At 27.3% G+C, this 71,813-nt stretch overlaps 1 protein-coding gene across 1 annotated transcript; it reads left to right on the top strand.

Moving 5' to 3' along the window:
* The first annotated feature begins 11,583 nt into the window (after nucleotides 1-11,583).
* On the top strand, nucleotides 11,584-39,546 carry LOC139425081 (uncharacterized). Its single transcript, XM_071178125.1, has 3 exons — nucleotides 11,584-11,720; nucleotides 33,831-33,892; nucleotides 38,958-39,546. The coding sequence occupies exons 1-3, from the start codon at nucleotides 11,713-11,715 to the stop codon at nucleotides 39,206-39,208; spliced, it is 321 nt and encodes a 106-aa protein (XP_071034226.1). The 5' UTR covers nucleotides 11,584-11,712; the 3' UTR covers nucleotides 39,209-39,546.
* Nucleotides 39,547-71,813: the final 32,267 nt, after the last annotated feature.

The raw sequence follows: 71,813 nt of genomic DNA, 5'->3' as shown, positions 1-71,813 counted from the left end.
AAAAACGATAAAGAAAAGAAAAATGCGTGGCATTCGTTCTAACAAACCATTAATCACTTCAAGTGATATAGAGTTCCATTCCTGTTGTAAAATGTCCCATAACTGATTTCGATTCGAAATATCAGAGCATCGTTTGCAAGAGCAAACAAATTTTCGATGAAATGTGACATCTATGAGATATTGTTTTAATTATATTCATAATAAATTCTTTGTAATAACAAAAATTAAAACAATGAATAAGAATATTTGTTTTATAATCAATATTAATTATTTGAAAATATAGAAAGCATTAAAATTAAAAAGTTCTCTGGTGGAAGATGTATAGACCAAAAGACCGCATATGTGGAATGCTCAAAATCGAGAAAAGTACACAAGTTTTTCAAAATTCTATAACTTCGTCAAAAAAAATCAAATCGATCTGAAATTTTGAAGGCTTACATAGAACGGTTCAGACAACTATTTTCTATCCACAGAAAGTACCAAAATTTTTTTTGCAAGTTTGGCAAGTGTTCAAACGTAACAACTTTTTTCACCATAGAAACAACCCATGATGAAAAGCTGGATTCAGTTCGTAAAAAACGAAGTATTGCAATTTGATCATATGTAACTAAATGTAGAGGGTTCACTTTAGAGCATATCAAATTTTCGTGCAATTTGAATGATTTTTCGCAGTTCTATGAACATTTGAATTTAGACCATTTTTTTGTAGATTTCAAAATTTTCGCAAACTTTTGACCGGTAGTGTATATATAATTTTAATGCGGTTTTTTAATTAATTAGGTGCTATATCAACTAGTGTTTCCATTCAAGCTGAACCACAAATATCTTGTTCTTATGGTTATGATATCTCATTAATGTTGAGCAAGTTAGTACGATATTATGGTTCTATCGGCTCAAAATTTCAAACTATGTTGATATGTACGAAATTATAAAATATTTCTAGGTTTGGATTGGTCGAAATCCCATATGCGTCAAATCTTTTAAATTATTTTAAGCTTTTTTTTTCTATTGTCATGACTAGATTAAAAATTTTAAAATTTAATTTATAAGAAGTTTTGTGGTTAAATGAAACTAAATTTAGTTTCATTGTTATAACTCAAACTCAATATTTAGTGAGCGAAATAGAATTTATTAAACAAACATAAAATCCTTGGACATTCGATATTTAATGGGAACCTGAACTCTAATACATATTTCTCTTGAATCTTCTTAAATATAAAAATCATCTAGATAATAAATAAAATAATAATATGTTTTCAAAACTTTCGAACTAATATTCATCTTCGATTTAATAAAACCGTGTAAATTGCTATTTTATTTCGGAATGCTTAAATTTGTAGTCATGGTAATGCCAGACATCATCTTAGGCAATCAAATTACTCTCAGATATTTCACAATATACATACTTTTTTATTTCCTTGGTAAAACGCATGTGATTAAAGTTAATGCTTCTTAACGGAATGTTTTTTAACTTACTCTCTCAGGAATATTTTTGAAATCCTAGTAAAACATGAAGAAGTGCAAATTAATATTGTAAAGAGGACGAAACAGATGTACTATTCACATTTGTCGAATCACTAGGGAGGAAGGCAGATGAAAAAAAACTAAAACTAGCATGGTTACTTGATAAAACTAAGAGGTGTTTCTAATATTCACACTTAAACTCCTCTTCATCTCTTTCAGAAAATTAAAAAAAAAATATTCCTCCTGCCTTCATTAATTGTGGTTTGTTAGATTTTGGAATCACACTGCTAATGTACTCATTAAATATGAATTTGCGATTCCTATCTTTTTCTGCCATTATATTTGAGAAGGGTTTTAAAATTATACATTAAAGGTGGTCATAACAGAACATCCTATGTATGAAGGTAAATCAGTGAGCTTTCACATTTCGTTCACAACCTTGATAAATATGGTTGCTATTTAAACTTTTATTTTTATAATTAAATATTTAAATCTAAGTCTTCTCAAACCTTAATAAACTAAATTCAACTTCTTTATGAGGGAGAGATACTTTGTTTGAACTATTATTTTTGCCTGCCATTAAGAAAAAATCGACGCTCAATAAAATTATTTTTCATTAATGTGTAGGTTCGTTGTTAACCCTTTCAAGACTGGCAGAATGAGAAAGAAGCGCTTCCCCAATCTCGTATACTCTGAGAGTATACATACTGAAATTGCGAGAGGTAATACGAATCACGGCCGTGTGATTTGTTTGAGAAAGAAGGGCTTCCCCAATCTCGCATACTTTGAGAGTATACATACTAAAATTGCGAGATGTAATACGAATCACGACCATGTGATTTCAGGCCTTTGGAGTCAGACTGGATATTGTTTTATATGAGGGAGAATCACGCGATCACTCGTGTGATCACGGTCCTAACGGGATTAAAGATCAACCATCACACCACCATTTCCATAAATCACATGTTTAATTTTTTTATAAGTATACACAGATTTCAATTTAACTATTTCTTGCTTCGTCTTCAAGTTTTTGAACAAATTATTTTTGGAAATGTACAAGTTTGATTTCTTTTAAAGGGAAAATTTGTACTTAAATATAAAAGAAAAGTTAAACAATAAACAAATATTCTATTAAGGATTTTTGTTTCCAATATTATTTTTCAGATTAGTTTTTGCAAACATTTTGAGCATTGCGAAATATTAAAGAAAGAATAAAATAAATTACTAAACTCTTTCAAAAATAGACAAGTTATTTACAGAAGTTTTAAAAAATTGCTAATGAGAGCTCTGGTGCTGCCATCTCTATGAGTGATATTTAAACAGTAACATTACTTTCTAAAAATAATTTCTTAAGAGAATATGAAAAATTGAAAAAACATAATTATGAGTTATTTTAAATTAATTATGTAGTCCGATGATAAGTCAGTTGATATGAAAAGCAAGAGGAAATAAATAATAAAAATTCTAGAAATTGGTTTGACAGTAAGGTTTTTATTATATTATTCCAATGCATGCCATAGGAAAATGTTAGCTTAAAACACAAAAAGTATTAATTCTTGACATAGATTTAATCATACACTTGGTGCCATATGGGGTTCAAACAACGTGAAAGCGCTGAATTTTTCTCAAAAGATTTGATTTGTTTATTTATATATTCATTATTATTATTTTTTACCGGGAGGTAATTTTTGTTCTTTTATTGAAACGCGTAATAGAATGTCATGAAATATTTCTGAAAGCGTTCATTCAAATTGATAAAAAAGTAACTCGTTAATAACATGATGGATTACTATTACTATTTATTGAGTCGATAAACCGCGGTTCAGAATTTATATTATTAATAGTTACTTACAAAGCAAATAATTTTTATAATTATGATTAAATTACATATTTATTTTATATTTTTATTTATTTAATATTTTTATTGATTTTATATTTTTATTTATTTAATATTTTTATTGATTTTACATTTTTATTTATTTAATATTTTTATTTAATATATTTTATATTATTATTTTTAAGTATTTATAATTTTATATCAATAAAAGCTAATGAGATCGCAGGCTCTGAAAAATCTTTGACCTGGCTATTGCATTTTAATATAGCTAAACAGAAACAGATGGTGGAGGTTAAAAAATTCCGAGTGGAAGCAAAAAATTTTTTTAGCCTATTTAAACGTGACATTTATAGTTAGGGTATTTATATGGTTTCGGAACGATATTTACTTTTCAAAATCATGAGTTATTTCTGAAGATTTTATGTACAGTGAGCAAAAAAATAAACGGACCACCCTATATAACTTTTCATCTACTGATCGGATTTTTATGTTCAAGGTTCGAAAGGGGTCACAAATATGCTAATTAATCAGTGTAGACGATATTTTAAGTTATGAAATCACATACAAAATGTACTTTCTTTAAATAAAAATAACTTTTTTTTACAGATTTGGATTTCTGACCTTCAAAATATAGGGGATAGCCGCAATTCAGGAAATATTATCATGAGAGTGATCCATACTTCGGACCCCTTAATGTTAATGTTACTTTTTGCGAATTTCAAAATATCTCGAGAACTATTTAAGAGTACAGAAAAAGTTTTGTCCACAATTATAAGATTCGATTATCCAAAGATTATTTCATGCAAAAAACAACTTTCAGAGAGAAAATTTATAACTTTTTTTATGGTTTAATTTCATAAAGGTCAAAAAAGTTATGAATTTTAGTGTATACAAAGTTTTATTTCACTTTAAAGAACACAGTTTTCAAAGGCAAACTACGAAATTTGTGCGAAATCGGGGGAAAAGTTCCTGAGAAATCAAATTTTAAAAATAAAACTTTTTCAAGATTCAATTTTTCAGAAATTATTGAGCCAATTTTCTATGATAAAATCATAGAGAATAATACTCTCCAACATCTGAGAATGTAGAAAACATCTGAGGTTTATAAAGTGGTGATTTCTATTACCCTTTATTAAAGCATGGTCATCTATTATCATTTTATATGACAGAATTTTATTGAAGTTAAAAAAAAATAATAATAAATAAATAAATAAATAATATATATTTATAATTCATCAGGTAGAAAACATCTGAGGTTTATAAAGAGGTGATTTGTATTATTCTTTATTAAAACATGGTCATCTATTATCATTTCATATGATAGATATTTTATTTTCTTAATTTTGATCGAAGAAAAAATATGTTTGATAATTTTATTAAAGTTAAAAAAAATAATAATAATACAAAAAACATAAATAAATAATATATATTTATGATTCAAAAATATCTTACTACATATTGACAGATAATGCTAGATAGTAAAGATAATTAACAAAAATCAGTGATAATTTTCATTGTATTTTATTAATTGATATTAATGTTACTAATAATTATTTTAATGTTAATAAGTTTTAAAATAAACTTAACTTCAAAAATACGCTGAAAAAGATAATTATAAGAAACAATCATTAAAAAGGCTTTGTCTGACTGTATTGATTTGGCTGCCAACTGTTCTCTATTCACAAGCCCTGTCCCAATACTGCACAATGCGGGAACTTTCGCCTGCTCCGTTTCCGGCCTGGGCTGGTTCGCTCCTTCTTAGAAGACCTGGTAAATCCGGACTCCTCCGGTTCCTCATTATCGACATCGTGCTAAATGCGGATGCATGCTCAACATAAACGAACAGAGAACTGAACCCCAGGACATCCAACAACCTTGACTAAGGTTGGGCAACGTATTGAAACGGAAGAGTCAAAGATGATACCATTTGCATAATTTGCAGCCTTTAAAGAGCCACTTAAAATTTTCGATTGAATATTATAGTATTTGCTTATATATATTTGATTTTGAATTTAAAATAAACGGCTTTGAATATGGACTAACATTTATTCATATAAAAACTCAAATATAGATGGTTACTTTAATGGGATCATACACTTGCATGACTTTTAAATGTGTAATTAAATCATTCTTACAACTTTTTTCTTAGTTTCAAGCACGGCTCTTGATTTTTATTTGATAGTTAACTTCTAACTTTGCTTTTTATTATATTCATGCAAAAGAACGCTTGCTCACACGAATTTGTCGACCAAAAGTTCGTCATCACTCTATATGCCAACTTCTCATGCCGATTTCTGACTTTGTTTTAATAATAATTATAAATTTTTTCGTATGGAACTTTAGAGCTGAAACCTTACATCAAAAGAGATGCACGTTGCTGACCCTTGACCTAGAACTCTAAGCAGCTGCATCACATGATAACGTCACTGATCTCGGTCGACAGATAGAAAGCATTTGCTCTTTATGAAGTTGCGTTTTCCATTCTCTCCTCTAAAAACAACGCCATCTATTATCGTTTGTTATAATGAACATTTCGTATTTTTAATTAAATTCGTAGAAAAAATGCCTTATTTTTTTATTGCAGTCAAAACAAATATTTATAATAAAAATTTTTTTTAAATCTGAGCAAGATTATGTTATAGAATAAAAATACCATTATTAACAAATCACGATGATAATTTTTAAAATATTTTATTAACTCAAATTTCTTACAAGATTAGAAGCTTTTATAAGAAGATTACTTGAATTAGTGAAACGAACTTGTACTTGAAAATAATCTCAGGGAATGGATGAATATCTTACTTGACTTTTAAAGTGAATTTAAAAGTCAAGTAAGATTCATCCATTTCCACGTTCACCAATATAATCATTTGAAATATGTTGCATTGTCTGAAAGCGGAACATTTAATAACTTTCAATTAAATAATTGTATGTCCATAGACATAATTTTATTTTTTTTAATTATAGTTTAAATTTAATTTACTCAATCCAAAATTTGATTGAACTCAACCCAATTGTCTCTAAATATAAAAATGAAATTTTTTTTTTAAAAATTAAAAATATTTTTTGCATCTTTTGATATATGATTTACTCGAGAACTATTTAATCGATTTATTTTAAATTTGTTATTCTGCCTTTTTAAACTTCACAGATCATTATAAATTGATTAAAAAAATGTGTATATACTTTTCTATTTAATATTTTTTGATGGTTATCAAATTAAATAAAAAAAGACATATTGAATTGCTTTAAAAATATTTTTGCATCTTTTGATACGTGAGTTATAAATCTGTAAAAAAATATATCTTTAAAAAATGCTTTTATATTTCTTACAGAATTATTTATTACGAATACTTCAAAAAATATCCCATATTACTTTCAAAAATGCACTCACATTGACCAGTTGTCGGTATCTACAGATGGTGTGACAATGATGAGAAGAAATGAAACTTAAAATTTCAAAATTATTAAGAAATGTCTGCAAAAAAATATATAGCTGATTTAATAATAAAATAACAGCTCAAAAACACCCACAATTTTTTTAAAAGAAAATCTAGAAATAAATGGACTATTTGAAAAAAAAAATCTTAAAATTTTTTTTTATGGGGAACTTTTTTTCTTTTTTTTGAATATATTTTAGAGAAAATAATGCAAATACATTTTACTGAGAGAATTTGATATTTTATTCCTTATTTCCTACTCGAAATATAATAATCTAAGACAATTATCAATAATTCTTGCTTGATTTGGAAAGATTGTTTTAAAGTTGATAATAAAAAACCATAATCAATTATAAAGAAAAAAACTTTAAAAAATCTATTTCGTTTTTGAATAATTGAGTTTTAATTTTATGGGATGAGTATAGATAATTCAACATGAATATTTTCTCATTTATAGAGATTGTAAGTCTTAATGCTTTGATTTCAAACCAAATAAGACGTATTTCATCAATAAGTTTTTTAAATCATTTCCTGTAGCTGTCTGAAAACATTTTAAAATTATTTCTTGTTCATAGAAATTATGTGAATTTTCTTCAAGGAAAACTATAAGGTTGATTTTGATTTACTTAACGGAATAATTATCTTTTTCCGTCGAAATAATTTTGTTATTTTACTTTTCACTTTTTCTACGTTTTCAAAATAAAGGTATAATAATGTTTTGGTCTTATTTGCCTGCAAACTGACCTAAAACTCATAACAGCAGAATACTACAGCAGGACAGAATATATGAAAATATAATTTGGAAAGACAATAGAATACGATTGATTTTTTCTTTTAACGTTTGAAGAGTTTTTGCAGTTAAGATGTTACACATAATGAAAAGCAGTAAAGAAGATGCATTATTTGTTGATCCACTGTCAGCAGTTGCTCTTAGTACTTCTCAACAATTATTTATTGGTCTTACTCCCATGCGCCACCTAAAATGTATAATAAACAACTATTATTTACAGCAAGTCGGATTTGACATTAACTTTTTTCAGATAACATTAACTTTTGTAAAGATTCAGATGATTTTAATCTGAATCGTTAAAGAGAAAAATCTTATTGTTTTTAAGTCTAACAATCTTATAAAGATGTCTGAGATGACGGCGCTTCACTTACCTGTACACTGGATATCCATCAATGATCAATCAGGTGCAGATAACAACCAATAGGATTACGTTTTTGTTGTGGGAATGTGAATCGTCAAATAGGAATGGTGCTAACGACAATTGATTGATTTATTCCACTCAACTGATGTAGTTCACCTCTGTCTTGGACGTCTCTGTATTCACCCAATGTCCTAAAAAAATCAAACTGGAAGTCTTGAATGAACACCCTTTATTGTACTGCCTTCTGCTGATATTATAGGACAGGAATAAAAGGAATTATTAAACTGTCTAAACCTGTACAGTATCTGAATGCTGTCAAGGCTTGCTCATTGGACTGAAAAACCACCGGTCAAGACTATTAATAAACAAATAAAATTTGGCTGCCATAAGCATAAATTTTAAAAAAAGGTTATAACGGTATTCACTGGTAAACTATTAATATTCCTAATTTAATGATACTTTTCTGTAATATTTAGTAATAAACTTTTCATCATGCTATTTTATAATAATATTGCCCTTTTTTCCATTTTTTTTCTCGTTTAGAAATTAAAGGCATGAAACTTAAAGTGCTGCAACTGTATTATTAAATAGTTTTATGGTATTAAATTACAATGCAGATATCATAATAATACATAGCTATTGAAAGTCGCGAAATGGGAACTATTTATGATAATCATATATAGTTACCATTTCACAATTATCAATGGATAAATAAATTATATGTTTTTTTTTTAAATAAATCATATTAACTTATTATGTTAAATAAATCATATTAACTTTTTAAAAGAAATATTTGAAAAATAGAATCTATCTTTCAAAAAAATTGAAGTGCCACAAAAATTATAGATTTTAAAATTATGAGTATTTTGACAAATAATTATGTCTCTAGAAGAAAAAGTAAAATAAATTTTACTCTTTCATGAAATTCTTTTTTATTTAAAATGATATTTAAAAATGCACAGTAGTTATTGACTTATAAAATATTTTCCATTCATTAAAAAGCAAAATGAATGTTATATTTAACATTTGTTAGCAAACAATATCTTACATATTTTAATTTTTCTATAAAATGTTTGGAATAACAATTTTAGAAAATACGATAAATACGCTTTTAATAATATTTAATACATATTCAATGCATATTTCCCAGAAGCAATTTTCAAAATAAGTTACCAATTTGAAGCAATTTTTTTATCCCAAGTTTATCGCAAATTTCGATCAGCATATTTCCTGAATATTATAAGATTAACATATAAATAATATAATATTTATAAAATTATCGTGACAAATCAGCAGTCATTGAAATTATGCAATGTTTAATGAAATCGAACACTTCCGGACAAACATAAATTTAGCGTAAGGCGTATTATTAACAGATTTCCGCCTGTTACGAACAAATTAAACACTTAGATTTATTCCTTTAACATCTTAAGCCTTCAAAATCCACATGAACAAGATGAATTAATTTTCCTCTATCGCTAAATACATGTTTAACAAAACTATTACAAGAAATCTGTTTTCTTTTTAGCTTTGTTAGTTAAATTCAATATTTCATACAGGTTTAAAGATGAAAACATTTAGAGAACTAGAGAAGTCTGAGGAAGTAAAATAGTGACCATCAATATGAGCTGTAAGTAAATAAGTTACTTCGTATTTTTATTTGTAAGTACATTAGGCAAAAGAGAAAATGCTTATTAAATGATTTTATTATTTTTCGTTACGTTTTTGTTCTCATAGCATCTATAGTTAAAATGAAATAACTCGTAAATTGCTTAAGACTTCAGCTTGTCAGAATTTTTTCATCAATAATCAAGGGCACAATTTTTTTCGTTGCCCTTCAGATTAAACTCGACATAACTGTCGGATTTTTATAATTAAAGATGCTCTTTTCTACAAATTTTTATTATCATATCATAGAAAAAGCTAAGTGTGATTATTTAAATTAACAATGGCCGAAAACTTATAAAATACATGTTGAATTTAAATTTAAGCAAATGGTTCGTTAATGGTCGAAAAACGCACAATAGTGAAATTTGTTTAAGAAATTAAAAATAAAAAAATTCTAAATAAAAATAATTATTTTTGAGTTCTTATGTCTTAGAAAATATTCGATTTATTTCTCTCTTATTTATTATTAAAATTCAACAAGTTAAAGATGCAGCAAAAGTTTTTATACTTTGCAAAATTAAATCTTTTTCTTTGGTTGTTGCTTCTTCAAATTATAAAAAAAATTATTATTGAAATATTTTGCTATTAAATCATTTTTGGGTAATGTGAAAAGGAATGTTGACTTTTTTTTTTCAAATAGTTCCAAAAATATTTCGAATTCGACCGATTTTCGCTGCTATCCTGACATCAGTATTTTTCAAATTGAAGGTGTGTCCCAAACATGGAAGGAAAAAAAAAACTTTTTACGTATAAAAGGTTTTGTGTGGATTTATAATTTACCTAATCATGCGCATTAGCTTATTAGCATATTTCTAACGTGTTCAATTAATGAAGATAGCTATTCTGTGCATAAATCCGATCATTGCATTATAAGTTCTTCTTATTAAAATTTTTTATTTCGCGCAAGATACCCATGGACACTCATGGATGTTCGGACATGTTCCTTAAGTTCGTAGGTAAAGTGCAGTTAAATTATATTATATTAATGACATAGTTTTTCTTACGTAACCATAACGCTAATCTAATTTGCTATTATTCAGCAATACAATGATTTGAAATTACGGTTAAAAGTGAATGGAAAAATAGTTTAATATTACATCCCAAGTAACAATATTATGCTATTATGCTGAGCCTAATTTTTTGGCAGTGTGTTTAAAATGACAAAGTATTGAATAGATATAAATAGATTTAAAAAATTGAGTATGTTTGATTAATTTTAAGTAATGACAACATTTTTAATTAAGCGCTTTGTATTTTCATGGGTAAGTAATTTATTTTTTAATTTTACGACATATGATTTAATTTTAAAAATATTTTACATAGTTATCAAATGAAATCGGATCAACATTTATCTATACAACTGATTTAAACAAAAGTTAATATTCTTTTTTATAACTGAAAATGCAATAATTTTTTTGAATAATATATTTATTTTTTCTAGAATAATACAATTATTTTCCTGTTCTCTCAATAACATCTTTTTAAAAAAATTTTTTAAACGAAATTTTAATAACAAGAAATAAATTATTTTAATTAAATGAATATTATTAAATTATTTATTTAATAATATGTAAAAATTTTAAATTTTAAAGAATTTCAGCTAATTTTTAACTAATTACTGCTAAACTAATGAAATTATAACAATTATAATTGCATAAGAAAAAGAAATATGAGTAATTTTCTACTCAGAACGTAATAAGTTTTAAGTTCAAATAAAATAATATCTTGTAATTGCTATACGCCATTTTTTTCTCAGTAAACTTTCAATTCCTTGTATTGTAATTCCAAAAAGACTTCCGGACCAGCTTAAATCACAAGGAACATTTTACTACCGGAATTCCGCCTATTAAGAACAGTTTATTTACATTGATTTATTCGGATAGCACCTTAAGCTTTCATAAGCCTCATAAACAAAGATTGATTGATTTTTCTTTTCATGAAAACAACAACAGATATATTAATGCGTTGGTCAATGTTGACAGCTATTAGAAAGAATTAGCATTCTCTTTAGTTCTGCTTGAAAATACGACATTTCCTTTTTCAAAATATAACACTTTCTATTATTTTAACACAGCAAGAGAGTTAGAGTGTGACCTGAATTTTAATTAATGAATTAAGTAGAATTAAACGCTATGCTTGGGTCTTCTTAAGGATGACTGGGTTCGTATGAATAATTATTGTGTTGTTAACACCGCAATTTATCCTTTGTTCATCCTTGTTTATCCTTTGTACAAGTAGAAATTTAATTTTAAATGGTATTATGAGAATAATTTATAGGTCATCTTAAAGATGACTGGGTTCATGTTCATAACTACTGTGTTGTTAACACAGCAACATTTATTGTTTTTTGAACATAAAAATAGAAATTAAATTTTATTTTTTATTATGGGAGTAATTGAATCATCTTAGGGAAAATAGGTTCATGTATAGATAATTTAATCAGTAGTTAAAACCACAATTTAAGTCATTTTTTGTACATGTAAGTATAAATTTAAATTTAAATGATAATTTGAGATCAATTGAGTCATCTCAGGAAAAACTGGGTTCATGTAGATAATTAATCTGTAGTTGATACCTCAATTTAAGTTATTCTTTGTACATGTAAATAAAAATTTAAGTATGAATGATATCTTAAGGATGGCTGCGTCCGCGGTAATAATTATTGTGTTAATATTGCAATTTAAGTTATTCTTTGCACTTGTAAGATACAAGTAGAAATTTAATTTTAAACTGTATTATTTGAATAATTGGATCCTGTTAAGGATGGCTGTGTTCAAATAAATAGTTATTGTGTTAACACCTAAGTTCAAATTATTTTTTTTAATGTTTAAGCAAACATTTTATTTTAAAGTGTATTCTGAAAATTAAGCCAAGTAATGAAATAAAATAAAAAATAATTCGGTAGTCAAATATTATATTGTAAAATTCAAATGATTAAACTGTTTTATTAACAAAGATTTTAATAAAATATACTCAGTTTTTATTTTTAAATACTGATAATAAAACTGTAAAATAAGAACAGTTGATACATATTTTTTAAAAATCAATATATAAAATAATTTAACAGATTCATTAATAGTTTTTTGTTTTATGTTTTGAAATCTCATACTTTAAAAAATAACTTTATTATTAAAATATTTCGAATGCAATTGTCAGTATTATGAAACTGATAAAAATTAAAATGTGAAAAGTGTTACGATTTAGGCAACTCTCCTTTAAAATTGGAGCTATATTAAACTTAAAAAAAGTTTTCTCATTGATTGCTCAAAGTATTGCTTATTACTAGCCATAAATATATCTAACAGCATTTAATTTTCGTGTTGAAATAAGAACTTGTTTTTAAAAACAATCCAAGAATCAAGCTATTTTTTTCTTTCTTGCAAAAAAAAAAGAAACGTTGTTTAAAGAGACCACGCGTCTATGCCCTTACCAAGTGAATGTCTGAGCGAGCAATGTCGGGATAATACGTCTGGTGAAATAGGACTTCCCATTTGAGTTTTTTAAAGTTTTAAAGTACAAGTATCTTTTCCATGGATAAATCTAACATTGACTACTTTAAATTGACGGGCATTCAATTTCTTTCCTTAAGATAATTACGTCTTACTTTTAACTCTTTGTAAGTTTTTTTTTTCAGAATTAATTTTACAAATAAGGAACAAGTTATCAAAAATTTTCTTTTTCTGATTGCATATTCAGTAAAAGTTATTAAATTCACTTTTTTACATAGTTTATGTGAAACCATATCATAAAAATACAATTTAATGATAGAATAATTCGACAATTTGGAGGATATTCCGTAAAAAAGAATGGAATAGAATTTTGTAAAAAAAATGTACCTGAAAATTATAAATATAGCTCTCTCTATAGCTTATATAGCTCTGGCGGTTATGGTAACAGTGACAAAATTTATAAATTTTTAATTAGAAACTTTACTTTTTTTCACCGGAACATGAAGTTCACAGAAAAAGAAATAGATATAGAGTTGGAACGGTGTTTTTGGCGTGAAAAACAAGGAAACTAAGCAGAGATAAAGAAAAGTGAATTATATGTAGCTTTGTAGTTTTAGTGATATATCTCTACTAAAATGTTAATGTGCTCTGATCCTGGCGAAATAAAAAGAACATACATGCTGTGTCTTGCTCTCCTTCCAACTTCGCCATTATTTATGCCAAAAATATCATAGCAGCTTTCATTTCGTGCTTTTTGCTGTGCTGATCGCCAATCAATGAGAAAAAGTAAGTGTTGCTGTTTAAAAAGTTTGCAATTTTGTCATTTTAACCTAGATCGCGAGTGCAGCATAATCGTTTTGAATACTAATTTTTAAGTGCATGCTGTCTCATAAATTTACACAAAATTTTATTCTGTTTTTTTCCCTCACAAAGGGTCATATGTAGACAAATTTATTTTATAACCACCCTATATATCTACGGACTTTTACATTAATCATAAAAAAATTCTAAAACTACTTTTTTACCATAAAAGACAAATAATTTATTTTTAAATACTCCTATTGAACCATAAAGAGAATCTGCAGGGCATTGATTTCACGATGAAATAAAAAAAAAAGACTTAATGTGAGTTTCAAATCAACTACCTTTGGAAGTTTTTAAATTTTAAATCTGATTGAAAACAATAAGCCAGCAGAAAAGTACTAAGCCAATTTTACATTAAAAAAATTGCAGGAAAGTCATTAAACTGCAGAAAAACGAAAGGGTTTAAGAAATAACCAAACAAACGCTCAGTAAATCGAGCATAAATGGGAACCGGTAATGATCGCAGAACAATACCTGAATAGAACAAATCTCTGGAAAAACTATTCTCCTCCAAATAGAATAGATTTCCTTTTGTAACAAGCGAACCAGTTAGAACTATTCTCTTATTGAATCGTATGAAGTTAATAGAAGAGTTCATTCTACGCTTCAATGGTTAAAATACTATCATCAAAAGAAGAAAAAAAAATAATTGCGCGCCAACATCTGAAGGTTACGGTCATAAAATAATAGAAACTGAATGATCTGTTATTTTCTATGGGTTTGGAATTAGATATAAATTCCATTCATTTTTGTTTTAATTAAAGATTTTTAGCAGACAAAAAGTGAAACTAAAGATACTTATTAATTTTTAAAAAGTGAAATAAAAATGTTTATTAATTTTTTAATGTCTAAATCCGAACAAAATATGAAAAATTATCCTGTATGGAAATGATATTTCTGGTAAAAAAATATATATACAATATTGTTAATAAAAACCAAAATATACGGTATTTAAACCAATTATTTGGTTCGCTTATATGGTAACAGTTTAAGGAAAATTCAGGTTATAAAAATTAAAGTTCTTCAAATAGTAAAAAATATAAAACTGAAAAATAAATTTGATAGAACAAATGTGTCTTATGTCATACTCGAAGGTATCGTGACGGAATTTCTAAATTTCACCACAATTACCGAAATTTAACACTTATTACAAATTATATTTTAATGTTAATTTTATCAAAATTACTACCCAAATGCTTGGGTAAAAATTATCGAGCTTTTTAGTATTCCCATAGAGTCAGAAACATGATAAATTGAATGTTACAATTTACTGGTAATTTTGACAAAACTTTTCTCTCAGTGAAGTAATTTTTACTAAGTTGGAAACTTTCAATTTGAGTAAAGCGCAATTGGCAGTAAAACAAATGAAAGTTGATTTAACTGTACGTAGAATTTATAAAACTAAAATTGTTTTTAGTTTTTGAAGAGTTTTGTAAGAAACTGTTTGCTAATTTTTATTAAATTCAAGTATCTAAGTAAAAAAAGAAAAGTATTCACACAACAGCCGCTCTAGGCCAGGGAAGTTATTTAGGTTTATTCTCCACAATTTTGCGACCAACAACATGATAGCGGCAATGTAACCAGCTTTGCGTACACACCGCCTTTAATTCTCGGCGAAGCTAATACCCATCAATATGTTGCTGGGTGGCCATCAAGCTGCCACTTGGGATCAAACCCACTTCTAGTAAATGGCACTACAGTACCTTAATTGAGTCATCATGGTGCAAAATTAACTTGGTTATATTATGTTATGGTTATGTCAGAAGCAAAATGTGCTACACTCGCCTAAAGATTTTTGGAAATTCCGTTGTATTTTAAAGACTAATTTTTACTAACTCGCCTTTGTGTATTCGATAGAGAAATATTTTATTCCTGGTTCCGACCACTTTTCAACTAGCTAGAGCACTGAAATTACAAATGGTGCCCTCTGCATGATCTCAATATAAGTCACAATAGGTTTATGACTGATAGGAAGAAATTTATCGTCAATTAAAAGTTTGATGAATCTATGACGCGTATGTATTAGATAGAAAATTATGAAGTAAGAAATAATAAAATTGAAATAAATCTTTAAGATTTATATTTTTTATGAAGATTAAAAAGAATATAATAATTTTTTTTCTCATATTTAAAATGAAAAACATATTTTAAGCAACTTTAAAGGTGAATATCTGTTACCACAGAAAATTATTTCACGTCTTTCAAAAATATGCACCCATGTTAATCTTTATGCTCATACCAAAATATTATTTTTTTATTTTTTAGTTTACTCGATAAATGCATTTTGTATATTTTGTTTTTACATTTTATAATTATTAAATTTTATAAATTTTGAAAAATAAATGAATATGTTTTAATGCAAGTTTCTAATTATTTTACATGATTTGAAATCCAGAAATTATTTCTTTTGAAGTAAAATTCTGATATTTTAAGTTATTTAAAAACTCTAAGAGTTCATATGAAAAATTTAAAAAGTAACTAAAAAATAGACATAGGTTAATGAATTTTAAAATTACATGAATATTTTTACAAATAAGCTTAACGAGTAGTTATAATAATAATAGTAATTAAAAAATGAACATTTACAATTCAGTTTTTAGAAAGACAGAAAATGTTAAATGTCTTAAACTTTCTTGTTTTTCGGAAAAAGGTATAGCATTAATCCACCCATCCAAAATTACTAACCACATAATGTCAGTATCACCTGTGTTTTTGAGAAGAAATTCATAAAAGTTAAAAAATATATTAGGCTTTATTTATTCCAGCTAAAAGAAATTTTTTTTAATGTATTGTAGAGTTGAATAAAACTTTATCATTAAAAATTTGTGCTGAGAACAAAAATTTAAGAGAAAACAAAAATCTGAAATTAACAATAATTCTAAGATGGAAAGGAAAAGATTGTAATCTTTGACGGAACTGCAATATAAAAAAGTTTTCAAGCACTATCCATTCTACATCATTTAGAATCGCATACACACTGTTTCCAACTTTCAAGAAAATTAAAAACAGTGACTTATACAGACTAAATGAAATTTTAAAAAGTCTTACTCCATTATCAAAACTAGAAGATATTGAGATAGAGAGAATCAAAATTAATCTTAAAATGTAAGAAGGATGACAAAACAGATAAATCATCGACCCTAAGGAAATCAAATCATCGATTGCCAGACATAAGTTTAATTTCGCTAATCCCAAAATAATTTTTTATCCAACATGTCAGCATACCTTGAAGCCATTTGACTACAAACTATTAAAGTTAAATTCTCTGCTATTGGTTAATTATCTCAGTTCTGAAAAGAAACTTCCTAACGCATGAAATAATACTCCGTTATAAGTTTTCATATTCATGACCATCGTCAAATCAGTCACCTGGCATCATTTTCCTATATTTCATCTCTGTCCGTTGGAAATATTGCCTCTTTGTTTTATCTTCAAATGTTTTATCCAATTTCGAACACGAAGAAAAATTTTTGTAACAGATACAAAGTAATTTTTCATATTCTCTTTTTGTAAGCTTTATAATGTATATATATATATTAGGTCGTCAATATAGAATGATTATGGCAAGTTTGTGATATCAGTATTGAATCATCTTTACATGATTCAATATTTGCTTTTTTAAGTTTAGTTAAAAATTAGTTACAAATTAGAAACAAGTGCAATTATGAATCGGGTAGGCAAAACTTCCCATTCACTGAACTGTTTATCCCCCATTTTTCATTTTCACTGTTTGAAACCAAATAATAAAAAAAACGTACTACAGTATTAAAAGCAAAGTAACATGTAAAAATAGTATTACATTACACACTGAAATAAATTTTAAGTCAAGAATATGACCTAAGCAATTAATTGACATCAAAGTAAGTAACTAAACGTACATACCTTATTAAGTTCATTGGTCAAAACCAATTTGCGACAAGGTTTAAATTTCAACAATGGACTAAACAAAAACTAGGTTTAATGTTTCCTTAATCGTTGAATAAAAGTGAAAGTTCAGATGTTAGTCTCATATTTGTTTTAATTTAAACTAAACAGTAATTATTTACACTAAACCATGCGTTTAATCCAGTTTTTTTTTAAAAAATAGGTCAGTTACTATTTTATTCAAATTATTTCATTTAAAAAGATTGATTAAAATTTTTCCTATCTGAAATATAACAACAAAAGATATCCACATACTTAAAAACCCAATATATGATAATATTTATCTTTCAATTATAAATTTCCCCTTTTTTTAAGATCTTGATTTTATAGCAGGAGAAACATATACTGCCTCTTATAATTCTATATTTAAAAAAATATTTTTGAAGAAACCAAGCGAGGAAAAAAAATACCGTTTTATGTTTCGAAAATAATCATAATTTAAAGTCAGTGACCTCTTTTTTATAGCGCTTCGATAAAAAACCTATATTGAGAAAAAAAAACTCATAATAAACACCATAAAAAGCTTGCTTGACCATAACTTTTTCTTGTCTATTCACTTTCCTGACTTTCAAACCTCATTAAGTAGTGTTCGAATCAAACTGTAAATCTGAAAAATAAAATCCATATAAGACAGATTAAACAGATTTTTAACGGAAAAATTGCTCAAGTTTAAAAAAAAAAATCATTAAACAAATTTCCGTAATCGAACCTATATTTTAGGAAAATAAGCAGTTTTCACTCGAATCACTTTTTAAAATAGTGTTCTTTACTTTTCATACGAGTTGTAGCATTTTTGAAAAATGTCAGTCAACAAATGTTTTTATTTTAGTGAAACAGCTCAATAGTTTTGGTTTTAAGTTACTTGGATAGAGAGGTATGAACAATTTTTGTAAAAGACACAAAATCCTCCTATTTTCAACTTTTATGAGCAAAAAGTAAAAGAAAAAAAATGGAATAATTTTAAAATTCATTACATAACGAAAATGTTTCAATTATTATTAAATTAAATAGACGCGCAGATCTGATCGTAAAGACACGGTTCCCAGTAGAACACCGGCATCACTGACTGTGGTCACTGAGCGGGTGGGTGACCAATTTGTTCAGTCTGCGGAATTGGTCTTTGTTAAATTGTTCTATTGTAAATTGCTCGACTTCGAGTGCAGATCATCGAGCAACCGAAGCAGGGGAGCCATCCACTCTGCAGAGGATCAAATTTAACATGGCATACCTTCTGATCATCTTCAGGGATGTTTCCCAGACCGTTGCGCTTAGCCCATTGTGTAGCTCTAGTGCGACGTAAATAAACTACTTACCAACCTACCTTAAATTAAGTAATTGCTAAAAATTACTTTTAAATAAAAGTTTTTCCTTTCTTTTACTTTTGCACTAATATTTTCTGATTCGCTAAAATAGTTCTAGATATGAAAAAATAAGCAAAAAAATAAGATTAAAAGTAAGAGACTCGAATGCTTTTTTACTTAAAATTTTCCACCAGTCTTCCCAGATTGGACTACTCCTTATAATAACTTTTGCACCAGACTTTCTAGATTGTGGCTACTCCTTACGATTTGAATACGAAATCTGATACCGTAGTAAGAAAACAGATGTGTTTCTCTAGTTGTCCCTATCATGTAGAGCAGTGTTTCTTAACCTTTTTGATATAATGGACCCCTTTTAAAAATTTTTTAGAAGTCACGGACCACCCCCCTGTGAAAAAAAATAATTGCAAAAAACATCAATTATTAGAAAACATTTAATTTTATTATTTTAATAGTATACCAAATTTTTAAAGTTAAAATTTTTAATGTGAAGGTTGCTGCAGCTTTTCCTTAATTAATAAATTTAATTTGGGGATGGTTTTCGACAAAGTAACGTGTATATCATGTTCAACATTCAATCGACTTCGATGTTATATTTTTATTGTCACAAGTGTGGAAAATTCCGCTTCGCAAAGATACACTGTAGCAAACGGAATTATAGCTGCCATAGTTCGATTTACAAGCAATGGAAAGGCTTCCAAACGTTTTAAAAATTAGGAGTAGTCAGCGGACCCCGAAAATATAACTCATGGACCCCTTAGGGGTTCATGAACCACAGGTTAAGAAACCCTGATGTAGAGGGAAGAGGGGCCGTAAAACTCTTTTACCACAGTGAGACCGGGATAGCTTGGTTAGTAGGGCGTTGGGCTAGTGTTCGTGAGAACGTGAGTTCGAGTGACGAACGCTGAAGAATCCCAGTGTACTAAATGGTGACTGCTGCACGTTAAAACTGTCTGGGTCACAAGGTCCTCCAAGTTCTGAAAACAGATCAATACTTATGAGGATATTGAATTGGTGATTGATCGTTCTCTGGTTCAGATCGAAACTACCACCTGCGGATAAATGGAGTATGATTGGATCCTTCCTGAGAAACGGGCTGTGACGTGTGTGTGGCAGAAGTCGTATTCTTGGCCATGGACGTGCCGTCCATGGCACTGAAAAAACTAGAAACGCACCTTCTGCCTTGAAAATTTGCTTGATTTCAAGCAGGCTAGATGGTTGTCAAATAGCATAAGTAACAGCAGCGAATAAGAAAAATTAACCTTAAGCACAATTTTTCCTATGAATTGACTTTTTGCGAGCTATTTCGATTTTATTCATTTAATTTTGATTCTTGTTGACATAAAATTATTTAATTTGTTAGAAACATGTTTAAATAAATAAAAAAATACATGATTTTCTTGATCTTTTTAAATCCTAATTGGATACCTGCTAGCGACAGCATCATGGATATCGATTCTGGTTGACTGGAGTGCTAAGGTGTTTATAGGGCAAGTTGCTGTGAATCAGTGGTCTTCTTCTCGAATTGAGAGTATCCCATTTGCCGATGTCACACAGAATTATCATTCTTGATCCTGCTTGTGCTAATTTACACAAGAAACCAAACAGGAATAATTAGTAAAATCTGGTATTATTAAATAAAAATACAAGGTCAAATCTCTCATATTATAAAATACTTATGAAATCCTAAGGAAAACTCTCTAAGGAACCGGTCGTGAACAGCTAGGTCCGCCGCATCTTCGAACGCATGTACACCAAATTTAGTGCGTTTATGTTCAGAATAGCCGATTTGTGTAAGGTGCATATACATACAAATATACATATAAACATTCTGCTTTACTTAAAAAATATTTCACATCCGAGCTGTTAAATTTCCTAAAATGGCAATCAAAAAAATTTTTATTTCAGTGAAAATTTAAATAAATTCTAATGGTTCAATGGACACTTTTTCAAAATTTATTTTATAACCAACGATGAACAGCTGATCCAATTCTAATTTTACGACTATCAATGTTCAACCCATAAACTTTTAATTTTGAATCTAATCCAGAAGACAAGAGAATTCCTGGATAAAACATAGCCTTTGTGGATTTTCCTTGTAAAGAGAGGAAAACCACGAAAATCTGCCATGGTTATCTTGAAGGCAAGGAGATTCTCACTCATGATCCGTCTATCACTGAGGATCCTATCTTCCGCCTATCATCTTCCTTAATTCGTTCTTTGAGACTGTCAGCCATTTTTGATGTACCTTTTGACAAAATTATTTGTATGTTCAAAGTAAAGGAAATGTTTTGAGTACCCTAGTCATTTTTATACTACGAAAGTACAAAACTACGTAAATATTTTTGAATTCATAATGTTCCACAATTTAAAGAAACCCCTTAAAAAGTTAATCAAAAGTGTATTTAATAAAGAAAGGAACGAGAAATTAATAATTTATAATGATCAGCAATTAATTTTATTTTAATAAAAGACAGCTTTTTAAAAGGAAAATTTAACAAAGTTTCAATGGATAAGATTTTGAAAAATTTCCTTGCATAAAAGCATTAAACATTTTGCTAGAATTATGAATTTAGGGAAAATTTTTGCTTTAAAGCATTTAGATGGAAAGATTTTCGGAATGAAACGTATAATTTAAATTTTTTTAAGTGTCATCTTATTTATTCAGTGATTTCAACATAATTAATATGGATAAAGTGATTTAACTATAAGATAAATTTTATGGAAGATCGCCCAAAACTATACCAGATCAAACACAACTTAAGATAACCAACACAAATTTAATCCTTAAAAATAAAACATTGTTTTAAAATTAGAGCGCCCATCCCGAAAATGCTGAACTTATTGATCCAAATATTAAGAAAACTGTATCAACTGGATTAGTGATATCAGTTAATTCTCATTACTGCATACCGAACTAAATATACGTTTTCAGGCAAGAAAGAACCACTGTTCTCAAGATTTAATACTCAACTATCAGCACTCAAAAAACAAACAGAGAAGTATTTAATCAGTCGAGCGGTAATCCTTTCTTAAAGTAAGAAAAAAGGAGGAAGACACTTTTTGTTCAGCAAAAAGAGCAAAGAAATCAACCCTGAAACATCAGTTAAGCATAAAGACAGAGATAACTAAAACTACAATAGGTTGATATTGGTTGAAAGAGTAAAGAAAGAGGAAAGTTCATTTAGAAAACCTTTTTTTTCTTCAATTTAATGATCTTAAACATGTTCAAAGTGAATGGCATTTGTAGCTTTTAAACCAGAAATAAGTTTTGAAAATATGGACATTTGTAACAATAACTGTAATTTTAGACTGAAGGGTTTTTAGTTTGAGTGTTTTCCCGTATCTTAATCTAGGTTTCATATTTCGCCGTAAAAAAGATATTAGAGACAAGAAATGTTTATTAATAAAAGGAATTGTAACACTTTGAGAAATGTTTTCTACTTTTGCATATTATTAACAAGTTTTAAATTGCTTTTTTCTTTCGGCAATTTTAGAAAGAACTTTTTTCTTTAAAATATAAAAAGACTAGAGTTTAAAGCTAATGGACTGTCATTGTTACGAATGTTAAAGAAAATGTTGAAAAAAAGGAACATATCTTTCTAACCTACATTTTATCTCTTTTAGTTTCTACTGCTTATGTATTCAAAATAGCTAACTATTAACTTCTACCTCAATACAAAAGAATTTTTCTTTTATTTAGTTTTCTTACTTCAAACATGTTATGTTCGCAATTTGATTTCATTTAAATGTGCTTATAATATGGATAAAAAATGAATTTAATTTTGAATAATGAAATGGAATGATGAAAAATGATCTAACGCAATGAATTGAATAAAAAATGAACTTTTAATGAAGTTTTAATATTAGTATTTCCTAAAATAGAAACATAAATTTTTGTCAGTTAAAACTCGAATTTATATTATATAGTTTCATACAGCAATATATTATTAGGTAATGCGTAACAGCAATAAGTTAAATTATAACGACAACAAATCTCGCATAATATTGCACTGAGAAAAAAGTACTGTCAAAACTATTAGAATATGGCCAAATTCACCATATTTGTAGGGAAAGTTTCATGCTCATGCTGAGCAGCGTTTGCGGAAACAGTAATGGTATGCAAAATCTCTCTAATATCTTTGCGTTTTAACCGACTAAAGTTATACCAAGTTTTAACCGTTTAAAAGTGAAATTGTTTTAAATTATTTGGGCTTTGATCGACTATGACTAAAAGGTGTTAACTTTTACCAAAAATTACCATTGACTCTAGTTTAAGTTCATTTTTTACTTTTCGTAACAAATACGTTGTTTGGAAATCTTGAAATTTAAAATTTAACCAAGTTCACATTTAAGATATTTTTTGAATTTTCATATTTATTAACGTTGAATATTGGTGCAAACATAAGAAAAACTCACATTTTCCTAAATCCAAATATTTTACTATGAATAATATTTGCTACTTATTGTCCTGTTTAGGGATCTAAGAAAAATATGTCACAAAGTTATGTTACTTTGCTATAAAATGGAGAGGATTGGGCTAGATCACTTGATTCTGAATGTTTTTTGTGGTTTAATCTGAGCAAGTGTAAAGTGACATTTTTAATTTTTATTTAAAAAACTCAAATTTTAATTACTTAGCACTAAGAACTGTATCTAATAGTACATAATATCAAATATAAAAGTATACTTAATGACAATTTTTAAAGTACTATTGGAAGAACATATGAAATTATAGCAATCTTTTATTGGTTAATGATGATTTTTCATGCATAAAAAACTATAATAATTTTTTTATTTGTTCCAATTTTTATAATTATTTTTAAAGAAAGTCTCACAAAAAGATAAGAATTTCATTCTTCATTAAATTAATTTTTCCTATTAAAAATTCAAAGAAAAAGATCTTAGTCCTGTAAAAAGATTTCTTAAACACTCAAAGGATTTAATGAAAACGTTGTTAGGCTGGAAAAGACTAAAAAGGAGCCTCTGTGGGTTGTTCTGAAACCCAAAAAACCCACGAAAAACTTCTATGGGTAAAAGCTAAGAATTAGAATGGTTTAGATAAACATATAATGGTTTAGATAAACTACGATACAATGCGAGAAATAAATATTCGCTAAGAGGAAAAAAATATTAACATATCAAGAATACGCTTTAAGAATTTCAAAAAAGCTATTCATACATAAACCGGCCAGTTTGTATCACCGAAAATCAAATCGGAAACGTTAATCCCTTGTATCCGGATTATTTTTACTAGGTTCATAAATCTTCCTTAATAATGCGAAATTTCTTTTCTTCCCCAATTGAAGTATATTAAATCACATTTACGAACACTTTTCATTATTCGCGCTTCAACAATTCTTTAAATTAGATAGCTTTTTAGTGATAGCGTTTGCATTTCATTGTATGCGAAAATCAACAGTAACCTGCATTGTAGAAACAAAAAAATTTGGGATTAAGCTTAGATCCAATTTTTATGGGATCTATTATAAAAGTTTCTGCTGCTTTTTAAATATAGTCTAGAATTTCTCAATAAGGAAGAAAAGTTTTAAGGGTAATTTCTAAATTATTGAATTAAATTTACTCTACTTTTTTGCATTTTAGTAATTTTTTACAGAACTGTTAATGCATTGTTCCATAGTACAAACCTTTAGTTTTGATTATTGCATATAAAATGCAGATAAATTAACATAGTGCCTTACAGCATTTAAATTAGAGTAAATGGTGACTGTGCAGAGTTGAAACTTGAAACTTGAATTTGTAAACTAAACACAACTTTTTTTTCTTAATTCCATTTTGTCCAAAAGTTAATGAAACTTTAAGTGATTTTCCGAAACGTTTCCTCTCACTTTTGCTTTAAAATATAACAGTATGTTATTTGTTACAAAAATAAGTAAGAAAAATTATTTATTTCGTGAAATTTTTATTTTATGTATGCTTGCTTTGAAATAAAAAAGGATTGTGTTGCCCAAAAGTCATCAGTATTTAACACAATTGTTTTTTTAACTTATTCAAATTAAATAAAATTTTGTTTGCATAGTAACTATTACACAATTTCGTTAACAAACGAAAATAATAGAGATATTTGTTTTAAACAACTCAACACGGAGAAAAAAGTATGTTTAAAAGTACCAGAATCTGGTAAAATTTACCGTGTTTCTGACTCTATACCGAAAAGCTCTGTGATTATCACCGATTTGATAATGATTTTTGTAAAAATTAACAATAAAGTATGGTTTTATAAAATGTTATGTAATTTGATAATTTTATCATGATACCTAAGAGCATGGCATAAAAAACCATTTATTCGGTTAAATTTACTTTCAGTTTAATATTTTTTACTAATTGTGGAGTAATAAGAACTATAGTTTTGAAAACCAGAATTTACTGTAAACCGTTGTCATACGAACGGAAAAATTAAAAATTGAATGGTTTAAATACTATATATTTTGGTTTTTATTAATTAGAATTAAGGTTTTATTCCTTTAATAAAATGGTCGTTACCATACAGTACGGCAATTTTAACAGAATTTTTTCTCAGTGCATCGAGAATTAAAATTTAAGAAATTGTTTAAGATTTAAAAATATGATCAAAGCCACACTTTAAGTACGAAAAGAATTTCTTTCATAAATATTCCTTCAGAAATCAATCTATGCCAATATGGAAACTTTCGAAAAAATATTGTGATGGCTAATCCAGCTGAGAAAAATACATTATTTATCACATGCCGTCGTAAATTTTATTCCGATTTACTCAAATGTCTTGGGCGTGTTGCAAAGACGCCCAAGATGAATGCTTGAAGGTTTAATAGTAAAAATAAAGTGCATAATTAGGCGCTCTAAATGTGACTATAGTTAATTATTGCATCCGAATTTGTACGTTTTTCAAAAAATGATAACAGAAATTTTTAATAAGAAAAGATTTGCTTGCTTTAAACACTGCTGATAAGAGCTATCTTTGGTGTAACTATTTAATTTCAAAATCAGAGTCTTGTTGTCGTTTAGATAGGAAATTTTCAAGGTGCGCCACTATTTGTGAAAGGAAGAAGCTACTTAACTTACCACATATTGTCAACGACAAATCAATAGAGATGAATGCTTGTCCTTATAGTTAGATTCAAAATTACTTAAATCATAAGCCATATAAAATCTGAACTATATTAAACTACGGTTATTAATATTTTTATTAAATATTTTTTTATTAAATATTTTTTTATTAATAATTACTTTTAAATACAAAATGTATTTGTCTTTCGTAAAAAAGTATTGGCATTTTAGGGAGATGCGAAGTAAGTTCAAGTTGGTGAAAAAAGCAAACAGGGAGTGAAATCTTCTATTGTGCTCTAAAAAAAAATAATGTATGTTTTCGACCTTAAAAATACTGAAACCTGGAGTATTTTTTCTATTTGACTTCTATGATAAATATTTGACCTCATTGAAAAGTTCCACCCCAATATTCACTTTGCTACGAAAAGTAGACATTGGCTACCTGAGTTGACCAACGGTGACCACTTATGTATTTTCAAAATCCACTTTAGATTGAAATATACGTAGTGACGACCTCAAATAATTAGCTTTCTGTTCGTAATCATTGGTAATGATTCCAAATATTCTCAAAATTAATTTTTTTTTTAAATAAATAGGGGTATGTCTCAAGTTAAGTAAAGAAAATTACGTGCAGAGATTTATATTTCAAAAAAATAAAAACAAATATTCCTTGACGAAGGTTGATCATAAAATATGGACAAAAGGAAAGAAAATATAAATTAAAATGCTAAGAAATTGTAATTATTCCAAAGAAAATAAAATAACTACAAATAATCTCCCTTTAGTTAAGTATTGTTAAATTTTTGCCATGAGACATTTTTTCTTTAATATAAAAATTTATTGCAAATGTACTTTTCTTAAAGAGATTTAAAGCAAAACTCAATCATTCAAAAATTGACATTTCATAAAACTTCGCACTTCATAATAAAAAGAGAAGCCCAAAAATATCACGTAAATATAAGAAAAAATATTAGAGGGACCAGAAAGTAAGGTCGTTTTGGTGCATTTGATATCTGTTATCAAGATTTTATTTTTGATCAAAATTGTATTCAACCTCGTAAGAAACAATCTTTCAATTCCGGATCGCAAATGAATCGAAATGGATAGAAAAAAATATTAATTGGTTTTTAGGACTAACAAATATTTAATGCGTCGAAGCGACATTACTTTTCGTTCCCCCCCAAATAGTTGCTGTTCGAGTACGTCATAATGTTTACATTCAAATGTGCAAAGCAAAATTTGCGTATAGCCATACTCTTCTATAATAAAAACAAAAATTTCAAAAAGTATGAGAAAATCTAAAATAATTACAGAAACAATGATCATTTATAAGCGGTCGATATTATAATGATAATTTGGAATCATGCGAGTCAATAAAATAAAACTCAAATCAAATGTGCGATTCGAATCTTGGATCTCATAACAATATCGTATTCTCGATTTTAAAAATAATATGGTAACGGTTATAGAGCAATTGTCAAGGAGAGATCGACAAAAATAATTCAGTTTATGATAGAAACAGCGTGAAATCACATACTCAATAAGTGATTACTCAAAATTCAGGCATCACAATGTCATTTTAAAATTCGTAGTTGCAATTATTGAAATTGCGATTTGCAAGATTATGTGAATTTACCATGGAATAATCGCGAATTAAGTTTATCAAAAAATTATAACTCGGAATTACGTGTCCTGACAAAGTATTAATAACATTAGTGTTATTACATTATGGTTATGAAAATCAAAGAAATCCGTTAGAGTAACTTCAGAAAATGGCCATTGACAAATTTACAATGGCATTGTTGGGAATCAAGTTCATCAAAAAGGGATTACTCGAAGTTGTATTTCGAATTCGCGTATTATAAATACCGGGACTGACTACGTGGAAATTAATGCCCAAAAAAGTATCAAATTGATTTTCAACAGAATCTGTTCGAATTGATTTTCTCTATTTTCATACCATTCTCGCAAGATAGTCATTACTTATGCTCATACTGTCATTACTCATACTGTTAGTGTTGGAAGTTGGCGACTGACGAGAGCTGATTTAGAGCTTCAACTCAGTAAAAACACTTAATAGACTTGAAAAAAATGTATTTTTAAAGAATTTTACTTGATACACCTTTTCGCACATGAATTAACTTGGAATAACTAAAATGATATTTAGAATAAATTACCTTAATTGTTTATTGAAATTCTTATAAATTCTTTAACAAATTCATTGAAGACATTGGACTTGATTTGCAATCGGCTCATGACAAAGCTTTCTTCTAGGTCCCCGAGTAACGGTTACTCAAAAAAAAAAAATTCTTTCTAATAAATATAGAAATTTGTATTTTTTAAAAATTTATTCAGTTGTTCCGAAAGTTTGCTTTTTTATGAAAATTAAAAACGATTGTTTAAAGGTGAACTCATATTTTATTGAATTAGGGGAGAGTCGGGCAGTCCCGCCCAGCGGGTACCCCCACCCACAGTCAATTTCATATGTATAGAATACTTTTTCAAATCAATGGGCCATCGGACATTAATTGTTATATTAAAAAAAGATTGTTTTCAAAGTTTCAAGTATTTATGCAGCTGTTAACATGGTAAACAATAGTTTTGAAAATATGTTGAATACAGTAGTCATGAAATTAAGAAAAATTGGTTGAATGTTTCGATTAAACTTCATTTTAATACTAAAAAAATAATTTTTTCTATACATACAGCATTAAAGTATGTAGTCTTAAGTTTAATTTGCACAAAGAAAGAAGTTTGTATGTAAAAAATTGTTCGAGTAATTACAAATTTACAAAAAAATTGGATTTCGGGTAGCCCCGCTCACATGAATGTCGGGTATCACGGCCCAATTTTATTTCATCGATAAGTGTACGGTTGCAAGGATTATTATTTTATTGCTTCAAATTTGAATGTTATATGCATTACTAAAAGTATATAAATATGTAATAAATAAAATAATTTTGTGATAATAATGATAAATGAGATTTATCTATTGTCAATACAATGGTCACTTTCATTTACACCTGAAAAAAACAGTCAGAAAACAAAATTTTTGTAATTGGGCGGGGCTACCCGACACATTTTGAAAAGAGCTGAAAAACATGTTCTTCTAAATTTCTATTTTTTTAAGTTAAACTATTCTTTTTTTGGTTTATTCTTTTTGCATTATTTAATTAGATGGTAAAACAATAGAAACATACAAAAATATTGATTATTACTCAATATTATACAGAAATATAAGCAATATTCCTTAAGTGGGCGGGGCTACCTGACTCTCCCCTATATATTGTTCATTTTGGTTCAATACCTTTTACCATTATTCTGGCATTTGCATGATTCCTTGTTCATAAAACAAATGCTATTGTTGATAAAAAAAACTGATACTGGTGATTTTTGATCTCCTTATTTGGAGCAAAGGTTTCTCCATCTAAGCATTTGTAGAGATTGAAATATTGCTGAGGACAATCCATATCACGTCCGCAATGATGATGTGCTTTAAAAATAGGTAATTTCCTTGATGTTTGAAAAGCAAATCGCAGAAGTCAACGTGGTGCCACAAATTTCTTTTCGTAAGAACATTAGGAACACATTTGTTGAGATTTGGGATTAAACCTAGGCACTTGAAACGACCATGGACAATAGAATTCAATAAATTTAATGTCTCAGCAGTCTCATGAGTTCTTGCTTTTCGATTGGCATCAATTAATAATTTTATTATATCTTCATAAAACCTTAATTTGACTTCAAGAACGTAGTGCATCTTCAACATCAAAACTGCCTGATGTGGCATAGATGTAAAGTTGATTGAGAGAAAGTGGGCTGAAAGACCAATTTTGGGAAAGAAACGAAATTATTTTCCAAATAACCTAGGACTTTGAATAATCAAAATTTGAAAACTTTCTTTTCATTTTATTTCATATTCTATAAAAACTTATGCATGGACAATAAAACAGTTGTCACTGCTTTTCTATTGACCTTACACAAGAAAATATAAATAGAAATTGGAGTCCTGAAATTAGAGAATACGATACTTTCAGATGTTTATAGAGAAAACTTTTGGAAAAGAGAAAGATGGTACAAACATGTTAGCATAATTTAGGCTACAAATCCAACAGAATTCTAAATGGTTCATTTTTCTACTTAGCCTCCCTCCCCTCCCCCGTAGAAAAATAAGGTCTCCGATAAATTTTTTATCCTGGGCCCCACAAAGCTGCATGAGGGCTCTGATTCACAACTGTTCTCTTACCTTATACATGTATGCTTAGTCGCAAAAATGCAATAAACTCTTTTAAAAAAATGCATACCTAACAATTCAAAAACTTTTCGAATATTATTAGCTAAAATAATAAAAAATAATAAATAATTAATATAAATCATTTTTGCATGGAATCATGTTTGAATGAACGAATTTTACAATTGTGTACAGAAAGTTTTCTATTTACTCATAAAGTTCTCATTATATGGCTAAATACACAAAAAGTAAACTTAACATTAAAACGTCTGAACTTTTGCCCCCTCTCCCGAAGAAACTCTTAATGCTACCCATAATCAATTATTTTCAAGTCCAATGAAAGTAACCGGGTTCAAATCCTAGTGATGGTTGGTCAATACGAATTCCGAATCCGGCTTGCACCAACCACAGTGCTGACTTAAAATTACCCTCATTGGTAGAAGGTTCATGGGTTAGAGTCCCCTTGCCGTCAGGCTAACCGTGGGAGGATTTCCTCATGTAACGCAAATGTAGGTTAGTAATGCACGAAAGTAAATTTCCTCCAATAACTGATCCAGGAATTCCATTGTCTTCTGGATTGAGCTTAAAATTACAAGGCTAAGAGACTGAATATTGGTAGTTGTAAAACCTAAAATTTGGGTTGGCTTTTCAAAAACGGTTAGAAAATAAGATAAAAAAAATCTTATAAAGAAAAATCTCAATGCTTTTAAATTAACGCTTTGTTGGTCTCTGAAAGAAGTTTGTTACGACATTTTACTATGTTGTGTACGAACTTATATGCACTTACTATACTCTTATTGCACGAAAGTGTGCCCTTTTAAATTTGAAACAGTTTTTCCCAGTTGTTAAGAAAAATATTTTTAATGTTTCCATGCTATTTTTAAACGAATTGCATTAAGACATAATTATTTCCAAAAATTTGTTCTTTTTGAAATTTAAATATAAGGTAATGTGATTGCTTTCAAAATAGCTTTAAGAGTAGAAATAATAATTTTATATAATTGTTCTTTCGATAAGAAACTTCCTGATATCATTTTGGTAAGAAAAAGGCGTTAAACTTTATCTCGATAGTAAAAAATTGTAAACAAACAGGCCACAGCAATGCAACTACAGAATTGAAATTCGACGTCCGGAAAGGGATATTTATTTTTATGAACTTGACGCTGTTTCTCTTAAAATTACGACTTTTCAAAAGTTGTTACAATTTTCATTTATTTTTCGCAATTATTTGGTTACGTATTTTTTTTGCTTTAAAAAATGATTATTTATCCACTGTTCTAGAAAGAAAACTATATTTAACTTTCTTGAGATCTTTACATGATAAGCTCGTGCTTGACTTGCTGTCAAAAGTGACAAAAATGAATAAATAAAATTTTAAAAAAAATGAGAAAGTGATTAAATTTTACCAATTATAAATCCTATCTTATATATCAGAGTTTTAAAAATACCAAAATCTTAGAAGAGGCAAAAACGATTTTCAAATTGCCTTGAAATGTAAAGTAAGGTTATTGTCACAGATTGATAGCAAATCAAATTTCTTCTCAATTATTATTTCTTATTGTGTTACATATTCTGTATTTCAAAGTTTAAATATTTTTTTAAAGTATAGTTGACTGTTTTTTTAAATGCAATTAATCGTGCATTTTGTAACGATTAACATAGTCTTCTTCTTCTTATATGTCATATGTTTTATAAACAAAGTGATATTTTTCTGTCAAAAATATCGACTTTAAAATAAAATAAAAGTGAATACCAGACAACCATCACGGGAGCAGGTGAGCGGCGCGAGCAGGAGACTGAGCCTAATCAAATTAAAAAATGATAACCACGAGTAATGTTTTTAATTATTTTATTACGATGATATTTTTTTCAAAACAGGCAATAAAGGTATAAAATTGTAGTAAGTATTGAATCGTTTTGAAGATTTTACATATTCTTATATTTTTTTAGAAAAACTATTTGGTTTGAGCATGCGTATTCGGCCTAAAAAAGTTATTACCGAACAATATGGATTCAATACAAAACATGCTAAGAACATGTGCATGTGAAAGTAAAAACACTACTTAAAAGTGCAAAATCTCCTTACTCTTTATTACACGATTAAATTAAATTATTATTCTTAATTTTATCATTATGAAATTTGAATTCTCAATTATCGAAGGAAGTTAAACTTTGGTTATTGATAAATTTTTAGTAGGCTTACATAAATAATGACTTATTAAATGTTTTTAAAAATATTCCTGATGAATAAAAATTAAAGAGTAATTTTATTGTGTATTTCATCAGAAGAATAATATATTACATGAAACTTCGGGATTTCAAGAATACTGAGCAAAAAAGTCTATTGGAATGGAAAATTCAATTCCAATCAGTTTTCTTATTCTTTTATAGTTTAGAAAAAAGTAATTCAAATATTTAATTTTAGTGACTTTATTTTAATTTTTATTTAATTCATTAATTTCATTTGCTTATCATATTTTTTTTTAAATTTGATTTAAATTAATTTTATTTTTGTTGCTTTGTTTTATGTTTCTATTAAAAAATTATTAAAAAACGCAGTTTCGCCAAAACTTTCTTCTCGATCGATTATTAAAAAAATTCTCGAGTTTTTCTTCGAAAAAAAGTTTAAAATTAAAGGAAAAAAAACACGCGAAAAAATATCCTACGGCTAGAAACGTTGAAATTAAGTCTAAATTGTTTTTATGGGTAATGGATTTTTTTTGTTGTCTTCTTTTGTTTAACTTTTTAATATTTTTTTTTACTGTTTTTTGGAAATATTAGAAAGATACAATATTTATAACACAACATTTTTTAATTAAAGAAATTTATGAAGCTTATTATTTCAAATTTTGAATGAAAAACGTAATGGGCTTAATTCAGATAAAAAAAATAGAAAAAAAGTATGTTAAATTTTTTGTAAGCAAAAGTCAATCAGACTCTGTCTCTTATCTACGACATAATAGTACCTTCAATAAATAAATGGGAAAAAAAATACCAACTACACAATCAAAAATCCAATACGCAAACATTTCAAAAGCAACAGTCAACAAATGGTACCAAACTTTAATAAGTTGTAACAAGATATATAATCCCTCCTATTAATTTCGAAAATTCAATTACAGATACATATCTTCTTCATAGCCGAAGGGCACACCCAACATGAATGTCACCCTCACCTAAAATGAAGTCCATCCCATCAATAGAATTACTTCAGAATCGAACAAAAAGGGTGGTCCGAAACTTTCTAATGGACAAGAGTTTTTTCTTTATTTTCTGCTTGAATTGAAGCGAGATCACTGAGTGGGTTTTTACTTTTTTCTTTCCTTCTGCCTGGAGGGGGGAAGAGGAAAAGTAACGGAACGTTCTCCATCACCCAAGTATATAAAGTTTTTTCCTAAAACTTCATTAGAATCATTCAATATTCTCTCTCTTCCAGGAATCGAACGTTTTTAGAGAGCTTTGGTTTTGAGCATCTTTCCTTCGCTTCTTTTATAGCAGGTAGAATATTTTACAAAAACTTTTTCTTACTTCAGCTTCATTTAACTTCTATTAGTATGTAGCACTAATTAAAGATTAACTTGTATGAAATTTTATTTTATAATTCTGGCATTTTATTTTGTACTTCAGAAAATTCAGTCTTAGTTAGTATATTTGAATAATATTAATATTTAAGTATTTATGAAATATTTAATAGAAACTTTAAGTGACGATACAATTTTTTTTGTAAAATTTAATTTTGCTTAATTTCTTAATATTATTTTCTTTCTTAATATTATTTTCTTTTCTATATTTGAAAAAAATTGTTATTCCAAACATTAATAGTATTTAATAAAAACTTAGAGCAATGAGAATAATTCAACATTTTGCTCTTTTGGAGCAGGATATATCTTAGTTTTTTTTAAATAAATTTGCTCTATGTTCATAAAGATAATTAATTGAAAGATTTTTTTAAAACTCATTTTACATAAATCACTTTGTGCTTAAAATTATTATTGTTTGTTTATTTAAGAAAAATTTTCTTTTTCTGGATCATTTGAATCAAATAAATCTTTAACTATTAATACAGTATTTTCTAATATTTAACTGAAAAATAAAATTTTAATAACTATTCATGATTACTATTTCTTTACATCAATCCTTATTGTTTAAACTTTTTAAAATAAATCTTATATTTATTCATACATTTAATAATATTTCAAAACACAAAATTAATGCTAAATATGTCTTTAAACTTTCATTAATGTTAAAGCAAATCCAAAATCCTAAGGATTTTAATTAATCAGAATTCTTGTAATAATTTATATCGAAAATATTTTGTTTATTTATATCACACATATTTAAAACCATTAAATTATTAAAAGTTGAAACTGAACACAATAAGTTGAAATTCTTCAGTAATCAAAACTAATGCAACAGATATCATTTTAAAAATTTCATTTAATATTCTTTCAAAATTATGAATCAATTATAAAATATTGCTTAGAACTGCATTTATTTTAAATTTCTGGAATTTCTTTTTACTATTTTGGTCCTTAAAAATTATTTGAAAATTATTATTTTAAATCACTGCTATTTTTTCAGCAGTTTTATTATTTGTTGCAATATTTCATTACCATTTATACAATAATCATATTTTTAATATTTTAGGAATAACTTTTGCAGTACACTGGCAAAAGTATTTAGCAATTTTTTAATTGATTTAATTAGGAATTGGAACTGAAAATTATGATTAACGGAAAATTATTGTTAAAAACTGAAAATTATAATTATACAAAAATATAATTAGAAACTAATCAAGATAATCATATGTATGTGAAATTACAATGAAGTTCATTTCTCAATAAATTCTAATTTAGAATTTATGAAGCAATTCATCCTTAACACTGGAGCAGCTTTTTCATACATCAATATGTAATAAAAATTTGAATGAAATCTAACTTTTTACTCATTTCAGTGAACTCCAAAAAATTTTTCATTAAAAAAAATCATTACAATTTTAGATAATTTTGTCTTTAATCGCACATTTTTTTTTAAATTTATGAGAAATCTGCATGAACACCACTGATCGTTCTGTGTTAAAGAATATTAAACAAACATGTATTAAGATGAAACGGTGAATTTTCAATTAGAATAATTTTATCCTAATTTTTGGTACAAAACTCCAATTTTAAGCGAAAAAAAATAAGTTAAGAACTGTGTATTCTTTTTTATCGAAATAAATTGGTTTAACGTAAAATCATTAAAATTATTGAAATTTTTCTTCCTTTTTATTTTGTTGTTTTTGACGATGTGAAGATCAATTCATAAGCATTTCAATAAAGCTTGAAAATGTTTTAAGTATTACTAAAAGCTTGAGGGTATTACTAAGGAGAAATAATAAGTGTGAGGAGGAATTCCTATTTTCTCCCCAAATAATCATATTTTTTCAGGAAATTTTTTTTCCTATATTGCATTAACTACTTTAGCATGCATAAAGTAGCAAACAAAAAAATAATTCAAAATTGCTGTATCTTTTCCAAAAATCAAAATAATACAATGAACACTATACGAGAATTGACACATTAAACTAGAATTTTTAAAAATGAATTAAATGAAGAAGAAAATTAATGTCTAAGTACGTGATTTTAACATAAATTTTAAATCTTAGCCTTAAAATCTTTTATGAAAAATTCTGCTTGCATTGTTATTTTTATATATTTATATTATAAAATAACAAGTAAAAAAACTCAAAACCTACAAGCAAAATGTTCATTAAAAAAGGAAATAATGAATTAAAAATCGTGACTTAAGCGAGGTTCCGCCTCTAAAACAAACTGATGGCTTCTGAAAAAAATGTTTTTTGTATCGAAAGATATGTATGAACTCTTTTGCTCCAGAAAATATACGAAGTAATTTATAGACCTCGGAGAAAAGCTTATTATACACACTTTTTAATGCTTACACTATTTTGTGTTCAGATAATTCAAATTCTGTGAGCAACAAATTTTAAGATTTTCTAGCGTATTACATTCTTTAAAATGATGTAAAAATTTATATATCTTACAATTAAAAAATTCTTCCGACCATTATTAATTTTTTCGACCAAAATAATAAATATTTACTTAAAGTTATAATTTTCATGGAATTATCTTTGCATAAATGAATTTTATAATTGTGTGCAAGTTTTTTTCAATTCCATCAAAAAGTTCTGGAAATATGGCGAAATACGCAAAAAGTAAAATTAACATTAAGGGGTCCAAACTTTAGACCGCTTTCCTGGTCAAACTATGGGGATCATATTTACCAAATTGCGACTACCCCCTATATTTTCCGAATCTATCGAAAAAAGAGTATATTTAGGATTTCGTATATGAAATGGTATATGTGTCTGATTTCGTAACTTAAAATATCATCTTCACCAAAAACAATTAAGTTTGAGTCTTAGAACATGAAGACCGCATGATTAGATCAAAAATTATTCAGGGTACTCCGTTTTTTTCCGTTTTTTCTTCTTTTTGGCGCACTGTACATTTTTAAGCAGAAACTTATTAATTTAGATAGTGGTTGAAAGATCGTACTAAGGTGAAGAGTTAAATATGCTTTGCTTTTATTTTTTCTTAAAGTAAATTCGACTTAAAATAATTCAGTTTTAACTAATGTAAAAAAATATCTTTATACTCACACTTTTATTGTGGGCCAAAATCATTACTCAAATTTTTAAATACCATTTTAATGCAATTTTGAATTTAAAATTTTTTCCAATCTCGTTAAAATTTGATCTGACATTCCACTAGCATAAAATTGACTTTCTTAAAACTCTTTAATGTTTTCCTTAAAAACAATTTAACTTTTCATTTAATTAAAACTCATTTTTAAATAATTATATTTTTATTTTCAAAATATTCTACTTATGCACAGCTATTAATATTATATTTTTTTAGTTCAAAAGTTAGATATTATTTTTAAATATATGATTATCTAAATGTCTAGGGCTACCGTTTTAAATTGATAAATATAGAGTAAGCCGTGATTGTAAGGATAATAAATGAGAGGTTTATGGTAATAATACGTTGCGTGCAAGTTTTAAAGGATAAAAAAATATTTTAAGAAAAAAAGAGAAACAATTACGATATATTTTTTATGTATGCTTCAAGCGTAAAAAATTAATTCCAGAGGTAAAAAAAAGTGACTTTCTAACCTTCATGAAGCGTGAGTAATTGTAGAGAAATCGTTTAATTTTCACACGCAATATTTTTTTAGTATTGTCAAAATATTAAAATCTTGACCTGAAACGGAAAATATTCACAGCACAAGAACGCTTTATAATCTAAATATGGCTCTTTTTTCCAAATTAGGAAAAAAATTCTATTATGTTTCCTTTTTTTTAGCAATGGGTTTTCAGAAAATGTTACATAAGGATAATAAAATAGATGAACAAGAGTTTGATTAAAAAAAATCTGTCATTTTTTATTTATACTTTGATTATTGAAACGGAATTATCACTTACCATATTTTTAAAACTTTATTAATTCGCAAGAGATTTTTTAGGGAATAATCATGCTCTGTTTAAAAAAAAAATAATAGGAAGGAGAAGAATATTCTGAAAACAACCTGCTTATGAATTAAAGAAATTGTGTATAAATGTTCTGCTTAAAATTTGTTGTATACTAAACTTATTAATATCATCTAGTTCATTTAAAATAAATCAATTTAGGGAGCTGCAGCAAAAGTTTAAATAGATTAGAAAGAAGATTAGATGATTAGAAAGTTTATTAAACTTTATTACTGTCCATTCAATAATGTTTAGTTTTAATAATTTTTGTATTACAATACACACGGCAATAAAATTCCTGCAAAATTACCGTAATAACATTTCTGGTAAAAAAAACATACTTTTTGTTAATAAGGACAAACTATACTTATATTTAATCAATTCATTTGGAAATGTTTGCGTATAAATGTTAATAGTTTAATAGAAATTCTGGGTTTTCGAAATATTTCTTTTTACTACACATTTCTAAAAAAATATAATATTGCAAAATAAATTTAACCGAATAACTAGTTTTAATGCCATGCTCTAAAGTATCACCATAAAATTACTAAACTTTACCACACTTTCAAAAATGTTATCACTCATTATAAATCTATATTTTATTATTAATTTTATCTATATTATTACCAAAGTGCTTCAGTAAAAATTACCGAGCTTTTGGGAGTTCTTATAGAGCCAGAAGCATGGCAAATATTACCGTATTCTAGCTGTTTTAATCATACTTTTTTTCTCATTGTAATTTACAGTCATTATAAAAAACAAAAAATTCATAATACATTTAAAATATATATATTTATTTAGAAGAAAGAACTTTGATTAAAAAATGATTCGGTTTTAGAATTTAGAAAAAAAAAACTCTACGTAAATAAAAGCATTGGTGATATTTATTACATACTGTATTAGTGTTCGAAAAGCTTCTGAAACATGCTTTTCCGATTTCTTCCAACCTTTAATTTATCTATCAAATTAAATATGTGATGGAAATTTAACTTTAATTATAATATGTTATTAACTCCATATATTTTGTTTTAGAAACAGATATGCAGTCATCAAGAAGGAAAGCAATTTTTTTGCTTGGTGTAATAGTCGCCAGTTTCATGATGGATTTAGTTACGCTGACAGAGGCACACCATCACCACCATCATAAAAAAGGCCATCACAACATGGAAGAGCTTCTGATTTTAACCGGAATCCTTGCAAAAGTTCTACAAAGCAACCACAAGCACAAATCACATCCAATTCCAATCCCAATCTTCATACCAACACATCATCATCATGGTTAATCACATAATAAAAACCACATTTTTTTTAATATTTTTTATGTACCCGAATTGGAAGATCGTCATTTAAAATTGTTGACGATCTCTACCACGCAAATATATGTGATATAAGGCTTTGATTATTCATATTTCAATTATAGTAATATTTTTTAGTTAAAATGGTTGAAGTAATTATGTTTGAAGCATTTCCGGACTTCCAATTGTGCCTTTTTTTTATAAACATCATCTTCATTCATGTTTAAGCAGGTCTGAAACAATGGTACAAATGCGTTTATCGCTGAATGATCATTTATCATCATAGATATTTTTACTTTCACTGTTGTAAAAAGTGTCAAATAAATATTTTCATATTATTAAGAAAAGTGTCTTTTTTCAGAAATTAATTGTATATATATGAGTATATATACATACACACATATTGCTTTTAAACATAACAAATACAGATTTGACTAATTTTTGTAAGGTAATTTTAACAATAATAAAACGAATTCCCAACTTTCAGGAGATTGATTTCAAATTTTATTTATGTAAGCTATATTACATGAGTATACATTATGCAATTTATTTGAATGTCTAAATCAATTCGCATATTTTACTAATTCACAATTTAAATTTCATTTGAGAACAAATAGTTGATCATAAGTGATATTCAAAGAACGCGAATATTTAAAATCAGAATATACATTTAGTACAAAATATAAGTTAAAGTACTTCAAATTAAGAAATCAACAAATCTTTTAATTTACACGCATATAATACTAATAATAATAATTAAAATAATAATGATACAAAATAATAGTTTTTTGACATGAAATTATGCTTTAAAAATTTAAAATTTTAAAACTTTCATATAATTTTACACGAAAAAGTAATAAATAAAATATTGGATGTAAGTTATTAGAATTGAGTTGATATCAGTCTTTGATAATTTTCTAGACATTATATTAGAATTATAGAAAGTTTATCTTAAAATGCATTGCAAGAATTTCATAAAAAATGAAAAAAAAATATGCTGATGAAAACTTGGTGGTGGACTTGTTGATGGTTTTTATGAATTAATTCTAATAATGCTTTAATTCTATGCTATTCGAATAATTCTTTAATTCCATGCTTTTATTTATGTTGAAGCTTTTTTACTAATTTTATTCATTTTTTTTATTACTCATAGTAAATTTGTCTTCGCCAATTTTAACAATTAAATTTTAAAAAATACAATCCAATTTATATTTCATTTTAGTTTTTTTTTCTAGTACTTGTAAAACAAAATTTCAAAACAAAATGAAATTTCAAAGAAAACTTTCAAGTCAAATACACCAACTATGAAATATAAACTTCATTCCGCTATCTCTGAAATTTCAGAGAAATCTTTTATTAAAATTTCGAGGATAATAAATTTTTTTTAAAAACATGTATTCAAAAATATTTGAAAATCAAAAAAAAAAAAAAAAGGAATTAACGAATATTTTTTTCGCATTTTAATTTAGATAGAATCGTGAAAGGTTTTCAATTTCGAAATTGTGTATGACAAAACGTGTGCTTTCTATTCCTTAATAATAATTTCAAATAATAGTCATTTCAAATAATTCAAATAAAAATAAAGAAATTGACCGATTTCTAGCAGTAAAAAATTACCAAATAAGTAACTAGGAGTTTATTTGTGGTAAAAGATTCGAAGTTATATGTTTGGATTTTAGAATTCATTTTAATTCATTCAATTTTAGAATTCATTTTAATTCATTCAAATTTAGAATTAATTTTAATAGCAAGTACAATTCCTCAACATTATTTAGTTTTAGAGAAGTTTCACATGGGTTTTGCTTCACATAGATTATTAAAAGTATCAAACTTTAATTGATTTTATCAATAACAATTCTGTTACTCTCAATGAAATTGATTTATTAATTTTTTTGATTTAGAACAATTCTGTTAAACAATTCTCGTACACTCATTGACTCTATAATTTGAAGTAATTATCCATGCTCTTGCTTCCAAAAATCATATTTATTTATTGTTATATTTATTTATTTCCATAAATATTCGCCAAGAATTTTTCTTCCTTCATTCATTCGATTTTCAACTCTATCTATAAAAACGCATGAAATTGCAATAACGTAGGTACAATTGAAAATTTTGGAAAACCGTGTCCATCGCAAGTTTTTTTTTTTTTTTTTTGGACGCAGAATATAAATTTTCAGCAGTTATATATTTTAGACAAAGAGTTTTCAAAATGCTGCTCAAATGTTAATTTCTTATATATGATTAAAGATTAAATTAAATAATGTTTTTATATTATTAAAAATATCAAACAAATTTACTACTTCCCCATTAAAGACCATGCTACTCCTTTCAAAGAAAATCTTTCTTTTAATTAGTGATTTATTTATTAGTGTTACTGTGAACTACTGTAACTGTACTGTAGTGTGTAAGTGACTGTAACTAAATAACTGATCTTTTTAAATTTCAAAATTGGGTTAATTTTTAAAAATGTATTTTTATTGAAATTAAATTTTATTTTAATTATTTTTACCATCTGCATTGTTTCTCAATAAAATACTATTTATTTTACGTAGAATAAAAGATTTTAATGAATGGACAACCTATAGAACTATTTTACTGCGTATAATTTCTCAAAAAAACATATAAATAAAATCACCGAACTTGAAAATTTACGACAAAAGAAAATGGTTTTTCTTAAAACCTCTTGTTAAATTTTCTTTAAAATTTCCAAAACTTTTGTTGTACAACTTTTCAAATTAATATTATTCTTGAAATTAATGAAAACTTTAATTTTTCATCCACTCTTTGAGCAAAAAAATCTTTCACTTCAAATTGAGATAGTGACAAAATTTTGAAGTAAAAAATGATAAAAATGAATAAAAGCTTTTAGAGAAAAAGTAATTTGTAATAAAAATATGTTTAAAAAATGTCAAAACTAAGAAGAATTGTAAAATAAATAATTTCTAAGTAATTGTAAGTAGTACATAAAATTCTTTTTTTCTTTGCAAAATCATTTTTCACTTTTGATTACAATAAACGTAAAAACAGATTAAACCAAAACAAATACTAAACGCTTTTATTTTGACGGTTTTAAGATTTCTTTTCTGTTAAGATGTTTTTCTATTTTTAATTAATTGGAGAAACTCAATAGATTGCAAGTTTTATTATTTCCTTTTTTCTCTATTTGAATTTGAAATAAAAAAAAATTATTTTTATTTATTTATTATTTTTCTTGCTTTTATTACTTTTATTATTCGAATATTCAATGAATATACAAATCAAATCTTATACGTTGAATAATATTTGATCAAGGATTCATGAACTCAATTTGTTTAATGAATGCATTTCGTAGAGCTAATTAGTCGGTAGAAATGAATTTTAAAACTTTACTAGATATAAAAATGTATTTTTTTTTCAGGAAGTATCATATTCTTAACCCTCAAGATATGTGTGTAGTCCTATACTATGAGCAAAAGTTTTGACCTTTTAACATTAACTTTTCATTTTGATTTCTTGGATAATCTCTAGAATCAATATTTTGAATTAAAACGTCTTTGTAAAAAAAGTTAGAAAAATGTTTGGGTCATTATTTAACTTTTCAACGATTAGATTTTTTTTTTAAGTGGACAAATATCTCCAAAAAACTAAGTATCATAAAAAGAAAAAAATTATGTTGACTGATTAACTAACGATAAATATCCGATAATACAAAATTTACAGCTTTAACGTATTGGTAAAATTTAACAGAATATTTTATATATCACTCTTGCTGTTTGCCCTCACAATTTAATTCAGAGTTAGTAAAAAAATATATTTTACGGAATTCTTAATTTATGTTTGTGGCACTTTGACTGAGTAATTTTACCAACTAATTTGCTGTGTTCTAGATGTCGCCTGAAAGCTTAGCTTGTGAGCTTAGATATTAATTCGCTAGTAAAGAATAATTATAATTTTTTAATTTGAAATTTAGCTTTTTGAACTATGTTTTAAATCACGCAATGCATTAAGTTAATAAATATCTATTTTGATTTCGACAATAAATTATTACATACTGTTATAAAAACAATAAATGTTTTACAAATCTATCACTATGCCCAATAATTATTGTATAATATAAAATACTTATTTAAATATTTCTATCATATCATCACCTTATGAAATGCTTCTGTTAAGAAAAAGTGATATACTAATAAAAAAGTTATACGCAGATAAAAATTTCCTCTAACAAAAAATATCTAAGTAACTGGCATGGATATTAGAACAATCCAAATTTTAAGAAACAAATTTTAATTACAAGAAACAAATTTTAATGTGAATACTGTTGAAAAACCATTTAATTTTCTAATTTTGGTTTCGGTAATTAGTTCTATGAAGTGTATTAATTAAATATCAATGTTTGTTAAGAAATTAAAATGCATTTGATAGGTTAGTTAATTTAAGTGAAAGAACGTGTCGAATTTAAAGCACGAAATGTCAATTATAAGGAAAAATAAAAGCAAATAAGAAGTTAATAGTATTTGAGTTAATAGTTAATAGGATTTGATTTTTATGATTTATACGTATATATAATTTAAAATCTAAATTTCGAAATTGAAAAAAAAAATTGGGTAATTCTTTTGAGAGAAAGTCTCTCTTAAGAATTTTTGTGAAAGTCTAATTTCAATTTACATCCCATGAAAGTCAAGTTTAAATTTTTCCCTTAAAGATAGCAAAGATAATAACTTTCAAGATATATCAGCAAAAAATAAGTAACTGCACTAAAACGTGAAACAATTAAAAACAAAAATTTGTCCTAATATTCTTAGCTCAATTTAACAATGGCATACAATTCTCTATATTTAGAGAATAAATTAAACTTCCTTTAAGAATGCTGTTTAAAAATCTAAAAAGCTCATCTCAAATTCTATTTGAATTCAGTCATCCATAGGATTAGTAGTTAGGTCAAAAATAAGTATCACTTTGTATCAAAATGAATTTAAGACAGATACTCGATTACAAGTTCCAACATGTGTTTATCCGATAATATTCTAAAAGTTATTTTAAATCCCATTACTTATGGTAATCAGAAATTCATATTGAATCTGTATAAAGCGATAAGCAAATAGCCTAAGGCAAGTCAACAAATCGACTGTAAAATAATTGCATAGATAGTAATATTTAAAACTGATTGTCTTAAAATAAATCCATAATTAAAGCTATTGAAATAGATCTATGATAATATATTGCATTTAAATGTCTTATTAAAAGTCAATTTTTGCATAAAATTCAACAAATAAAACACGAATTTAATTTCGTTGGCATGGTAAATAACATACACATTAAATAATAATACATCTGTAATAGATTTTAAATCAGATTTAGAAAGAAATACTAATCCTAGAACGCACTGATAGTTATGTCTGGTAATTTAAATAATGTGAGCAATATGAATCACTTTTAAACTCAAGACACATTTAAACTAGTTTTATTGTATATCAACTGAACCAGATATAATTCTTCCAAATTCCTAGATTTTTATAAAATTCAGTTACATACCAGACATTATAAATCAATAATGTTAGTCGGTACTTTTCGGTTAGGTGGGTTCAATTATTGTTTTATTTCTTTTTTCTTCAAAAATAAAGAAATATATAAATAAATAAATAAAAGCTAGTCCTCGGTCAGTTTCTACTTTTTTCGCTTGCACATCACCAATCGAAAAGTACCGATTTTAATGAATTAATTTAATTAATAATTAACAATTAATTTTAATTAATTAATATGTAACAAAATTTGATATTTTGTGTAAGATTATCCAACTATTCTTAAAAGTACTTTTTAATTTTAGCTTGATCCAATTCTTTTATATTAAAACTACTTGAATAGCCAATGAAATATTTCTGCTACTATGGTGTATGCCAGGGATGGGCAAACTTTTTTGGTCGAGGACAAAAAATCGAGAGAAAAAAGTTTGGTGGGCCTAGTAAAAACTTCTAAAAAAATACGATGTACAAGTTTTAATTTTAATACTTAATGATATGAATAAAATTGCGATTTCATTCTCAAAAGTTCCTTACATTGAGGTTCGAAGTGAGATGTGCTTATTTTAAAGAACGAGGCTAAATGCTTGCCTGTTAGTCTACTTCTGAAATAATTTTTTCTAAGGTTCATACTTGTTCACATATATAAGATAAAGCAAACATAGCACTGATTTTCTGGGCATAATATATTAAATTTGGAAACTAGCTTTTGGTAATGATTTGTAAAACTCCTACTTTGGCATATTTAGCAACTCAATTAATTCAAGCTGCAAATCCGACCTCACTGTTTCTCAATTTTCGGTTGATGTTGTATTCTTTACAAACTGCTACAGCTTCATTGCAGATAAGACATACTGGTTTACGTTTTACAACAGTAAGAAAAATTTCCTAGTCGTCATTGAAAGCATGACATTCTGAATCAACTTTGCGTTGTTAGTAGTTATTTTGAGGTTAAAATTTTTTAAATAAGTCAAAAAATCAAGAGCCAATTTATACATTTAATAATTTTACCATTATTTAAACTGACGTTATATGTCTGAAAATATTTCCATATGCAATAAATAATGCTAGAACTCGCGCCGTCAGAAAAATCCGCTCGTTGGAGCTTAAAATGCGCAGTCTGCCACATGTGAAGTACTATTCACCTATATTAGATTCCATATGTCTGCTCCCCGAGAAAGACAAACGCTCTTTGGAGCCTATCTACGGCTATTCTATAAAGAACTTCTGCTTTCAACATTTTACCAAATGAAGCTGTCTGTGCTAACTATTTCCATCAATTTATGTGTTGTAGAACATAAATAGCGAAAGTAAGGTCATCAGTACTTTGTTAAAAAAGAAAGAACAAAAATAGCTTTAAACAAAGTAGACAAGAAAATAGATGTATAATGTATATTGTTTATATTCGCCACGGATCAGCAAGTCTATCCACGGGCCGGATAAAGCCTTCCGGCGGGTCACACAGTTGGCCCGCGGGCCGTAGTTTGCCCATCCCTGGTGTATGCTATATGGTATATGGTCTGCTGATATGCTACTATAATATCTCTGCTACTATTTCTTACATGATTGCTTGGCACATTCTCTTTGAAATAAAATACTTTAATTCGTTTTTACGCGAATCATATTAAACTAAAATGAACGTCTTTAGAAGGAAAGATTATTTTCATAAATTATTACAGTTGAAAATAACAGTTACTCGCATATTTTCCAAAACTAAGACAATATTTCATTCAAGGGAATCACCGTGCTCTTTTTCTGAGATAAAATTACAAAACTACACTAGTCAACTAAAAATATACGTACAGTTTGCAAAATAAAAAACAGGCCACTCTGAATAACATTTAATCTACTGATAAGATCTTCGAGAGAATGACCTAATTAGTTAGAGAAGATGATATTTAAATTATGCTAATTAGTTAGAGAAGATGATATTTAAAGTTACGAAATTAGATACAAAAACTTACTTTTTCTGATTAAACATACGATTTTTTCGACGGATTTGGAATGGGGGCTTTCAAAATATAGGGGATTTGAAAAAGTCATATTTTTAAAATTCGATTTCTCAGAAAATATTCTATAGAATATATATATATATATTGGTCGTCTATAGAAAAATATAATTAGGTTTATCCTCCTTGGTCGGAGTTTCAAACAAGCAACAGTGAAAAGTTATACGAAAGGTAACAACTTCAATTAAACTAGTTTTTTTTATCATATGAAGTTTTTATCATGCAAATATTGTATTATTTTAGCCTAATGAATGTTTCTTCACGTCCAAATTTTGAAAAAAAATGCAATAAAAATACTCGACAATTTCTAAAAACGTCAAAATTGAAAAAAAAATTGTCTCTTTCTTATGTAAAGTTTAATTAATTTCATTAAAAAATATCTTATCGCATATATCGAAATTTCCATATCCATTTTTTTCAACTTATAATAAATATGGTTTTTCTGTCTTACCTTTTAACTATTTAAACTCTGATGTATTCGAATCGAAATAGGTGTAAAACTTTTTTAAGATGTTTCTTCAATTTTTTTTCCATTTAAATATTATCTTTGCTAACCTCAGTTACTTATACAATTACCAAAGGTAACATTCTATATATATGGCATGCTCAGCAGTAAAAGACAGAAACCACAAATATACAATTTTTTATAGCTTTGTTGCTTGCAAGGTTAAAAACTCGTAACTGAATATTTTAACTATTTTCTTAAACTTTATAATAAACTAATTCATTTAAAATGAAAATAAAGTATACTCAGTGTTACAAATCATGGTAATAAAGCTAAAATAAAGAATATAAATGAGAAATAATATCTCAGAAATATAGACTATAGCTAAATACTATAAACACAATAATTTTATAAATATATACAGTTTCGGTTTTCTAAACAAGAACCTTCTTTATCCAAGAACACAATAACAAAAGATCAGCTAATGATCTTGACTTTTGGGTATCTTTCCACATTTCAAAAGAGTATAAAAATTTAGCTAAGGATCCATCTAGCTTTTCATTCTTTACCCATGTTTTGCAATAAATATTTATTTAAATTTCTACATCTTGCACTCCCGAGGCCCTTATTCTACTTCCCTACGGGCCTGTTTCTTATCTCTCCCTTTTATTATCTTATTCAAGCTTGTCCCTCTATTTATATTGCGTAAATCAATTGTTTCCTTATAGTAACGTTATGTCCTAGCTCTTTCCTACAACTATTTATGATATATTTGCGTTGTTTCAGTTTTATCCTATTTATTTCATTTCCAATTTTCTTTGGAAAATCGATTGAATTATATGTGAGTAAGAAGATCACAGCAACGAAAAAAAAAACTTTTGTTTTATTACGAGTAATTATTATTTGTATACTTTTTCTTGGGAAAAAAATCACCTTATGGTAGCATTTGCCATCTTCACAAAAAATGAAGACAAAATGACTCCATTGCCAACTGCTCTGTAACGTAACATATATTTCATTTACACAATCGTTTTTAATTCTCTTGTTTCTTAACTTTCTATTTTCTTCTCCAGTAACTTGGCAGAACTTTGATTCGGTTAATATTTTATTCCTTTAATTTAGAAATTTAAAAACAATACAGCTTTTAGGGAACTAAAGATTGGAAAAAAATGTTTCAAAATAATGGTTTGTATAAATAATAAAAAAGCATGTTTTGAAAAAAATTACTTCTTTATTTATATGTATGGAACTTTTTTCTGTGATAGACAAATATATATAATTTAATTATTTCATTGCATTAAGATAAATTATCATGTTAGGAAAATTAAAAATTATAATGGTCAACTTCGTCATTTAATAAATAAGAAAATTACTGTTTAAACTATAAATAAGATAGACATTTAAATTGTTGTTGAAAATAAAAATTAAAGCATTTAATCAAAAACTTTAAATAAATAAATAGAAATAAAACCATTTAGTTGCTTCAATGAACGCGTGTTTTTTTACTATATTTGAACTAAATTAAAATTATGTTTCAATAGTAAATTTTGAATAATTTTACCTGCTACCTACGAAGTTAAACATTTTTCCTTTTGATACTGCAATTTTTATGGTAAAACTATCAGTAAAACTTGATCATTAATTTTGTTTAGGAATGATGAAATGCATCTTTATCGATTCTTTCTAAATTAATATTATATAATTAATATTTTTGTATGGAATATGCTAACGGTTCTTTAAATATTTTTTTCTAAAATTTAAAACAAAAATCTGGAACTAAAAAATTCATTTAAAATTTATTAAATTTTTTTTATTAATTTATAAGTATTCAAAGCATTAAATCAGTTAGCAATTTTTGTAATTTATCAATATCTTCATAAAAATAAAATTTTTAGCAATATTTTGAACCGGTGTGAGAACAATTGTTTAGAAATATTTTTATTATATATAAATTATAAAACAAATTTATTATTAGCAATTTATTATTAGCAAATTATTAAACAAATTTAATATTATTTAATTAAGAATATAATTGACGATTGTGGTTTTCAAAAAATTTAAATTTCCATTAGGATTATAATGTTGCTCCTTAAAAATCTTTTGTTATTTATAAAATAGTTCCTTATAATACACAAAAGAGGAAGAAAACATTTTTAAAAAAACATAACAATATTCCAAACAAACTTTTTTAAATTATCTTTCGTATTTTGATTTTTTTCTGCAAATTATGTGATTATAAATTTTTATTTATTCGTCTATCAAATGAATCATTGTTTGCGTTATACTTAGTGCTGCCATCTTTAGATGCCCGTAGAAACAGTTCAGCAATTTTTGATGCATTTCAGAATTAGAATCAGAAAAGTTAGTAATTTTTGTTTCAAAATTGAGAATAATATTTGGAAACTAAATCGTTATATTTGTTTAAAATCAATTAAACAGCAATATGCATAAAAATATAAAAAATGACTCATCGATATGATTTTTGTGGAATCAAATATTTCGTACTTAAATCTTTGATTCTTGCAATTATACAACAATAAATAAATTTAAATTGTGATTTAAGTAAGAATTTACTTTTCACTTTCTATCAATGAAAAATAAAAAACGATAATAATAATTTTTATCTTTTTTATTAAATTAAAACTGTTAAATATATTGTTGTAAGATAAAATTCTAACATGGGACGTGATAAATTTCGAAAGATTACAAATCAGTTTTAATAGGTGGAATATTTTTAAGAACCAATAATTAAAATGCTCATTAGGTTCTAAATTCTAAAAATTTTTTGACCTAAGAACGTTTGACCCACAATTAAAAATTAATAATATAAATTTATTTTTAAATGCAGAACATTTATTACGTTAGCCGAATTTCAAATGAAAATTTTCGTTGTTAAATTTCAATTGATTAAAGTATTATCCAGTGATTTGGAGTTTTTTGAATTAATTAATTATTAACTAACTAAAAAAGAGACAAATAGAAAGTAATTGCAACGGTATAATACAAATTTCGTATTTTACAAATATTTTAAGAAAAATTGGAATTTTATTGTTGTTGCTTGCCTAAATTTTATTTTGATCAATCTGAAAATGCAAAAGATTTTTTAAGAGCCTGTATTATTTTTTTTTAGTTTCTACTTATACATATTTCATTTCCGAAAAATCCTTACTATGTGCAACTTGACAAAAAACTTTGCTTTAACAGTGAATAGTTGCAAGGCTTGTGCAGTACCCCAAAAAAACAAAACAAAAAAAAAAAAAACGGACCACCACGGAATAACTCTTGATTTAATGATTGTATCTTCACGTTTGAGGACTCAATCTTAATAGCTCAAGGGGGTGAACTCAAATATGCAAATTAATAAGTGCAGACGATATTTTAAATTACGCCCTCTGACACAAAACGTACTTCCTCTGACTAAACACATTTTTTTTCCGAAGGATTCGGATTTGTGACCCCCAAAATATCGTGGGTAACCGCAATCTGTGAAATATGGTCATAATAGTTTGGCCAGTACAACGCTACAAAGTTTGAACCCCTTAATGTTAATTTTACTTTTTGCGTATTTTGCTATATTTCGGGAACTTTTTAAGCAAATAAAAAAATCTTTGACCACAATTATAAAATTCGTTTATCCATTGATAATTCCATGTAAAAAATAATTTTTATCAAATATTTCTTATTTTTTTTATTTTATTTTACTATGGTCGAAACAAATTTGAATTGTAAGATATACAAATTTTTGCATCATTTTAAACAATATGGCAAAATAGAAAATTTGAGCAAAATTGGTTAAAAGTTAGTTGAGAAATCGATTTTCAAAAAAGTCAATCAAAATTGATTTCTCAGGAACTATTCTAGCGATTTTCGTCGCATTTTATACATTGCCTCGTAAAATTATATTCGTTAAAATCATGCATAAATTTGTATACCTTACAATTCAATATTTTTACGACCATTATTGAATAAAATAATAAAAAAATAATACAAAGTAATAAGTATTTACTAAAAATTATTTCTTGAATGGAATTATCCATCTATCAAGTTTAACAGTAACGTGCAAAAATTTTTCAACTCACTTAAAAAGTTCTCGTAATATAGCAAAATACGCAAAAAGTAAAATTATCATTAAGGGGTCCAAACATTAGTGTTTTCTCCTATTGCACCATATTTTCCTACACCCATATATTTTTGAGGTCAGAATTATTTTTTTCCAATATTTCTTTTCTTTCTTTCCGATTTATTATTGGTCACATAATGAACGAGAACCTCTTATTAAAAATTTATTTTAATAATGTATACTTGACGTTTAATACAAATTTGAAGTAATTAAAACTTTGGTCCAGAATTCGCTATTAAATTAATACTTTTGAAATCATTATAATTGAAAAAAAATTAAAAAAGCAATGGGTTTTGAAAGCATGAACAATTTGAGAAAGTATGATTTAAATATCACAATTCCTATTCCGCCGTTCATCTTAGATTTTTCTCCAAATTTCCGCTTAATTTTAATAAACGTTGTTCATGGCGAATTTGTTGATTGAAACTTACTGCCATGTAAAAAAAGTGAAATAAATTTCGTTAAGGTTCACATTGAATTAAGAAAATTTTAACCTGTCATTCGTTAACCACTGAGGAATCTTTATACCAACGTAAAAGTAAAAAAATAGTAAAATAAAAGGATAAAGAGAGAAATATAAAGCCATTTTTTACACAAAGTTGTTCTAAATTTTATATGATAATCCATTGGTATTAAGTACGTTTGGAGTAAGTTGAACTGAGATTCAATTCAAAAACCAATTTTTTTGTATATGTGACATAAATTCAAAGTCAAGAACGACCCCTTAACTAAATTCTATTTTTTGGAGTAAATTGAACTAAGATTTAATTCAAAAACCAATTTTTTTTGTATATGTGACATGAATTCAATGTTAGGAACGACCCCTTAACTAAAATATATTTCGAAACTAACTAAATACTATTTTGAAACTAAAAATAAAATCTATTTTGAAACTAACATCACTTAAAAAATTATCTTTACAACGTAAAAGGCACAAAATATTTGGGAATTTGAACAGAGGAAAATTAGTGTTTACATATAATATTTAAGAATGAGAACTGGATAAATCTTCAATTCATTGTTTTACATTACACTTAACACAAAGACTGCACCAAGAAAGAAGATTTAGCGACTCAATTCCAGAATTCCACGACTCAAGTTTCGGTTTTCTCTCATTTGTGTCGGATTAAGGAAAATCCGTCGTCGTTTCAACATAAGATTCTTAAGACATAAGAGTTGTTATTTCCCGTTTTAGTTTCAACATAAGATTTAACAAATAATGTAACAACGGATATCATTTAAGATAAGATAGCAGAAAATAAGCAGTTCTTAGACGTTTCGAACATGGTTCACTTTTGTGAGAAGCAAGCGCAGTTAACTACTTTAATTTTATCAATTATGAGTAGCCCAAAAAAATTATAATTAGCACATTATATACTAATTTTTTATTATTTTATCTGTGATAATTTATAGTTTATCTTTATAAATTGTAACTTTCAAAATGTATAGATCACGATTTTTTATCAATTAATCGATGAAAAGCGATGTTTAAATATGAAAAATAAAGACCTTTTATCTTTGAAAAAGTAAATCATTTCGCTTTAAAGTTGTATAAATAGAATATAATCTTTAGTATAAATATAATCTTTAAATTAATTTGGAAATTACAATATTTATCTAATTATAGTCTTTTGAAAAGTATAATTTTTTTTCATTGGAATATAAAATTTATCATTCTAATAGAAAATATACTTTTCAAGAGATTGAATTAATTTGTATATCTTAAAATAGTATCGAATTGGTTTACTTAATTAGAAGCGATATAAAAGGAAAATATCTTAACCACACCCACACAAAATTTTCAGAATTGATTGTAGAAAAACAAAAATTGCAATATTGATTTTCTAAAAATGTCTATATTTAACGAAGGAAAATAATCTCTTTTTAAAAGTAAGTGGGTTGTAAAAAAATTTATTATTTTTCTAATAAGGATTAACTTGGAAACTAAATTCTTTTCTCAAATTATTTAAGTATTTTAGAAGTTAATGTAATTAATTATTTCAAAAGCTATATTAATTTTAATTTAGTTATAAATAACAAATTGTATTGTAACAAGCAACTAGAATAAAGTTTATACTGTATAAACAGAAAAAAATCCCCCCCCCAAAAAAAAATCGAGACACACTAAAAAAATTTAATTTGCGACCAGGGACTTAGTGAACTTTACTGAGAGACAAAAAAAAACCAGCTCTCTCTACAAATTAAATCCTAAATTAGTGTTTTTAACTTATTGTAGGCACATATTGGGGTAATTGGGGAAAACATTTGTTGAAAATTCCAGATGTAATAAATATAAAAAAATAATACATTTCGCTCGCTAATGTTGAAAATGAAAAACAGGCTTCCGTTTTAAGAATTCGTATTTCGTAACTGAATTTTAATATTTTACTTCTNATTCTTAGAATTTTGTGCATTTGCAATGTACCTAAGTTAGTAGCGAGAGAAGCAAGCTTCGTTTGCGAAGCAAACCATATAAGATTGCGTAGCAATTTTTGGGGATTGGCGAGCGTTAGCGAGCAGGGGGCGCAGCCCACTAGTATGATTTAAATATCACAATTCCTATTCCGCCGTTCATCTTCGATTTTTCTCCAAATTTCCGCTTAATTTTAATAAATCTTGTTCATGGCGAATTTGTTGATTGAAACTTACTGTCATATAAAAAAAAGTGAAATAAATTTCGTTAAGGTTCACATTGAATTGAGACAATTTTAACCTGTCATTCGTTAACCACTGAGGAATTTTTATACTAACGTAAAAGTAAAAAAATAATAAAATAAAAGGATAAACAGAGAAATACAAAGCCAGTCTTTACACAAAGTTGTTCTAAATTTTGTATGATAATCCATTGGTATTGAGTACGTTTAGAGTAAATTGAACTAAGATTTAATTCAAAAACCATTTTTTTTTTGTATATGTGACATAAATTAAATGTCAAGAACGACCCCTTAACTAAAATCTATTTCGAAACTAACATCACTTAAAAAGTTATCTTTACAACGTAAAAGACACAAAGTATTTGGGAATTTGAACAGAGGAAAATTAGTGTTTACATATAATATTTAAGAACGAGAACAGGGTAAATCTTCAATTCATTGTTTTACGTTACACTTAACACAAAGACTGCACCAAGAAAGAAGATTTAGCTACTCAATTCCAAAATTCCACGACTCAAGTTTCGGTCATAGCTATTGGAATGGTTTTCTCTAATTTGGATCGGATTAAAGAAAATCTGACGTCGTTTCAGCGTAAGATTCTTAAGACATAAGAGTTGTTATTTCCCGTTTTAGTTTCAACACAAGATTTAACAAATAATATAACAACGGATATCATTTAAGATAAGATAATACGACGATAAGATAGCAGAAAATAAACAGTTCTTAGACGTTTCGAACATGGTTCACTTTTGTGAGAAGCAAGCGCAGTTAATTACTTTAATTTTATCACTTATGCTTAGCCCAAAAAAGTATAATTAGCATTATGTACTATTTTTTTATTATTTTATTTATGATAATTTAGATTATCTTGTAAGTTTCTTGTAACTTATTATGAATTGTAACTTTCAAAATATATAGATTGTGATTTTGTTGTTGTTGTCGTTTCTAATGTTGCTTTCCACACTAGCAACCCCTCTTGGTAAAACGGGGCAAATTTAAGGTAGAGGGTGCGTTTCTTGTTTTTCAGTGGCGCTATCTACGGCCAAGAATTCGTCTTCAATCACGCACACGTCACACCCGTTTATAGGGCGGACCCATTCATACATCCATTCGTTCATCCACAGATCGTAATTTTTGACCTAGATCAGATAACGATCCCCCCAGTACCCCCAGAGGTTTTGATTTGAAATATGATTTTTTTATCAATGAATCGATGAAAAGCGATGCTTGAATATGATAAATAAAGACCTTTACCATTGAAAAAGTAAATCACTTCACTTTAACGTTGTATAAATACAATATAATTTTTAGTATAAATATAATGTTTAAATTAATTTAGAAATTACAATCTTTATCTAATTATAGTCTTTTGAAAAGTATAACTTTTTTCATTGGAATATAAAATTTATCATTCCAATAGAAACTATACTTTTCAAGAGATTGAAATAATTTGTATATCTTCAAATAGTATCGAATTGATCTACTTAATTAGAAGCGATATAAAAAGAAACTATCTTAACCACACCCACACGAAATTTTCAGAATTGATTGTAGAAAAACAAAAATTGTAATATTGATTTTCTAAAAATGTCTATATTTAACGAAGGAAAATAATCTCTTTTTAAAAGTAAGTGGGTGGCAAAAAAATTTATTATTTTTCTAATAAGGATTAACTTAGAAACTAAATTCTTTTCTCAAATTATTTAAGTATTTTAAAAGTTAATATAATTAATTATTTCAAAAGCTATATTAATTTTAATTTAGTTATAAATAACAAATTATATTGTAACAAGCAACTAGAATAAAGTTTATACTGAATAAACAGAAAAAAATCCCCACCCCCACCGAAAAAAAAAATCGAGACACACTAAAAAAATTTTATTTGCGACCAGGTACTTAGTGAACTTTACTGAGGGACAAAAAAAAACCAGCTCTTTCTACAAATTAAATCCTAAATTAGTGTTTTTAACTTATTGTTGGCACATAATGTGGTAATTGGGGAAAACATTTGTTGAAAATTCCAGATGTAATAAATATAAAAAAATAATACATTTCGCTCGCTAATGTTGAAAATTCCAGATGTAATAAATATAAAAAAATAATACATTTCGCTCACTAATGTTGAAAATGAAAAACAAGCTTCCGTTTTACGAATTCGTATTTCGTAACTGAATTTTAATAATTTACTTCTATCTTAGTAATGTTATTAATTTTCTGTTCTTCTTTCATGCTTAATATCAAATGCTCTATAGAAGCGATTCGCTAAATTCGTTCCTTGGAACTCTAAGGTTCCGTGAAAGGGTCACGGGGGTTCCGAAAGCTGTGACTTTTTTCCTAACCAAATTGATTTTTAAAACTTGCCAATATATTTGTAACCAATAGACAATCCTTAATTTATTAATTATTTAGGTTATTTTTATGAAATCATTCGAGCAAAATGTCAGTGAAAAGGAGATCGGGAAATCTACTAGAAAATGAGATGAGCCCTCCATAGAAAATCTATCCGTACAAAAAGACAAAACCAATGTTGTTTAGCCAAGTAGGCGCCTAACAAATTCTCACATTATGAAATCTAATTTACATATTGTAGAGAGATAATTGCGTTTTTTTCTACACTTTTTCGCCCAATACAGTTGTTGATTTATGTTATCTTACATCCTGTATAACTTGGTACTGTCAACTGCAAAAATGATGAGTTAGCAGTTCTATTATCAACTATTGTTTTGAAACTCGCAATGTTTGAGACAGAAAGCTAACTTCAAATTTAGCTGTTAGAGAAATTACCCATTAGCCCTCAGGGATTTTATTTGAAAACCTATCTAATTTTTGTTTTCAAAATTGCAAATAGTAGGTATGCAATCTTATTGAATTAAACGTAAATTTTTGGATTTTTTGTTACTCTAGGGCTTTTAATTCATTGGCATATAACCCGCTCCACTTTAAGGCATAGTGAGAAATTCAGGAAAATTATGTCACAGAGAGCGAGGCCTAAGTTGCTCAGGAGATGTTCCCCCCAAAGATTTAATTCTTCAATAAAATCAAACTAGTTTCATTAATTCCAGAAAAAAAATTAAGTATTGTTTTGTTGAAAACAAAGCGGCTGTCTTAGAAGAGGTGAGAAACTCTCCAGATTTTAATCTCACTGAGAAGTCGTGGTTAGCTGCTAGCAAAGACTTAAAAAAATTGATTGCTGTACGTAAAAAGGCCTCATTTGTTCAGGGTTTCACGTGCGGTATAGGAATGAATAAATAGACGAAAACTCAAAACCTGGTAAAATCTTTACCAACATGAGAAAATTTGTCTTGAGTTCAAGAGGTGGCATATTGAATATTATTTAAAAGTAAAATGCATTGATATTCCCAACAAACTGTTGTTTTATAAAATATACCGTGAAAAAGTCCGGGAGAAATTACTGACAAAGACGAGCAGCAAAGATTCCAAACTAAGTTCGTGAAAAGTGTTTAGGCTTAATAATACGAATCAACCTTAATTTCACAGTGCAGTAAATGTATGATCAGTCTGTAAAATAAGCAGTACGTTTTTGAAATAAAATTATTGGAGTAAAATGGTCACTATTACGCACATGCCTCATCTATTTCCATCACAAGCTGGTACCCTCTATTCTGAGGCTGGGGGGGGGGGTTTCAAACGCCACTGAGTATCAAATCCCAGTCTTTCGCAGAGACAGTTCAGTGCCTCTGACTATTGCACCATCGCGGCTATTCAGTACATAAAAGAATAAAACCAAAATGTTTAAAAAAGATAATGAAAAAAAGTCGTAAATAAGTTCTGGTACTAACAGACAATACGATGCTTAAAATATATTAAATGAAATTAAGCATTCTATTTTAATTTAATATGTTTTGAGAGCTAAATTTGTGTTATAGTATAATTAACGTTTAGTTGAGTAATTATGAAAATAGCTAGCGTAAACATAAAGGAAATTTCTAATCTGTACAAGAAAAAAAAGCATGCTTTTGTGTTTTTCCAAAAAGATTTAAATCATAAAATCTAATCTTAATTTCAGATGCAAAGAATACCATTCTGAAGCCATTTGTAACAGTTAAATGCTTAACAAGCTTCAGCATGAAAATCTTTGACGGTGTTTTAACCCGCATATTGCAGATTTGAATTTTTTTTATCGAGAATTTTATGACATTTCAAGTATGGTCAATCAAAATTAAATTCGTGAAATGCTGATCAATTATATTCGATTATTTAGAAAAGCTTACATAAAGAAGGTTTTAAGTGTCACTCTGAAAGCATAATTCCAAAAGAAAAAAGAAAATTTGATTTCTAGGTTTAAAAATACATGATGGAACTATTCTTGAACCATACCTTGACTTTTTTAAAGTTACCTACGTAAAGGATGATTTAGCTCCAACGTGTTAATAGAGTTTAATTATAAAAACAAACTACCTCGAATGTTTTAACTTCTCTAATGACGTTGAACAATCGTTACATGAGTGAGCTTAGTATTTTCATTATGGTTCATTTACTTTATTCAACTCATTATTCATTNTTAATCAAATTTTTAAATTTTTTTTTTTCAAAAACTTTCCAAATGAATTGGAGTATGTAATTGCAAATCAATTAATTAATTAATAATTAATCAATAATTAATAAATATATAATTAACCAATAATTAATTAATAAATAAATAATTAATTCCTAAATTGTTAATTAATTTATTAATTAGCGCATTAATTAACTAATTAATTACAAATTAATTGGAGTATGAGACAATTACAATAACTAATAATCTGCATTGAAGTAATAAAATACCGATTTTTCTATATATTGAATTATTTTTTTTATCTCTCACAGGACCTTCTATGGGCCGAAGCGAATGTTGCCCCCTAAAATTATTCCTCATAAGGCATACATCCCACTAGTTTATTTCAAAATTGGCGAGTCACACTTTGCTAGTTTCCCTTGAGAGTATCAAATCCCAGCCTCTCGCAGAGACAGTTCAGTGCCTTTGACTATTGCACCATCGCGGCTATTCATTACGTAAAAGAATAAAACCAAAAGGTTTAAAAACGATAATGAAAAAAGACGAAAATAAGTTCTGGTACTAACAGACAATACGATACTTAAAATATATTAAATGAAATTACGCATTCTATTTTAATTCAATATTTTTTGAGCGCTTAATTTGTGTTGTAGTATAATTAACTATCAGTTGAGTAATTATGAAAATAACTAGCGTAAACATAAAGGAAATTTCTAATCTGTGCAAGAAAAACAATATGCTTTTGAGTTTTTCCTTTTCAAAAATTTCGAATTTAAATCATTAAAGCTAGTCTTAATTTCAAATGCAAAGAATACCATTCTGAGGCCACTTGTAACAGTTAAATGTTTAACAAGCTTCAGCATGAAAATTTTTGACTGTGTTTTAACACGCATAATGCAAATTTGAATTTTTTTTTTATCGTTAACACAATGACATTTTACGTAGAGTGACAAGTGACATTTCATGACATTTCAAAATTGATTATTTAGAAAAGCTTACATGATGAAGGTCTTAAGTGTCACTCTAAAAGCATAATTCCAAAAGAAAAAAGAAAATTTGATTTCTAGGTTTAAAAATACATGATGGAACTATTCTTTTACCATGCCTTGACTTTTTTACCGGTATGTAAAGGATGATTTAGCTCCAACGTGTTAATAGAGTTTAATTATAAAAACAAACTACCTCGAATGTTTTAACTTCTCTAATGACGTTGAACAATCGTTACATGAGTGAGCTTAGTATTTTCATTATGGTTCATTTACTTTATTCAACTCATTATTCATTAACTTTATTAGCATTTTTTAACAAAGTTGTGGTTAGAGCTTTTAGTGCCGCTTTTAAATATTTATGTTAAATTATAATTTGCATTCATCATCTTGATTTCAACATGCCTCATGTTGAGTTTTTTTTGTTGCATGGTACATAGTGTGGCCACAGAAGTAGCCTCTTGTTGCTTCTATACCAATTTACAAAAACTTACAAAAATACCATTTAAGACCTTTTTATTTTTGATTCTTGAATTACAACTAAAATTAAATATAAATTACAACTTAAAAAAATATCAGTAGTGCTGCAATATCATTTGCATGTAATAAAAAAATGCCATAGAAGAGCAGAGTAAAGCCTTGATTTACATAATTCTGAAAGATGGTTGACGATCAAGTGCTAAGGCGATTGACAGCCGTGCAGTGATAGCTCCAAATCTTAAAATATATAATTACGCTTTCAAAAAAAAAACTGAATGTTTAGTTCGAGTTTTTTTGTTCAACTTAACTTTTAATTTCACATTTTAATTTGCAATGCATTTTTGCAATTATTTCTGTAATGTGTGTGATTTTTTTAAAGAGGAGTTGTTAAAATTATTGTTATTTTTTCCCTCTGGTTTTATTCAATTTTTCTGTTAAGATAGAACAAAAATGTTTTGTTTTTATTATTATTTTATATTAAATCACATTTTAAATGTTTCCATTTTGGCAGCGAGAACAGCGAGTATGGTTTGCAAAACAAATCATATGGTTTGCAAAACAAATCATATACTTTGCAAAACGAATCATCACGTAATTGTCGAGCTTCAGAAAGCAGAGGAAAGAGCTCACTAGTCATGTCAGTGACATGCTATCATTTGAAGGTATTTGACAGTGAGAAAGCGGTTTGTTTGCAGATTTAAACATCTAAAGCGTTTAACCGGACCCATAAAAATACCTTAGTACATTTCAGTTATACACTAGCGCCACAAATTTACAGACCTCGACCATTTAGATTGAAAAGTGGGCCTTATCTGTAAAATTATATGGTAAGTGGACTTTAAATTACATATATTTTGACAGTGACTCTTTGATTCAATTTAATACGTTTAATATTTTAAGTAACCGAAAGAATTTTAAACGTAAGAGGATTACCATTTTAAACAATGATCATTTTTCAAATCTTGACGTCATTGGAATTCTATGCAATTAGGTTAAAGAAGCCACAAATAAACACATTAAAAGGCACTCTGTAAAATGGAACCAAGGCATATGATTTATTTATAGGAAAAGTTTTTCATGACAGAGAAGTTTCCTAAAAACTCATTTATTTTTCATCAATTAAACCATTAATCTTATTGCTGACTGGATAATTATTCAAGGTATTTTTCTACTTCATAATCACGTTAAAACAATAGCAATTAACTTTCACTAAATCTTATTTAATAATATAGAACTATGAGATCCACTGTCTCTTAAGCTTTGTTTTGATATTGAAATACATTAACTAGACCAAAAAGCTTATTATTATAAGAATACCAGAACTAAAAAAAAATTCCTTTTAAAAATATTATTGAATTAGATAAATGTATGCTTTAATTCTGAAAGGAAAATCGTCTTATAAAAATACTTCTGTGTACAAAAATAATAGAAAAGTGAAGAATTGCAACGATTTTTTTTATCACATTCAGCCAACCGAAAACTTGCAAACCTTTTGCTTCGATTCAAACATAAACACCACCAAGTTTATAAATATCGTGTAAAAGCTCAGCATTTCCATAGAAATCGCTAACCAAATCAAGACCCATCCTCAAAATGAAGATAAATTTCAATATTTGTGTTTTTCCAAGGAACAAGGCGGAAAAGTTGATGAACCAGGCAATGACCCATTTTCGCATTCAAAACACTTACTGCTGTAATAGCCCTCATCGGGGGAATCACCCCGAATGTATTACCAGTTTGTTTGAAAGCACGCCAATTGTCATAAGATTGCTGTATGGTCTACTTTTAGAAGAAGAAAAAATTAAAAACCTACCTATTAACTCAAAAGAAATGGAGAAAAAAAAAGATAATTTGAAGGTTGTCACAGAATGTTCAACGAAGCGTTGTAAGAACCGAATGTAAAAGTGATGTCCTTTTCGGATGTCCATAACGGGACTTCATACATATCATTATAGCATTTCCTTACTTACGCAAACACTATAGTTGAAGTTCGGGAGTAAACAGTTAAAGCATGTAAGTACACTATTTTTTTCTCCAACTACACACAAAAAACTTTTTTTTGTTTAAAAAAATTAACCATAATATTCGATCTAACTAATAATATATTTAAATTAACAAAAATTTAATTTATTAAATAAAATGAATGAATTGTGTACTTTCGTGTTTCTGTCTTTAACCCCTTGGGGACGGGTGATTCAGAAAAGCATTCGTACAAAATCAGAATCAAGTTGTAATTGAAATGAAGAACGGTAACTTAAATGTAGTCGTTGCTAATTTGACAGACTTACTTTGGTTCTACTTTAATTATTGTTACTTTAATCATATATATAATCAATGTTAACTCAAAGTGTAACTGAATAGTTTTATTTTGAACTAATTTATGGTGAATTAAATAAATCAAACAATTATAACTCCTTCCACAAATAAACTGCTAAAGAAATACTTTGATNTGCTTTTACTTTAATTATTGTTAGTTTAATCATATATATATATAATCAATGTTAACTCAAAGTGTAACTAAATAGTATTATTTTGAACAAAGTTATGGTGAATTAAATAAATCAAACAATTATAACTCTGCCCACAAATAAACTGCTAAAGAAATACTTTGATTACTAGTTTTATATTTTTACCCTGATTGATACGGTTTTATGCTGTCACGTATTTGTGACTGTCGGCGCAAAAGGGTTAAACTTAATCATTTGTTCATAACTTGGACTGCGTTTATTTTATTTTATTATTTTTCCGATTTCTTAATAGAATAATATAATTTATACAACAAATTATGTAGAATAAATAATATTTAATAATAAAAATGCATATATATTATTGTATATTATAGTTTTTCATAAAATAAACTATACTATAAATAAATTATTTTATTTATTCTCCACTTTCGTAAAATTTTTTAAAAAAATATTTGTTAAGGCCTATTTGTCATTCATTCGCTGCAATATTTCATTCTTTTTAATAAATTGAACTATTAGTGAGTTTAATACGTTTATAATTGTTTGTTTGGTATAATGTGTCCTGTCAAGAGAATAAAGAATATAATTTTCAACCTTTAAAATCCACCTACATAAAACTATTTTAGAGGTGCTCATTACATAAATTTTGAAGATTATGTTTGATTTGTATCACGAAAAAGGATTCCAAACCAACTGAGCGAAAATAGTGAAAGGGGAATCTAATAGAAATACTATGATATATTTGTATGAATAAAATATTTCTATCAGACTTCCTATAATGCATATTATCTCTAGAAAATATTTCACTATATTTGTTTATCGAAGCATGCCAGCTTTGTAGGTCAGATACTGTTGCTTTATCTAGATTTCTTAGCAATGAAAAATATAAATGCAAATGACTTGCAACTATATTTTGTTGTAAAATCTTAAATTTTTTTACTCCAATTATAACTCACTCTTTATTTTTACAGTCTTATATTTATTTAGAAGGGAATAGAATCTACCCTTTTTAGATTAATAAATCAATTAAACATAATTTTAATTTTCTCTCTCCAATTTATGCAAATAAATGACTTATCTGTCATAAAATAATTAACATTAAAAGCGAATTAATAATTTATTTATAGAAAATAGTTTACCTCTAAGAAAGTAAAAAGGGAAATATTTTAAAAGTACATGAACATTTTTATCTCAAAATTCTACAGATTTTATTATTTTCTTAAACTATATTCCGAAAAAATATTTATGTGGAAAGGAGAAAGCAACGAACTGAAACAACAAAAAGCGGCGAAATTCAATAGGGGCATGTGGATTGCTAGGAAATTTACTAATTTCTTAAATTGAAAAGGCATAATAAACAAAAACAAAACCTTACAAAGCTTTATGAGACACAAGATTTTATATCCATATTTGAACAACAGACCCAATTTTGGGTTTACGACTACTAATGTTCAACTCTGATGCCTAATAATTTTGAATCCAACCCAGAGGACAAGGAACTCCTGGATCAAGTTATGAGGAAAATTTGCCTTCTTGGAGGACTTTTTTAATGGGACTTACCCGTATTTGTGTTACATAGAGAGGAAACCACAAAAACCGCCCATGGTTAGCCTGGTGTGCAAGGTGAATCTAACCCATGATACGTCTACCACTGAGGATATTTCACGTCAGCACTGTGGTCTGTGCAAGCCGGGTGCGGAATTCAAATCGACCAGTCTTAGCTGGGATTCGAACCCGTTTTATCTCAATGGAAAGCAAACGCTCTCCCCTGAGCCACCACGGCTCTGTGAGACGCAAGATAAAAGATTTTTTGCAACCTCTTTATATATTCTTTATTTTTTTATATTGTCTCTAGAAAAAGGAATAACTTATAAGACCAAAGACTTTCTCCTATATCTTTGAAATAAATATTTTTTTCTCCATTTTATTTTGCGAAACCTAAACTAATACTTTATTTTTCATGTATACAACATTATTGGTACTTAGAAGCGAAGAGTTTTGTGTTTATGAGCTTTACTAAGATAATTATTTAGAAATGCTTAAGGAAATCTTTTTTTCGAATATCACCGTTATCCGAAGCGAATTCTTTGTTTTTGAATATCACCGCCGCAAATATCACTTAAAATTCTAGTTAGATAGGGTCTTAAGCATATGCTCTATTTCCTCTATACTTGCAACAACCCTGAAAAGAAAACCTTTAATTTTACAATAAATACGAATAAGCGATATAGCTTAATAACAGTGACAGAAATTCTGCATTCAATACAAAATTGATGAAAAGACTGAATGTTGTTATAAAAAACTATTCGAAATTTACGTACTTTAGTTCAGATAAATTTACAAAAAAAAAAGAAAAAAGAAAAAAAAACAGTATTCGGTTAATGTTCCTATTTTGAAACAAAATATGAATTTGAAGAAAAAGTTTATAATCCAAAAGAAGGTTAAAGCGTCATTTTTGAGCTAGGTACGAATTTTAACTTAAAGCTTGTGTTCCATATTTTATTTAAATTGCGTGACATTTATCTAATAAATTATTTGATATTGATTTTGTTACATCAACTACATATTAAAGTAACCATTATGTTAGTAAACAATTTGCCCACATAGATTTTGTAGCTTCCACTAGTGGATGGTGGTACTAACCGTTTTAGGAATTATTTAGTTTCAGTAGAAACTTAAATACTTAAAATTAGAAAAAATATTTTTATTTATTTATTTATTTAAATTTATTACTGTTGAGCCGGGGTGAATCTGAGGAGGAAAACTCGCTTACTAATTAGATTATCCAGGTTCGAATCTTGGCTATAATTGGAGGAATATTGCAGAAATATCTACAGGAGTAGAAGGATTATGAGGTGAAATTCTCTTTCTATCTGGTCAACTGTGGGAAATCTTCCAGGGTTAAAACCCTCTCCATGTAACATGCAAATGTTGATTAGTTCCATCTAAAAGTTCTTCACAAAGGTGAGTTTCTCTCAAAATGCCCTTATCTTCGTGGTTAAGTTCAAAATTTTATTGCAAGACAAGAGTGTTGAATATTGATAGCTGAAATTCGATATGGATCCGCTGCTTAACTCTAGCACATAATAAATTTATCACTATTTAGACATTATTTTTCCAGAGCATAGAGCATTTTAACATATTTGAAGCATTTTTGTGTCCCTGACGTACACTGTTAAAATTTTCATTCGAAAATTATGGAAAAATAACTGGCAGCTGTCTGTCCATCCGATTAACCCTAAAGTTTACGGTAAAGAAGATTTTTTTCTTTTGTGGTTTTGAGATCATTTACAAACAGTATGGTTATAAACCATGAATATAAAAATATGCGGTTTTTTAACCATTTACAACTAGCATATTTCAAAAACGTAAAAATAATAAATATTATTTAACTAGACATAGGAGCTCGGCTTTTCGTAAGGTAATGGTCATTAGAAAGTGCCGAACACTGGAAATTCTTCATGTGGTGAAGGAAATGGAGGAAATATTGTGCGTCACCACTAGTACTCGAACTCCAATTCTGCCGATCATGAGATTGACAGATAAGCCCACTCGGCTATGATATGTACGCCGTTGCAAAGAACTAAGTAGCTTCGTTAGGTGGTTCTTATTGGTGCGATAAAATTCTTGTTGTTTAACCGTATTAGGTGTAAGCAGTTAATAAACAGTTTTTCTCAAACTTAACAGTTTGATTGCTGTTATATTTATGGTCATTGACTGTTTTGATTAAATATGGTAAAATAACTATTTAATAAATTGTTATTTAACCATTTTCTCCGAGAAATTTCTAACAGTGTATGCGACGTATTAAAATAACAGTCCGACTTATTTCCATATTTATTTCAATTTCGCTTATCAATTATTGATGAATAACATGCTTCTAATTTAAGTTTGATAAAATACTCACCTATTTTCTATTACATATTTATTTTTACATTTTCAAACCGATTGCTTCAAGTGAATATTTGCATCAGATTGTTATTCAGGCTATCCAGTTTTGGCCGATATTTTTCTTTTGAATTCAAAATTTAAGAAATGAAGCCCGAACTATAGATACAGCATCAAATGCCCTTTGAAAAAATTATAACGAGCCAATTTTCAAGGTTGATATGGCATCTCACAAAATTCGTTACAGGAAGGGAAACTTTTTAGAATTTTACAAATAATGAATTCTTTCTGCTGTTTTTGATTAATATACATCTCGCTATCTTGCCTTTGTTTAAAAATAAAATTGAAGAAGATGACCTTTGTTAATTTTGTATCTTTTTCTACCAAAAGCAAATTATGATTTGACGTCTTACAAATAAATAGTAATTTTTACGTCGGAATTTACTGAATGGGATGAACCTAATATTATAATATGTTTTTGCGTTTCTTCTATTCCTTTCAATTTCAATCATTTCATTCATCATTTCTTCATTCAATCATTTAAGAAAAAAATTTAAAATTAAAGTTCTACTTCCCATTGTTAAAAAACAATATAAACCGTTTTTAAAAAAACAATATATATCTTCTTTAGATAAATTATAACATTGCTTCGTCAAATAACTGTTAAAAACTTTAAAGCGAAAATCTTCCTAAGGTTTATTAATACGAATTTCATGCTGACAAATAATCACAGTGAAAATTATCACCGCGTATCGCTCTAAGGGTAACTTTCACTCCACTGAACACTTTCCCAGCTTCTCTCTTGTTTTTTAATTTGCATCGTTACGCTTCGTTACATTTTGAGAAAGTTCCTTTGCGCTTTGATATTGCAAAGTTCATTGCTACGAAACGAGTAAAAGTTTTCCTGCTTTTTGAATTCCTCCACTGCATCCTGCATTAATTCAAGTTTTAATTTCCAATCGAAATTGAAAGAGTTGCAATTTGTTTCGGTTGGTCATTCATAATGATTTATAGAATTATGATTGATATAAATAATTTTGGTTACGTTTTCATATTTAAAGCTAATATTTTACATTGATTAAAGCTGGATTTAATTTAGATGGTGTGTTCACAAGCTGTAATAAAAAATTATCATAAGTCTGATTAAATAGTCATAGTTAAAGTTAATATTTAGTTAGGCTTTTAAGTGAATTTGATTTCGATACTAACTAAACTAAATACTAACTAAACTAACTAAACTATATTGATTCTACACGGAGTCTGGTAAAATTACTGAAATGGTTATGACGTTTCTGGTAAAAAAAACAACATAATTTTGATTAATTGAATCAATATATACGGTATTTAATCCATTCATTTTGTGATTTTTGCGATCATATGGGAACTGTTTACCGGAAATTCTGGTTTTCTAAATTACAATTTTTATAACCATACATTTAGCAAAAATTACAAAACTGAAAATTAAATTTAATCGAATAATTGGTTTTTATGCTACCCTCTAAGATGTGAAAGAATTGGCAAATTTTATCACATATTTTAAAAACCATATTTTATTATATATTTTACCAAAATCATTACCAAAGTAGTGCTTCAGTAAAAATTATCGAACTTTTCGGTGTACCCATTGGAGCCAGAAACACGGTTAATTTCATCAGATTCTGTTCTACAATATTTTTTCGGTGTATTAGTTTTGTCCCCTCTGATTATATTTTCTTTCACTTAAACGTTTTGTTAACTGTTAATTTCTGTTATGTATTTGCAGTCATGATTTAATTTAAAAATATAAAAAAGCTTCTCGAAACTTAATATACTAAAATATACTGTAGTATTATATGAAATTGATACGAGATCCATCTTTGAAATATTTTGAAAATTATATAACTAGGAACAGCATTCTGAATTGAATTAAAAATTTTAATTGCTTGAAAACTAGCCTGTATGTAAATACTAGTTTTTAAACTATAAACTAGGATTTTGGAAGTTTAATATGAATATATATTACATATTTTTTCATGCATAACTTTTCTTATATACTAATGATAATAAAAATTTTAATGACGCTTGTAAATGTATAAAAATTTATTATACATTATGTCATGTGTGTAAATATGTATATGCTTCTTGTATCTTATGGATGAAAAATGCATATTCTAATATTTTAATATTTGATGCATAGCAAAATAGATTTCAAAGAAAAAAAATATGAACAATTTGTATCGTTTTTTCTTTCAAAGAAAGGAAATCTACAAAATTGCTTTTCTAAGGAAATGATATTTTCCAAACTCTATATAGTTATCATTCTACTATTTACGTGACAGGAATTTCATAAAAAAATTTAATAGAATAAGAAAAAATTGTTCTTAAACTAAAAAATATTTTTTTCTTTTGCATTTTATGTTATTTGAAAGTTTTGTAGACAAGATTGATGCATTATGTTATTAACTAATGCGCATAACCATAGTTTTGTGTTCTAAACTTTGCAAAGTCCTTCCTATTACATAATTTGCTTTTATACATAACATATCTTGCATAAATAAATAATGGGAAAATTAATAACTAAATTGATAAAAGAGTTATAAAAAAGAAAATTTTATTTTATTTTTACATAATGAGTTAGCATTTGTCCTCCAATGTATTATAATATATTTCTTATAAATTTATGCGAGAAAAAATTTTTTGGAGAAAAACATTCTGATAACACTACCGCAATGCATGGTAATAACAATTCTGAAGAAAAAAAACATAATTCTGATAAATAAAAGAAAATATATGGTAATTAAGCTATTCCTTTGGTAGTTTTTTCTTTCGTATGTTAACGGTTTTCCAGAAATTCTGGTTTTCAAAATTATAGTTCTTATTGCTTCACATTTAGTGAAAAATACAAAACTAAAGAGTAAATTTTACCGAATAAATGGTATTTATACTTCAGAAAACCGATAACAGTCGTTATTTCGGACACTTATACTGTTATTATCATCTTTGGGGACTTAAATGTCTCAGTACATAGAAATTTCATTTTGTAGTTCTGTCACAAATTATCACCTAATAATTCTTGCTTTTTTTATCGTTATTTGTTATACTTTCCGGTGACTATGCAATTTTACAATCCGTTGACTATGCATAGCCTATAATTCTCATTGACTTCGACTTATTTATAGTTTTTACAGTTTGGTGTTTTAAAATCGTAGATATAAACAACCTAAACACGTGGCTTCAAACAGCTATAGCTATTCAGCGACGATGAGTGTATACAACGAAAGCTAACCATTTAGTTTTACTTGTCACCTGACTTAAGGAACCAACTTAAGGTTTTTGCCTGACTTAAGGAACCAACGAAGAAAAATCCTTAAAAACGTGGTCTTGGTCACCTTCAAGTGCCGTTATCTTGGGTTTGGATTCTGATTAGCCATTGAAGCGTAGCATTTGCGTATGTCATCAACTGTTCTTTCCATTTTACTTTGAGTAAGCCTAGCCATCAAATATGAATTCTCTTTAGTGGCGCATTTCGCATTCCTTCACAAAGAAAGATTTAGTCTATTTTTAACTTAACCCAAAGACAGGCACGTAGCTATGTAGAATAAGTAAGCAACAAGATTGCCAGATGCATAAAACAAAAACATTTACGGTTTCAATAAAGTGCATGTGCGATACGGTGTTGTATTAACTTCTTGTTAAAAAGCATTCTAAAACTTTTCTGAAAAAAAACTTTGCTTTATTAAATCAATCAATATCCATTAAATAACCCTGCCATCTTGTTTTTTACAACCATCTGGCGCTGAGGTCATAGGGTCAGGTGGTTGAGTATAAGTAGACTTCTTTGCGAGTTGAGAGTATCCCATTAACTTTCAAAGAAATTCATTTCTGGTGAAATAAAGTTGTAAGTTATCAGAAGTTGCAAATCTCACCTGTGAAGAAATTTGTTTTACACAATTTGAATGATTCGGAGTAAAATCTTCTAATGTCCAATCTTCTAATACCCATAATATATATGCACCGAAGAGCCATTACATTATGACCACCCTCCATCTATAACGATGGGCTCACCCAGGTTTTCATGGTTTCTCGCCCAGAAACAATGTTTTCATGGGGAACATTAGGACCCATAATCCTCATAGAACAATCCCTGACGTCTGTAAGCTACTTGAACATAATTGCAGACCAGGTTCACCCATTCATGGCAACAGTTTTTCCTGCGGGGGATGGTGTTTACCAACAGGATAATGCACCATGTCATAAGGNTGGTCTGACATAAAAAATATGGCTACATAGTTTCTTTCTTCATTAGTGCCATCTGTTAGGAATCTTTGAGAAAAATTTTGAAATTTACGTCTTCTTTTATTATTATTAACATTATTTTTACTTTTCATACCACCCGTCTTTAAGGGACATCCAGTTTTATATATATATATATATATATATAATGTTATTTTAAAAAATCTGGAAAAGAAAATATTATAGTTTTATAGAATAATTTAGAAGTTTAGTTAGAACATTAGATGTTTTTAAATACTTTAAGACTTAACTAAACATTCTTTTCACTTTCAGTTAAAATTATTCACTTTCATTTATTTTTAAAAACCCTAGCGGTTTACTATATTTGCGTAAAGCTTTTGTCTATAACAGGCCTACCAATGAAATAAGATCTACTACAAAAACACCGAACTAATTCCTCTATTGTCTGAGGGTATTACGGTCCGCACTGGAACTCATTAGTCTCTTTTGTTAAGTTTCTTAGGCTTCTCATTTTCTAAGAATAAAAAAATAGCGAAATCTAAAGGCTAGAAAAGCTTTTAATGTTTGTTCGCGATAATTTGAGAAAATCTTTCATTGCATCGCCATTACAGAAAGAAAAGTTTTATTGTTACTAAGAATTAAAACATTATTTATTCCTGGGAGTGTGGGAAGACGTTATTTAAATAATATTATTTAACTCATCTTTGAATATGTATTTTTTTTATTTCCTCATTATTATAACGTAAAATTTCCCTTGTTCAAAGTGCGATTTTTATTTTTTTATTTATTTCATGTTGCCATCAATACTGATTTAAAAGCTGGTTACATGCTGATCTTTCTCCTACAGCGCCGCATCTCTTGCCAAATTTTTCTAGGTTCTTGGAAAAACAACTTGAAAAGCAATGCCACATAAAAAAAATGATTGTTATGGAGTAGCCAAAACATGATGTATTGAAAATCTTTAAATCCAAAGTTGTGAAAATAATTTATTAACTATATTGATATCATAATACCAAGAATGCAGCTACCCTTTCCCCTCCTATTTTGAGAGTTGAGAATTCAAATTCGATGCAAAAAATTTGTATCTCTCTCGATAGTATCTGATTTTACAACTTAAAATATCATCTTCAGAAACAATTAACAAAGTTAAGTTAAGCGCCTCATTCAGATTAAATTGCTAATATTTCATTTTAGTACGTGAAAATCCAACCGTTAAATCAAAACTAAGACACTTCCTTTTTTATAGTGCGCATTGTACACAATTGCTCTCTCCCGCAATACAACATGAGTCCT

The sequence above is a fragment of the Parasteatoda tepidariorum genome, chromosome 2, assembly GCF_043381705.1.
Source record: "Parasteatoda tepidariorum isolate YZ-2023 chromosome 2, CAS_Ptep_4.0, whole genome shotgun sequence".
NCBI classification, from domain to species: domain Eukaryota; kingdom Metazoa; phylum Arthropoda; class Arachnida; order Araneae; family Theridiidae; genus Parasteatoda; species Parasteatoda tepidariorum.
The sequence above is the reverse complement of the archived record's forward strand: the minus strand, read 5'-3'. Positions and strand labels throughout refer to the sequence as shown.

What these genes read in the sequence shown, in the direction of transcription:
- LOC139425081 (XM_071178125.1), top strand. An exon ending in CTTCGCTTCTTTTATAGCAG is followed by an intron (nt 33,893 to 38,957) that starts GTAGAATATTTT and finishes ATTTTGTTTTAG; the next exon opens with AAACAGATATGCAGTCATCA.